Source organism: Meriones unguiculatus, chromosome 3, assembly GCF_030254825.1.
Source record: "Meriones unguiculatus strain TT.TT164.6M chromosome 3, Bangor_MerUng_6.1, whole genome shotgun sequence".
Taxonomy (NCBI): Eukaryota; Metazoa; Chordata; class Mammalia; order Rodentia; family Muridae; genus Meriones; species Meriones unguiculatus.
The window spans coordinates 26,301,957-26,367,228 of record NC_083351.1 but is presented as its reverse complement, the minus strand read 5'-3'; the positions used below and the strand labels follow the sequence as shown (position 1 = coordinate 26,367,228).

Below are 65,272 nucleotides of genomic sequence, written 5' to 3'. Positions count from 1 at the left end.
GTTTGGGGGACCGCTTGCACTCACAAGTGCCAACCTCAGCTCCCAGGCCAGTTCTTTGACTGTTGAGGTGAGAGTTGGCCCCAGCAGGCTAAACTAACTACTGTTTCCTCAAAACCAGTAAGGCTGACACTGTATTGGGATTGCCTGGCAAAAATTTGGGCCTTTGGTACCGTCAGTGAGAAGCTTGCTCATTTGGTATGGTTTAGAGGAGGGCATCCAAATGAAAGTCTTGGAAGAGGTCAGACAGTGGTGCATACTTCTCAGAGGTCAGGGCAAGAAAACCTCAAGGTCAGCCTGAGTTACTTAGAAAAAACTTTTTTATGATTTTTTAAATTTTTATGTGCATTGGTGTTTTTATCTCCATATATGTCTGGGTGAGGGTGTCAGATCTCCTGGAAATGGAGTTACAGACAGGAGCTGCTGTACTGGGAATTGAACTTTGGTCCCCTGGAAGAGCAGCCAGTGCTCTTAAGCACTGAGCCATCTCTCCTGCCTCCAGAAACTTTTTTTTTTTTTATGTGTTAGAATGGTTTTATCTTGAGAAGGGGAGATCAGATGTATTCTTTTTATCTATAATAATAGAAATGATGTACTCAGGAGGCAGAAGCAGGCTGATCTCTGTGAGTTTCAGGCCAGCCTGGTCTACAGAGTGGATTTCAGGACTTCATAGAGAGGCCTTGTCTCAAAGAAAAAAAAAAAAGATTATAGGAAGTAAAGACAGCTTTGTGAGGGGAGCAGTAATCAGAGACTTGACAACAGTGCTGAAAAGATTTGGGGGCTCTGAAACATTAGTTCACTTCTCTGTCACATAGCCATTAAATGACAGTCCCAAGTTTTTGCCAGTTCTCTCTTTTTGGAGGGGACATTTTTTATTTTTGTTCTTTGAGACAGGGTATCATTATGTCGCCCATGTTGGCCTGGGACTCATTATATAAAACAAGCTGGCCTTGAACTGACAGAGATCTGTTTTCCTCTGCTTCTTGAGTGCTGCTGGGATTTAAAGGCTTAGGACAGGGTCTTAACAACTGTAGCTCAAACTCACCTTGAACTCAGGATTCCCAGGCCTCCAAAAGCACACTGGCCTCACCTAATTTTTGATTTCTGATTTTTTTTTTTTTTTTTTTTTTTTTTTGCTTGTCAGATAGGCCTGAAGCAAGATCATTGTAACCCTGTCTTGGCTATGTGGTTTAGACAAATGAGCACACAAAGAAAACTTTGCTCTGTTCTTACAACACTTAAATTAGGTGCAGAAAAATGATGGCATTTTCTATGCCATAGCAGGGGTTCTTGGAAATGCAGTATGTGCTTTATTTGGTCTTGGTAGCTATACAGAATGGAACTGGGTGGGGATGTTCCCAGAGAGGGTTAAGTTCTTAACCTTGTCAACAACCCTGGGCCATCACAGTCATTGTTTTACTTGTAGCTGGTATTTATGATTTCCCTATCACCAAAACCCTGACCTGCCTACATTGGAGACTTCGCTGTGGGCAGAGGGAATCTAGTGCAGTTAACAGTACAGCCCACAGTTCTCTCCCCACAGCCCAGGGACTGAGGGCTGATGGCATGTTTGCACAGCCCACCCTGTTTTCTTCTCTATGCTCTGATCTTTACTTCCACTGAGGTCTAGGGTCAGGCTGCTAGAACTTCATTTTAGAGGCCTAAGTGAAGTAATCTATATGCATCACACAGATGTGATGGAAGCTCTGGTGTTAAAAGCCACATCTCTGGGCTCATACCCAGCATGCCACTTATTGGAACGAAGCCTTCCAACTCCTGAAGTATTTAGGAGTTCCTTTTGGTACATTAAGGTTTTCTTTATGAAAGGTATGGAGTGTATACCCAAGGGACTTCAGACTTGGTGCATGATCATATACTGGGTGTTAATTGTGCCCTTGACATAGCTAGCCATAACTAAGAGGTTTCTCCTCTTCCTAGAGGAAGATGCCTCAGTTTAAATGTGAGCCATGTATACAGGTGACATGCCCTTCCTTCTTCTCTTTTCAGGAGTTCCAAGACCTCTGGCCTCATTTGTCCCTGATCATTGATGGGGGACCAATTGGGGATAGTAAAAGCCCAGAGTGTCGCCTCGGCTCTACCGTGGTTGATTTATCTGTGCCTGGAAAGTTTTGCGTTATTCGTCCGGGCTGGTAAGTCTCTTTTCTGTGCATTTGCAATATGTGAAGGAGGTTGGAGAAAAGAGAAGCTTTAGAGTATAGATTTTCACCGCTGGTGGTGGTGGTGCACACCTTTAACCCCATCACTTGAGAGACAGAGGCAGGCAGATCTCTAAGTTCGAGCCAGTCTGGCCTACAAAGCAGGTTTCAGGACAGCCAAGGCTACACAGAGAAGCTTTGTCTCCAAAGAAATAAAAAAGCTGGCTGCCGTTGCCACCACTGCTGCTTCTGTCAAAAAAGTGCTACCACAAAGAGGTGTGGGCTGGGATTAAATTTGCTGATATGGCTGGCTTTTTACGATTCAAGTTTGGTGAACAGAGTGTAGGACAGTCATCGTAAGCTGTTCAGACTTTGCCGAGAAGTCAGACTGTAATTGCCTTGTGTGTCTTCCTCAGCGCCCTGGAAAATACCACAGCCATTCTCCAGCAGAAGTATGGGCTGCTCCCTTCTCAGGGCTCCTTTAAATGAGACTTGGGAGGACCCAAGGACTGTGCTGGATACCATGTGTCTGCAACTGGTTGGCAAGGCCTCATTGGCAGAGGCTCCTGGAGCTACATCTGTGGTTGAGCTTTTTAGGCAGCATCCCTGTCTCTGAACAGATTGAGCCTTGGACCTGGGGGGTGGTTATATTTACTATATAGATTGAAATATCAACCAAAAGTTGAACAGAAGTAAGAATGGTCTTAGAGGGGCCTTATTATTTTAAGAGCCCACCCCTTAAATTAAGTACCTTGAGTACAGAATTAGAATGCATTAAGAGCTGCTTTCTGGTGGGCGGTGGTACTTGATGTCAAACCAGGCGGAAGCACTAGTGGAGTCTGGAAGTCTCAGGACCAGGGCAGGAAAATCTAGGGCTCAGGCCAAAGCTTTCTGGGTAACAGAGAGGTCGTTTTCGGGAAATTGTTCTAGAGGGTCCCAACTGAAATAATATTGGAAAATAAAATCTTGTCTTTTTCAGCCAGTGACTTTCTTATTTATTGGTATAATTCTATGTGTAATTTATCTCTGTTCATACGTGTACCAAGTATTCTGTGTAATTATTTGAGCTGTCTTTCTTTGTTATTAAAATTAATGTTACAGACAGTTGTAAATGGTTTATTTTTCTTTTGAACTATTTCCTTAGGATTTCTCTGTCAGAGTGTATATGTGCATTATGGCTGTTGATGTAGATTAGCCTTCAGAGGATTGGAGTCAGGTTTCATTGATGATGTCTGCCCCTTCCTGCTGCCTTGCTATATTCAAATTGTATTTGCACAAAATAAAAATACCACTGGTTAAGTCCAGCCCTTTCAACTAACCTACAGGCTTGGGTGGTCAGCCCTGCATATTTGTCAAGTGGGGTTTAATATCAGTGACTGGGCTGGTTGTCCTTGGAATGACCTGTATTCCACTCATCCTCCCCCACTTGCATCTATTTTCCAGTTATGCTTCAGCCTTACCCTGTAAACTAGTCCAGTGAACATTTTCTTTCCAAGTGTATTTTGAGACTCTTACTGAAAATATTGTGTCTTACTTTAACAAGGATCTTCACAGTTAGTATTAGTTTACTTGTAAATAATCACTGGCTTGCTAACTTCCTTCTAGAAATTTTATGTAAACTAGTCTCAAGCAAACCCATCTCCATTGTGCTAAAACTAGCCAGCCCAGCCATACACTAATTTATCACAGACTGACCTGCAAGTCGGCGTTTATGAGGCTGTAAGAGGAATGTGTACTGGCAAACACCATTTCATATTTAATACAAATCACAGTAGCACTGCAAGTTACCCTAGTGAGTGGCCTCCCCAGCCTAAGTGGCTGAAGGAAGTGGGTGACCTAGTCCTGTCCCTCCCTGCCTTCTGCGGCTAAATGTTCATCTGGGAAAGGCTCTGAAGCACAGAGGTATTTTCTTGGAAGAAAAATAGCTGAGCTCCCAGACCTGGTTGTAGCTGCAAAGAGCAAAACAGCCAGGGTGCTAGCTACACCAAAAGCGGGATCCTGTAAGCTTTGGGAAGGGAACTTGCTTGAATTCCCTTAGTGATGAGTGTGGGTGCTCCGTGTTTCCTGGTAATGGGACACTGGAAGGACCTTACAGTCCCCTTCTTAGAATAGTCAAATATGGTTCCCTGTGTTCAGCAAGACGTGGGCAGGTGGCCTGAGGAGATGTAGGCTGTCCAGAGGAAATAAGGTGCATGCCAGCTCAGAGCCCTGAGACCCTTCTAAGCACAGTGGCCTGCACGACTCCACTAACAACTACCTGCCACAGGTGAGGGCTCAGAGGGCTGTGGAGCTGCCTTGAGTCACATGCAGCCACTTGCCAGCCTCTCCCTTCATCATGCCTGGCCTCCCAGCACCACAAGTCCGGGGGCCACGCTCTGTTCTCCATGAGCTGGCTGGCCCACCCACAAGCACCCAGTTGCTGCTTGGGACTAGTGAGTGCCCATGTCCTCAGCTGAACCAGCATGGCGACCTGTCGAGGTTTGGGTGGTAGCCCCTCACATCAGCCATTGTTCCTTTTCCTTGATGAAGTGCTCTGCCCAGCGGCGGGTCAGCTCTAAATACAAGCCGGGCTTGTGAGGCAGGTAGTCCAAATACAGGCGAGTAGGCGTCTTTTTGGGAACAGCCCTCTCGATCTGTGTGCCCTCGTGCCACTCGTTGAAAGAGGTGATGGAGACGATCTCAGGTCTCACGGTCAGGGCTGCCTGCAGGGCTGTCTCGTAGTACTTGCCATTGACCCTGTTCCGAGTATTATGGTTGTTCCAGGGCCGGATGCTGGTGTCGATGTACCCAGGCCCCACGCTAGGAATGAACATCAGGTTGTTGGTATCGCAGAAAGTCTTCACAGCTTTCCAGTTCTGATGGGAGGAACCAAAGGAAAAGCCATTGGAGGCAAAGTAGGTGTACATTCCGTCGAATCCTGCGGCAAGGATGTCATGAGTGTGGCCCTCTTCCACCAGCAGAGCTATGAAGACCCCGTCATAAGGAGTGTTGCGGATCGAGTGAGGCCCGTTTTGCGTCAGGAGATGGGCCCAGGCCTCAGGGGATGTCAGATAGGAGTCGTAGATATAAAAGAGTGGGAGACTCTTGCCCATGCTGTTCTTATAACGGTAGAACGCGCCGTGGGAGCCGTACCTGAGGAGCAGGAGCGAGAGGCTGGAGTTGGTGGTGAGAAGCCAGCACAGCAGTAAGGTAAGTCACAGAGGAGATCTCTTTCTGTGCTCAGAGCATCTGGGATCCAGCAGGTCACATTGAGCCTATGCTTCCAATATTAACCTGCCTCCCCAGCGCTACCTAACCTGTCATTCCTAAGCCTCTCCCCAGCCATCTTCCTCTTAGTTTGGGCAGCAGTCTCCTAATTGGTGTGTAGACTCCCATTCCTGCCTTCCTGTAGGATCTGATCTGATCACACCTTAGGGACAGACCTTTCGGTCTAACCTTACTTATTGTCGTTCCTGCTACTATCCACCAGATTCCACTTCCCAACGGGCCCTTCTATTACGCTTCCTGTGTGAGCTTGTCCCATTTTAGGACATTCCATCTGCTAGTTCTCTCTGCCTGGAATTTTCTCCTCTCTCCAGATCTTTGCAGATCTAACTTAACTATTATTATTTTATTATTTGACAAAGGGTCTCACTATGTGGCCTGGTGTTATCAGTAGACCAGGCTAGCTCTGAGCTCAGAAATTCACCTGCCTCTACCTCCCAATTGCTGGGATTAAAGGCAGGTGCCATCATGCCTAGCCAGAGCTGAATTTAAAAAAACTGGGGGTAAGGAATGGGGATGAGGAATGGATCTGGGAGGTGTGGGGAGGGCAAATAGGATTTTTTTTTAATTACCATGAATATATTTTTTTAAAAGAACTATTACGCTGGAGAAATAGCCCAGAAGTTAAAAGCTAATCCTGCACTTCCAGAAGATCTGAGGTCTGTTTCCAGCATCTACATTGGGCAACTTGTAACGTGCCTATAACTCTAGCTTCCTCTTCTAGCCTCTGTGGGCACACACGCACACATACCTATAATAAAAAATAAAAGCTTAAAAAACAAAAACACTTGGGCATTGAGTCCAGGGCCTCAGGCATGATGGTGCTTGCGCAGTCCCAGCACTTGGGAAGATTAAGGACAGTGAACATGTGTTCAGGGTCATGCTCAGCTATAGAAAGAGCGTGAGGCTGGCCTGAACTAGACCCACTCATTCCTTTTAGCTTAATAGCCATATTTATATCTCAATATTAGGAGCTGGGGAGACCAGGATCAAAGTGCCAAACAAGTTTGGTCCTTGGTGAGTGTGCTCCCTCTCTCTCTCTCTCTGTCTCTGTCTCTTTCAGCTGACAAATGGCCGCCATCTCGATGTATGCTCACATGGAAAGCAAGAATCAGCTTCTTAGGTGTCAGCACACATGATCTGTCTCTCGGGGAAGCACACATCACCCATTCTAAAGTAATTCCTTGAGGTCTGAGACATAAGGCATGCTTATGCCTAACATACAGAGGACCCTGGTGTGATCTCCAGAACCATAAAAGGAGGGGAAAAAAGAAAACCTTCTTGGGCACATTCTTAACGCAAAATTTCATTTTGCTTTTTTTTTTTTTTTAAGATTTATTTATTATGTCTACAATGTTCTGCTTGCACGTACACCTGCACACCAGAAGAGGGCATCAGATTCCAGGACAGATGGTTGTGAGCCACCACATGGTTGCTGGGAATGGAACGCAGGACCTCTGGAAGAGCAGTCGGTGCTTTTAATCTCTGAGCCATCTCTCTAGCCCTTAGCTTTCCTTTTTATTAGTTTTTGTTTTTGTTTGTACTACAGACTGCCATGGTGTCTCACTTCTCGGCTGGGGAGCTCTACTACAACCCCAACCACTAGACTAAGCACGATGCCAGGAACTTTGCGGAAGAAAGACAGGAGCTGTATGTCTAAGCACCGGGGAGTTTTTCAGCGACTATGTACAGACATGTGTTAGTCACTCAAACAAGACTCAGTTAGGGCCCCAGCACCAGACCTGAAACTCAGCTGCCTGCTCCAGCCTAGCACACTCACCTGTGAACAGCTGCTCGTGACCTACGTGTTCCACCCCCACGCTGCCTGAGCCGGCCCTCCAACCCTTCTATCCCTACTTCCATCCAGATTCCCATCTTACGTGTCAATGATGTACTTGATGTTGTCATGGACAGTGACGTCATCCCGGCCCTTGTAAGGTTGGATGTGAAAGGCCACCTGCCACAGATAAAGGAATTGCAGGTCAGGTAAATATTCAGGAGCACAAGGCCCAGCTTACTGGCCCCGTCATGGCTTGGAGGAGGGGCTGAGTTCAGGAAAGCCTGGCAAGGATGATGAGCACAGTAAAGTTGGCGACTGCCCTTCAGATGGAAAGTAAAGAGGGAGAGTTTGTCCATGTCCCACCACAGGGGATCCAGGAATCATCCTGGGTCACTGCAAGATGGTGTTCAGGTTTCCACCTATGTCAGCTCCAACCATGACCCCAGTAAGACGTGTGCCTACTCTGCCACCAATGGGAAATGCACCAACATTTGTCAAACCTGCCAGGGGTGACCTCAGGAAGGAGAAGGGCTTCTCAGTCATTTTTCTTCCTTCACCACAGAAGTAGGACTGACTTCCTCTGTTGATGTGGGTGAGGAAATGGCCATACACTTAACTTTGCGCTCAAAGGTGAACCTGCTTATGGAGGCCCAGCACTGTCCTCTGCTCTATGTCTACAGGTCCACCTGGCTCCTGCCTGCCCAGTATGCAAGATCAGGCTGTATAGTCTAACCTGTATTACTTAATAAAAGTGAAGGGGTAAGAGAGATGGCTCAGCGGTCAGAGCACTGGCTGTTCTTCCAATCTGGGTTCCCAGCACACATATCAGGTGGCTGACAACTAGCTTCCTGGGGATTGGCCTCAGCAGGCACCTGCACATACCCACACAAAATAAAAAAATAAAAGTAAATATGAAAAAATAATACTTATATAGTCTTTCATTTGTAACAGTTGACATGGGCTCCAGACCCCTTCCAATACCACACTTGCCTTGCGTCTGTCATCCCCAGCACTAACTGTATGCATTCTCAGCCTTGTGATGGTGGCCTGCACCTTTAATTCCAGCAGTTGGGAGGCAGAGGCAGGCAGATCTCTAAGTCTGAGGCCAGCCTGGTCTACAGAGTGAGTTCCAGGACAGACAGGGCTATACAGTGAGAGGAGGAGGAGGAAAAGGAAGCAGGAAAAGAAGAAAAGGCATTCTCCACAATGAGAGTGTGCAATCTCTTGAACTCACCTGGATGTTGTACTGATGGGCAGTATCCAGAATGGCAGGTACCAGGTCATCTGAGGGCTCCCCGTTATCATCAGCCATGCCAGGAGGGTACCAGGAGAGAACCAAAACTCCTAAACAATACAGAAGGCCCTTCAGTGGCACACGTGCCCCCCCCCATACACACACACACACACACACACACACACACGAGATTTTCCTTAATCAGAAACCATCTCCAACTGCATGGTTCCTGAAAACTGAGCTAGGATCCTGCCAGGTTCCTAGGGCAGATCGAGAGGCTTAGCCGCTCTCGGAGCTGTCCATGCTGCTAGTGCTGAAGTGCTGGAGCCAAGGTAAGTCAGGCCAGGAGTGCAGCATCAAGAAGCAGAACAAAGCAGAAAGAGTGCCCAGGCCACGCTGACCTGGAAGCCACAGCCCGCCCTCTGAGGTCCTACCCGGAGAAAAGTTCTATCCCCGTGCTTAAATGGGAGAGAACATTTGCCTTGACTGCCTGTCCAGAAAACAAGCCGGGACGGAGTAACTCACATCCCGGTTATCTTTGTATAGGTGTCACACCCCTCCTTTTCTATTCGTTTGTTTTGGAGGTACTGTCCCACCATGTAGCCTGGCTACAAACTGGGACTCCTCCTGCCTCCTCCCAAGTGCTGCGATTCTGGCATGCACCCCTAAACCTGAACCCCGGTCTTGCAGTACTCTCCCCTCCTCATAAACCACCTCAAGGTATAACCAGATACATCTTTAAAAGCTGGCAGAATTCAGGGACAAGACCTAAGCTAAGGGAGCCTCCCCACGCCAGCCTGTAATGCAGCAGGTTCTCCAGGGCCTCTGGCTGGCACTTGATGAAAAGCTCCTGTGTTGTGCCCACTCTCCACCCTGCTACAGCCCCTGCACCTGCTGGGAAAGCAGAAGCCTCCCTGAGCTCTCCTTTCAACTCCAGACTTGAAGGGCCAGGATCTCCAGGCCTCCCTCTCCTGAAACCTGGAGGACCAACAGACTTAAAGCTGCTCTTTTTATGTCCTTGCTCCGGGTAGCTCTGCTGCACAACCCCCTTCCCCCAACAACAACAACCCTATGGAATAGGGCCATGGGGTTGTTGAGGGTCAGAAAGGTCCAGAAGGTACAGTGGGGAATTAAAAGGTGGTGTGTAGTGGGCCCGGAGTAAGCATGGGAGGGAAGGGCTACAAGGTCAGGCTGGCGGGAGAGTGGGACCAAGGGTGCAGGAAGGAAGGGCTGAGGCTGGGGGACAGGCTGGCCAGGGGGACGCGGGATCTCACCGATGGCGGCTTCTTTGAGCTGGGTCATGTGCTCTCGTAGCACGTCGGGGTCCCGGGAGCTGTAAGGCCCCAACTCCGGGTAGAAGCTGGAGCCCAAGTCATCTGGAGGGCTGTGGCGGCCACGCGGGTAGCTGGCCGAGATCTTGGGGTCCCAGTGCGGCACCATGACATGGTCCCAGTGGATGTAGTGGCCCTCGCGCCGGGGACTCCCGTACCACGAGTAATAAAAGGCGTGCAGGTCGGAGTAGACGCGCAGGCTCTGCCGGGGAGCGGGATCGGCCTCGGCCGGGCCCACCGAGGCGCGGGGGGCGATGGTGCGCGGCGGCGGGGGCGGCGGCGCGGCGGGGGCAGCCGGGGCGCGGGCGGGCGCAGGGTTCCCCTCCGGACGCCGCTCAAAGGGTGCTAGCTCCGGGCCCGGGCCTAGCGCCGGCAGCCCGTCCGGGGCCTTGAGCGTGCGCAACCCCATGAGCGTGCCGAAAGCGAAGAGCAGCACCAGGAAGAGGGCGATGCAGGCGCGGCGGCGCCGGCGGGCCATGGCTTTCCCGCGGTGCCCGCCGCCGCGCTACCGGCCCCGAGGCCGCGCCATTCCGCCCGCCCGCCCGCCCGCCCGCGCGTCCCAGGCCACGGCCCGCGAGCGCCGCGCGCCCAGGGCGGCTCCGCGCCTGTCCCCGCAGTGCGGGCGGGCCCGGCACACACAGGATGCAGTGGCGCCGACCAAGTGAGCATGAACGGGGGGGGGGGGGGTAGGCCGCGGGGAGGGCTGAGGCGTCCGCGCGTCCGGGGCTGAGTGCACCCTGGGGGGCGGGGGCAGTGTGGGACTGGATCTGCCTGGTAGAAGGTCGGGGCCGAGGGTGGGAGCGGAGGCCTTCTCGGCCTCCTTAGCGAGCCCTCCGTGACTGGGCTGTTCCCATAACCCCAGTTCACCCCAGATCCCAGCACTGAGAAGAGGGGCCTTGGGGCCACCCTGCAAACTCTAGCTGGGACCAGTATCCTAGCGGAGGACCCCAGCTTGCTTTGGGGCCTAACTCCAGGGACTGGCCTGGCTCTCCCGTGCTTCGTAAGCAGTAGTACTGTCTAGTCTTGGTCATCCGTGCACGGTTTCCCATTTTTCCTCAATTCTGCCTTCCAGTGGACAAGCAGCAACCACTCCTTCCAGCCAGGGCTTTGCACTCATGCTGGGCAGGGAGTGAGTTTCAATCCTCTTTGCTCTTCTGTATTTTGAGACTAATTGTCCCAGGCTGACCTTGAACTCAATCTATAGCCCAGGCTGACCTTGAACTTGAGCTACCAGTCCTTCCACCTCGGCACCCCCAAGTGCTGAGGTGACAGGTATGAGCCACTACTCCTGCATTGTTTATTGTTTTCTGAGTTGAAGTCACCCTGAAACATTCTGTATGGCCCTGGCTAGTCTTGAAACCAGTAGATTTTTGCCTCCGACTCCATACTGCTGGTATAGCAGGCCTGGATCGCCATGTCTGGCTTCTTACGACCATAAAATGAACATCCAAAAGCTCTCAGCGACTTCCTGTCACTTCTAATTAACGTAAGTTGTATCATGTTCATGTTGAAGCCAACCCATTGCCAAGGCCAATCAGGAATGGGAACAAACTCTAAAGGACTCAAGAAAACGACCTTGAGTGCCTATGCCTTGAGTGTCTCTCACCTTTGCAGATCAGAGGGTAAGAGCCCCACCAGAGCAGGTAGATGTGCTGAAGGGGAAGGTAGGGACAAGGCAGCCTTCTGAACAGGAGCACAAGTCAACAGCAGAGGCCCAGGTGGCCAGCTGCCGTGCTGACATACTGTGAGTGTTCATTAAATGATCAGCCAGAAGTCTGTGTGTCTAGGACACACAACCCAAAGAAAGCTGGTGGTCGGAAGTTCACCTTCCAGGCAGAAAAAAGTCCAAGTAACTCCTACGGAGGGAAAGAAGAGGCCTAGACGCTCTGACATCACACCAAGGTCCTCGGAAGAAGCCCACTCTTTCGGAAAGCCTGCTCTTGCCATAGCGAAGCAGGAATTACCGAAGCAGTCCCTTGCTTTCAGATATTAAGTGGAGATGTTAAGGAGGGCCGGGCAGTCAAGGTGGTCCAGTGGGTAGTGGTGTTGCTGTCAAGCCTGATGATCTGTCTGAAACTGTTTGAAGGAGACATCTGAGTCCCACAAGTTACTCTCTGACCTCCCCATTCATGCCGTCCGACGTTCACACCCCACCCCCATGGCACTCACAAACAAGTAAATTACGTAAATTTTTTAAAGCCAGCAAACAAGAGAGTAGATCAAAGGAAATGGAGATGAAATGATGCAGCTTACGGATAGAACACTGGCTGGATACGGCAGCACACAGCTGTGACCCCAGCACGCGGGAGGCCGAGGCAAGGAAGTCTGAGTTTGAGGTCAGCCAGAGACGCCTGGTTAGAGCTAGCCTCGAAGACCAAACCAAACCAAACAATAAAGTCCTGCTGTCTACAGCAGCAGCCCTCAACCTGTGGGTCACAACCCCTTTGGAGGGCCGCATAACAGATATTTACATTCATAACAGTAGCAAAATTACAAGTATGAAGTAGCAACAAAATAATTTTACGGGACTGTCTCTGACATGAACTCAGTGGCTGGCTCTTTGAACCTCCCCGCCCCTGGGCACGAGCAGCCTTGCTAGGCCACAGAGGAGGACAATGCAGCCAGTCCTGAAGAGACCTGATAAGCTAGGGTCAGATGGAAGGAGAGGAGGAGCTCCCCTCTCAGTGGACTCAGAGAGGGACAGGGAGGAGATGAGGGATGGAGGGTGGGATTGGGAAGGAATGAGAGAGGGGGCTGCAGCTGGGATACAAAGTAAATAAACTGTAATTAATATAAAAAATAAAAATTTGATTAAAAAATAATAATTTTACGGTTGGGGTCACCGCAATAGGAGAAACTGTATTAAACTGTACTAAAGGGTTGCAGCATGAGAGAGGTTGAGAACCACTGTATATTACAGGCTGGAGAGATGGTCATTTAGGGGCACTGGTTGCTCTCCCAGAGGACCTGGGTTTACGTGACAGCTCACAACTGTCTGTATTTCCAGTTCTGAAGGATCTAATTTCCTCTTTTGGTTTCCTCAGACATTAAGCAGATATGCGGTGCCCAGACACAGATGAAGGCAAAACACCTACATGCATAATTTTAAAAATTTTGTGTAATATCGCAAAGATTTTATATTTTTAAAAACAAGAACAGGTTACTAGATAAATGAGGGGAAATGTTTATAAGACTATAAGGAGTATCTCCTGGAAATTAAAAACAGTAGAATGCAATTTTAAAAGAAGATTTCTTTTTATATGTGTGTTGCCTGCATGTTAGGTGTATGCAGTGCCCAGTGAGGCCAGAAGAGGGCACTGGATTCTCTGGAACTAGAGTTGGACTCTTTTTTTTTTTTTTTTTTTTCTGTATTATTACAGTATCGATTACATAATGTTAAAAATTACAGATCAGGGCTTACAAAATAGCGAAGGTTCTTCCTACCACCCCTAAAGACCTGGATTCGATCCCTGCAACTTACTGTGGAAAAAAAAAAAAACAACTCTTAAAAGCCGTCTGTCTCTTACCTCCACGTGCATGACGTAGCACACACACCCAACTTAAAAATACAAGTTTTAAAAAAAATTTACAGAGCCAGGTGGTGGTTTGATCCCAGCACTCTGGGAGGCAGAGGCAGATGGATCTCTGTGAGTTTGAGGCCAGCCTGATCCACAAAGAGAATCCATGACAGCCAGGGCTACACAGAGAGACCCTGTCTTGAAAAACCAACCAACCAATCAAGCAAACATACAGATCACTTGCCGCTCTTGCACAGCACCTGGGTTGTGCTTCCAGGATTTCCATGGTACCTCACAACCGCTAATTCCAGTTCTGTGGATCTGACGCCCACTTCTGAACTCCACGAGCAACAAGGCACAAGCATAGTGTGCTTACAAGTGTGCAGACAAAACACTCAAAGACGCAGATAAATCTAAAAGAAATTAAATTTTCAGTTATAGATCACCAGGCTACAAGGTCATAGAGTCTACCTATAGCCTTGCTCTGTTCTTACTGGGGCCATGTACTGTTATTTCCCTGAGGCTTTCTCAGCGAGGTTTGCAGACAAAGCCTGTCACAACAGGGGTGGGCTCACCCCATCCTCCAAATCCCATTCTTCCCCTGCAGCTCACAAGCTCTGACCCACCGCTTCTGTCCTCCCCAGCTAAGATTTCTTCAGCTGCTGACCCAACAGGAGTTCCTACATCGAAAACAAACCTAGAAGGGAGATGTAGCTCTGTGGCTTGAGTGTCCCCCGTCGAGCACGCAAAAGCCCTGAGCTCAATTCCCAGTGCTGAAAACTCTAGACAGGGTTAGAACTTGCATGCAATCTCACTATTAACCCAGGACTCGGGAGCTGGAGCTAGGAGGATCAGAAGAAATTCTAGGTCATCCTCTCATGGACACAAAGATCTTGGGAAAGAAAGAAAGAAAGAAAGAAAGAAAGAAAGAAAGAAAGAAAGAAAGAAAGAAAGAAAGAAAGAGGGGGGGCTAAAGAGATGGCTTGGTAGCTAAGAGGACCTGCTACTCCTACAGAGAAGGTTTCATGCCCAATACCCACAACACTGGTAACACCAGTTCCAGGGGACCCGCAGCCATCTTGTGGGCTATGCAGGTGCCTCTGCTCACACACACAAGACCATACATAGACACGTATGTGCACATAATCAAAAATAAAATGCATCTTTTTTATTCTTTACTCTTTTTTTTTTAGACAGGGTCTCGCTTTGCAGCCCTAGCTGACATGGAACTCACTATGGAGATCAGGCTAGCACTGAACATTGAACTCACAGAGATCCACCTGCCTCGGTGCTGGAACCAAAGGTGTGCGCCACCATGTCGTCCCAAAAATAAATCTTGTTTGTTTGTTTCTTTGTAAGGTGTGTACTTTTATTCATCTGGTCTCAAGTCAGTGTACAGGAAAGCCCTATCTGCCTCAGCACCTCAGCCTACTCCCCGGGAGACCACAGCCTTACAACAGCAAGTGGGGGAGACAAATAAAAGGAGCGTCATGATGACTGACCATTCAAAAATAAAAAAACAAAAACAAGAGAGTACTAAGGAAGCTTCTTTTTTCCACATAGTTTTTTTTCATCCAGTTTCTTCATGTAGCCTTGGCTGTCCTGGAACTCTCTCTGTAGACCAGGCTGGCCTGGAACTCACAGACACCTGCCTGCCTCTGCCTCCCAAGTGCTGGGATTAAAGTGCCACCACTGCCCATCTTAAGGCAGATTTTTTTTTTTAATGCAGCATATAACTTACATAGAAGCAATGCTGCCACTCCCTTGGCGTGGACGCCAGGCCTGGGCTCCACCATGCTCTTTTCGGGAATGGGGGTGGCTTTTTGGAGGATGAGGAACTTCCTGTAACCTTGTAGCTCAAGGATGCTTGGAATGAAAAAAATAAATAAGCTGGGTGTGGTGGTGCACGCCTTTAATCCCAGCACTTGGGAGGCGGAGGCAGGTGGACCTCCATGAGTTCGAGGCCCGCCTGGTCTACAGAGTGAGTTCCAGGACAGCCAAGGCTACACAGAAAAACCAAAAATAAAAATAAACAAATAAATAAAACAAAAAAAGCCAGAAGCTGAGGTGTTGGCATAAGTCTGCAAGCCCTGAACCCAGGAGTCAGGAGGGTGGGGAGTTCAAGACAGCCAAGGCTATATGAGACCCTTTAAGAAACACAGTAATGCACTAAACAAAAGAGACGTTCAAGATGCATTTGCCTCCTCTCACTGCTTCTTAAACAGTCTGCCCTGAAACCTGGGTCACATTCTACCCATGCCTCAAGCCCTCTTCCCTCCATGGTCTCTGCATCTGAATCTCACCTCCAAGGATGCTTGCTTGCTGGCACCTTCACCCCTTCTTCACACCCACCTGGTGTCATTTTATAAAGGACAAAACAGAGACTAGGACCCTCAAGAAGAGGCTTGGCTGACCTGAAGCATCAACCTCCCCAGTTCTTCACACTAGTGTCTCCTGTCCCTGGACACAGTCCACGGTCACACTAACGCTGTTCCCGAGTAGCTTCAGATGTCAGTGATCTGGTCCCCTCCTACCCTGAGGTCTACGGAGCAGTGCTGAGCAGAAAGGGCTCCATTTAGCAAGGGTTAGTTCTGCCCAGATTCAGCACCATGCTCAGAAAGGGCGGATAGACATGGCAGAGGCAACCCAGCAGCGGCTGGCCCTAGGGAATCAAACTCAGGAATGGAGGAGGATGAAGGCGGATTACATCTTTATTACAGGACTTGCAGTGCTGTTTGACTTTCAATGCAATGTACGATATTTGATGAAAAATGAGAGTGAATCTTCTAAGATTGTGTGATGTAGCAGGAAGGAGTGTAGGGAAATGGCTGTCTCACAGGTTTGTGGTAAGGATTACATAGAATAAGGGTGTTCATACATATTTGCGTTGGGTCAGACTCAAGAATTATTTTTACATTTGTGTGTGTGTGTGTGTGTGTGTGCTTGTACCTATACCATGGAGTACATGCAGAAGTTATAGGAATCGGGGCAGTGGTGGCGCATGTCTGTAATCCCAGCACTTGGGAGGCAGAAGCAGGCAGGTGTCTGTGAGTTCGAGGCCAGCCTGGCCTGGTTACAGAGTGTCAGGGCAGCCATGGCTAGACAGAGAAACCCTATCTCTAATAAACAAACAAAAACAAAAAGAAGTTATAGGACAACCTGTGAGAGTCACTTCTCACCTTCCGTCATATGGAACCTGGGGACTGAACTCAGGTTGTCAGGCTTCACCTTGACCAGCTGAGCCTTCTCCAAAGCCCCTAATTTTGGCTTTCCAGAACAAGGTCTCACCATGTAGACCAACCTGGCCTTGAACTCACAGTCCTCCTGCCTCGGCCTCCTAGGTTCCTATGATAGGCACATATCAGCAAGCACAGTGGGGGCGGGGGTTGGAAGGATTATTAAAGTTTCACTCGTGAAGTCACTGAACAGGCACATATTTATTTACACGCAGGGATTTGAGGCCAGAGCCTCACACATGCTGGCAAGCGCCAGTCTCTTGAGTTACACCTTCATCCTAGGCGTGTACTGAGCACTGTGCGTTGGAGCTAGTTCTAGCGGCCGCCGATGAAGTAGTGGAGTACATTAGCACATATAATGTCACGGGATAGTGCAGCTACTTGGGCCGACAGAGGCCTGAACAGGGACAAACATCCTCTCTGCAGCTATCCCACGGGATACACTGGGATGAAGGAGGAGGTGGGATTTGGAAAAGCTGATTAATGCCCATGCTTGTACCAAACACCCTGTTTCCATTGCTAACCCCAGATTTTCAGCCTAAAAATTAGGGGCTGGAGATGTAGACTATGCTTAGCATTCTTGAGGCCCTAGGTTTCATCCTAGGATGGACACAGAGACAGGGAAAGAGAGGCAGACAGACAGAGAGACTGAGATCTCACCATGGTCAGCAAATTCCAGACCATCTCTGCCTACTGGGCTGTCCAGTTCCTTCTTTTAAAATATTTGACTTTTATCACAGGGTGTGGTGGCACCCGCCCTTAATTCCAGCATACAGGAGGCAGAGGCAGGCAGACCTCTGGAAGTTTGAGACCAGCCTGCTCTACACAGTGAGTTCAGCGACATTCAGGGCTAGGTAGAAGGAGCCTGTCTCAAAAAACAAACAAAACAAAACATATATTTACTTTCAATAGTGTGTGTATGTATACATACCATATATATATATATATATTATATTATAATATTATCATATAATTTACATTATCTGTTATATGTGTGTGTGTGTGTGTGCAGTACCAGCAGAAGCCAGAAAGGGGTGTCAGATCCCCTGGAGCCGGCCTTACAGCCAGTTGTATCCAGAGCATTGGAAACCAAATTTGGGTCCTCTGTAAGAGCAGTATGTATTCTTAACTGCTGAGCCATGTCTTCAGCCCCCCTTCGCCTCTCAGTTCCTTCTTGGAAGCTGGACCCATGCATTCTCGCCACACACTCTCCCCTTGCTAGCATTGGTTTGGATATTTCTATCTGGGGTAGACAGCCCTGAGTAAACCCCTGGCTCCCATTCCCTGATATTTCTAACAGTCCATGTTCCCCTACTGTAAGCATGGCAGGACCGGTGACAAGCTTCTAGCCAGTAGTGTCTGGCTGTGATGAGGGATGTTAGAGACATAATTAGGTTCTTAATTCAGGTCAGTCCAAGTTAATTAAGATAGAGATGATCCTGACTTAATAATAATGATGGTAAAAAACCTCTAGAAAGAGACTAGGAAAGAGAGTCTCTGGTGGGTTTAATGAAATCAGCGAGGCCTGGTGGCTACATCCCTGCAAGACCAGCACTCAGGACGTGGAGTTCAAGGTCATCCTTGGCTACATAACATGACTCAGTTTAAGAAAAGAAAGAGAAAAGAAGGCAGATAGGCAGGAAGGAAGGAAGAAAGGAAGGAAGGAGGAAGGAAGGAAGGCAAGAAGGAAGGAGGGGGCAGCTTTGTTGGTAAGCTCACTGGCAGTGACTTGCAGGTGTCTGAAAAATCTTGGAAGCAAGTTAAGTTCCAAAGGTGAGTTTCCATTCAAGAATGCAATCTAGATGGGTCAGGATAGACTACCGTGGCACAGCATCTATGGGGCCTTGCTAAGCTGAAAGAGAAGCCCTTCGCTTAATCTCCACACTGCATAAACTGGCCTTAGTGTACAGGCCTGTAACCCCAGCACTTGAAAGACAGAGGCAGGAGGAGCAGAAGTGTAAGGTCAAGCAGGTGGCCCATCAGGTAAGGTGATGGGGCCCATGCCTTCCATCCTGGGACTCAGAAGACAGAAGCAGGAGAATCTCTGTGAGTTTGGGGCCAGCCTGGTCTACATGGCAAGTCCCAGGCCAGCTAGGGCTATAGTATAGGATCCCACGGAACAGGAGTTACAGACAGTTGTGAGCTGTCATGTGGGTGCTGGGAATTGAACCTGGGTCCTCTGGAAGAGCAGCTTAGTGCTCTTAACCGCTGAGCTATCTCTGCAGCCTGAGGCTCTGTCTTGAAAAAAGAAAAGAAAAGAAAACAAACAAACAAACAGACAAACACCAGAAGTTTAATGTTGTTCTTGACCACATAGTAGACTGGATGACTCTAGGAGACATGTAAGAGACTGACTTTAAGGAAGAAAGGGAGGGAAGGAGGGAGAGACGTAGGAAGGAAGAGAGGAAGGAAGAAAGGAGGCAGAAGGAAAGGAAACCTGCAAACTACTGAATACCTTGACTGCAGGTCTGTGACTCCTCAGCAGGGGTCCAGCTCAGTGTGCCTGACCTGTGAGGCTAATCTTGAAGTGCACAGCATTTCAAGCCGCTGAGTCTGTGGTCCTGTGTCACACAATACTAGAAACAATCTTGTTGGTACCATCACCACTGAACACACAGGTTCGAGGTTTTTAGTCAGGAGTCCTGGGGTCTGGTCTTAGTTTGTCCGGGATTTTCTTGGACTTTGCTACCATCCTGCATCCTGTTTTGTCTCATGTAACCCAGGCTGGCCTCAAACTTTCTATGTAGCAGAGGACGATGTTGAACTTCCTTGATCTTCCTGCCTTTATCTCTGGGGTCCTAAGGTTACAAGAATGCCCCAACTACCCCCAGCTTCCCAGCCTTCTTTTTCTTAACTTTCTTTCATTTTATGTATATGAGTGTTTTGCCTGCATGCATCTATGTGTACCATGTGTGGGGGACCCATGGAAGCCAGAAGAGGGCGTCTGATGCCCGGGAACACACGTCAAGGACACTGTGAGCCAGCATATGTATGCTGGGAATGAAACCTTTGCAAGAACAGCAAGTGTTCTCAACCCCTGAGTCATCTCCTCACCCTTGCCCTGCCCTGTTATTTTTAAAAGATGTATTACTTTTTGAGTGTATTTGTGTGTGTGTGCGTATGAATATGAATGCGCGCCATGTGTGCAGTGCCTGCAGAGGCCAGAAGAGGGCATCAGATCCCCTGGAGCGGAGGTTGCTGGTGTGAGAAGCCTGCTGTGGGTGCTGGGAACTGGTCTAAGGTTCTGTGAAGAGAAGCATGCAGCACTAACCTAAGGACCATCTCACTAGCTCCAGTCTGGGTGTTTTATACAGAAACTCTTCCAACACATTCACTGTCAAATCAGCTGTAAATTATTTGCTGTTGTTAGATTCAGTTCTTACACTGAGCTTTGATTTTTCCAGTTGCAGCATTTCAATTGCATTCTTTTTTTCTTTTTCATTGCTAGAGATAAAACCTCAGGTAACACATCAGACAAGACCTCCACCACTGAGCTCTGCCCCTAGACCATGCCTTCTTTGTTCGTTTTTCTCTTTGTGCTAAGGACTTAGCGCTCTCTCTCTCTCTCTCTCTCTCTCTCTCTCTCTCTCTCTCTGTCTCTCTGTGTGTGTGATGCTGAGGAACATGTGACTTGGTGATTAGTTGTCACCCCACCAGCATCCCAATACAGCATCTTGCTGGTCGACACAGATGGGCTTCATTCTGTTACATCTCTTCTCCCTGAGCCAGTATTGACTGGATGCCCTGTCGGATTCATCTGAAAAACGCTCACAGCTAGTGTTCGGATGCCACCCCTCACCATGACCGCTGCAGCGGCTCAGACTAACGCAACTGAAACATCCAAACAAGTGGGGCATAGCCCACCTGACCACTCTCCCTCTCTTTTAAAAAAATATCTATTTATTTTTATTTTACATGTATAACTGTTTTGCCGACGTGTCTATATGCATACCGTGTGTGTGTGCCTGGTGCCGTCAGAAGTCAGAAGACAGTATCAGCTGTTTTGGAATGGAAGTTAACAAATGGTTGTGAACTGCATGCAAATGGTTGTAATTATCTGAGGTGCTAGGAACTAAATCCAGGTCCTCTGCAAGAACAGCCATTGCTCTTAACCATGGAGCCACCTCTCCAGCTCTTGGTTTTGTTGTTTGTGTTCTGAAGGATGGTTTTACTAAGTACTCCAGGTTGGCCTTGAACTCACAGTCCTCCTGTTTCTGCCTCCAGCAGGCTGGAATTACAGGGATTTGCCATCACACCCGCCTGTGCATCTCATTACACATGGGAAGTTCTTTTCTTTGACCCTTGATGCAGAAGGTCAGGGATGTAGCACGTGCCAGGATGAAAATGATTAGCCAGTCGTAATCCTTATTGATCTTGGAAACTGCAGAGGAGTCGTCTTCTCCGAGTTAGGATTGGAGCAAAAATATCCAAAGAAACCGGGGCTGTGTCAGCATCAGGAGACAGGAAAAGGAGGGAGGTGACTTAGAATTTAAAGCTAATTATCTGAGAGGTAACATACAGGTGTTCTTACTTAGAAAAAAAAAATCCGAAGTAAGGTTTCAGAGACCTGAGGATGACCCCAGCCCACTTGAACTTCTGACCCTCCTGCCTCCAAACCCAGGGACTGCCATTGCCAGTGTGCGTTACCACACTTGTCTTGTGCGGTGCTGGGGGTTGAATCTGGGGCTTTGCCCAGGTTAGGCAAGCACTCTTCCAACTGAGCCACACCCCCAGCCCGGACTCCACAATTCTTATTTGTTTGTTTGTTTATTCATTCATTCACCTGTTTATCAGGGACACAAAAGAGAAACTTTTATTCAAGTGGAGTGATAGTATAGATTAGAGAGGAGTGCACTGTTGTGACTGACAGGAAGATAAGAGGGGAGGTACTCAGGAACCCAAAATGTTCTTGGTATGTATGTTTGTGTGGGGGTTTGAAGGAAAATGGCCCCATAGGCTCATAGGGAGTGACATGGTTAGGAGCTCTGGCCTTGTTGGAGTAGGTGTGGCCTTGTTAAAGGAAATGTGTCGCTGGAGGTGGGCTTTGAGGTTTCACATACTCAAGCCAGGCATGACGTCACTCTCTCTCCTTGCTGCCTGAGGCTTCTCTAGCACTGCGTTAGCCTTCTTGCTGCCATGCTTCTCACCGTGAGGACAATGGACTAAACCTGCACTGTAAGCCAGCCCCAATAAAATGTTTTCTTATAAGAGTTGCTGTGGTCATAGTGTCTCTTCACAGCAATAAAGCCCAAAGTGAGATGGTATGTATGTATGTATGCATGCATATATGTATGTGTGTGTGATGTATGTGTGTATGATATATGGATAAATGAGTGAACGGAGATGCACGCGTGTCACGGTTTATGTATGGAGGTTGGAAGAATGTAATAAGAGCTCTCTCCTACCTTGTAGGTTCCAGAGATCAAACTCAGGCTTAGCGTCAAGTGCCTTTATTTTACATTTTGTTGGTCCAGGAATTACAATTTTTTTTTATTAATTGATATTACTCTGTTAAATGGTAACACTGTGAAATAGAGTTCCAATTCAAACAAACAAAGAAACAAACAAACAAAAAAGCATTCAGACAAACACATGTTGCTACACCCTATGCTCTGTGCTAGGGGCCAGCCAAGAAATCTGGAGGGTTGAGGCTATCAGAATCTGTTCTCATCCAACCCTAGCGGCCACAAGCCCCTTCCTCCTAGTCACACAGCTCCTTCCGCACCATAGACCCTCTCCCTGTGCACATCCTCCTATCAGAAAGCATGCGGCAGGCATATTGTCTCACAATTCTGACTTTCTTGGCAGCTTAAATTCTTACCAAAAATTAAAGCATTGCTTCTAATCTCACCCGGGTGGATGCTGAGCTAATGTGGCCAGCTTCCATCTTCCCGATACATAGACTCCTTTTTAATGCTGTTGTGTCGAGTTCATAAGCTTGCATCCTGATGAATTCACCAAGGTAAATGTCACCTCTCATACCCCTTGGCAGCTGGCCAGGTGAGTCCTGATGACACTTCTACCTCCCCAAGTCCATTTCTTTTAGACTTCTTTGCTTTCTAACCACTCATCTCAACCAGCTGTGTCTTTATCCCCCACTCCTTTTCTTCTACAAGTCGTGTGTGTGTGTGTGTGTGTGTGTGTGTGTGTGTGTGTGTGTGTTGCCTGCATGTATGCCTGTGTGAGGGTGTCAGATCTTGGAGTTGCAGACAGTTGTGAGCTGCCGTGGGGGTGCTGGGAATTGAACCTGGGTCCTCTGGAGGAACAGTCAGTGCTCTTAACCACTGAGCCAGCCCTTCTACAACTCTTTATCTAATTCTGTCTTTCCTCTTATCTCACCACTTAACCTTCCTTTATTCATTCTTTCATTCCTATTTTGACTTTAATTAACAGTGGAGTTGAATAATGCTGTAACAGAGCCTATGTGCCAAGTACCGAGTTGGACCACATACTAATCTTCGCTCCTAAAGCTGGAAGTCATGGCACATGCCAGGACTCTCAGCCCTTGTGAGATAGAGATAAGACCACCAGGAGCTCAGAGTTGTCCTCAGCTACATAGAGAATTGGAGGCCAACCTGGTCTACTCGAGACCCTGTCTAAAGTTTCTTTTTGTTTATAACTTCATTTTATTTTTACTTGTGAATCAATTACCTCAGAAAACAATTTATCTTGGGTATGTTGACAACTTTTTTTTTTTTTTTTGCCAAGGAAGTAGATAGGAAACGAATAAGGAAGGCAACGAATGAAGAAGTCCCTTTGTGGAATAGAGCTCCTTATTGCTCTGCGCTCCCGTGACCTTTCAGAGAGCAGGACTTGTCCTGAGTTTCCTTGTGTGGGGTTAGTTTTCTTCATGGAGGAGATGGTCTGCTCTGTCCAGCGCTATCCTCCCCACATCTGAGAAACCAGACAAATGAAAGTTATGCTAAAGTTGGATCTGCATCGTGGAAGACCACGTGAAATTATCTGCAGTGCCGAATCGGGTCTCACAGTCAGTACAGGTTTTATGCTATGGCCTGTTAAAACAGTGATGTAGAGGAAGCCTCTGTCCCTCCCATCGTACTTCAAGAGAGAACCTGAGAGAAATGGAAGAGAAAACAGTTGTTACCAAGTGTATTCTGGGCCCCTCATCTTTTACTTCAGAAAATAAAGGCTGCTTGGTGCCGAAAGACACCAGCCACACATGTCACAGAGTCTTGGTTAAAAACAGGAAGAGTTCAAAGTGAATACGAATATGCAGCCTGAAAATGAAGATGCAGCCAATAGAGAAGTCCACGCACAAGCAAAAATTGAAGTGTCCAGGCTGGGTACAGAACCACAGACAGAAACCCTGCCAAAGAACTCCTGGATGCTGACGGTTCAGCACCGTGGCCAGGATCCTCCGTTGGGGACCTCCCCCCTTTAGGGTCCCCTGTCCTCAGAGCTATTTCAGAGAAGGATCTAACCTTGCCTGTAGGTTGACTGGTTCCTAACACTTCCGAAGGCCATGATAAATAACAGAGAGATGGTTCAGAGTGTTGGCTGCTCTTCCAGAGGTCCTGAGTGCAATTCCCAGCAACCGCAGGGTGGCTCACAACCATCTATAATATGATCTGGATGCCCTTTTCTGGAGCTCAGGTACACATACAGATAAAGCACTCATGTACGTTAAATAAATGAATAATTAAAAAAAAATAGTGGTTTGGTTAATGGGAGTATCATCTTGAGGCATGATGGGTAGAGGCTTCCTCTACCTCGCTGCCTTCTAAGGCCACACACAGCGTTAAACCTGTAAGGACCGTGAGAGCTAATTCAACACCGAAAATAATTTCAAGTGGTCTTCCAGGATGCAGACCCAAGTTTGTCATAACTTCAACTTCCGTGTTACTGAAAGGATTTCCAAGTGTGGAAAGTCTGGTTTCACAGAGGCAGGGAGTATCTCTGGACAGAGCAGGCCATCTCCTCCATCAGGAAACCAATACTGCAGAAGGAAACTCAGGACAAAGCCCTTCCTGCTCCCTGGAAGGACACGGGGGCGCAGAGCGGTAGGGTTTTCTCACCAGGGGTTATGTGTTCTGCAGCTCTTGGAAGAGGGAGGGTCTCCCTTGGATCCGGCTGATTTGCACATGTCTGCAAACATGAGGGCCTTTCTGCTCCGATTTTATTATGTTTAAATGAATTGCTCACAGGAAGAACGAGGATTAGTTCACTCTTCTTGCTCCCCCCCCATTCCTAGGGTTTCTGACAACTTCTCCCCGGTGCATGCAACGGAGTCTCCCCACAGTCAGGAGCGTCTTGTGAGCATCCTGTGTAGCATATCCAGTTCGTATCATCCATCTGTTTGGCTCCTGAAAGATCTTCCTCACCCCCCCCGCCCCCCGTGGCTCAGGGGGAGCTAGCGTTTTTGTGTTTGTACCCAGGGTCAAAAGCTTTGGGCTGAGGTCTCTGGAGCCCATGTAAGAAGTCCCGTCTGATTCCTTACCGACTGCCAAGGGGGTAGGACCTGGCTTTAAAGGGGGGTGAGGGGGTGAGGAGTGAGGTCTCATTTTGAAATGAAAGGAGTCCTGGGTCTCTAGGCAGCTTCTAAAAATACCATCTCCCAGCGCTGGGGGGAGGGGGAGGGGCAACGGAGCGTGAGGAGAATGAAGATGGGAGGAAGGTGGGGGGGAGACAGGAGCCTTTCTTCAGGTAGGTCTTATTTCAGGGATGCAGCCTGTCTCTGGGAACCAGACGGAGGCCACACCTCCTCTTGCTTCCTCAGCGGGCTTCAGTCTCCCACAGCGTCTCACCCCAGCCCTTCCTGATGACCTTTTCTTCCCAGAAGCGAAGGAAACCAATCCCCACCCACCCACTGTCCAGCAACTGTATCTGTAGTAAGCAAGTTCCTTTGCACACGCGTGCGCGCGCGCGCACACACACAGAGAGACAGAGACACAGACAGAGATAGCACGTGAGAGCAGCTTGTGAATGGCTAGTGCTCCACGATACCATGAATAATTGCCTTTACATTCGGTGCCCAGAAGCATGGGACGGGGCAGAGACCCATGGCTCACCGAGGTGTCCTTAGCACCGAGCGCGGTCCCCGGGGAGTGTTAGCGGGAGGGGCGAGGAGGACACATCTCAGCAAAATGCACAGACACACAGAGCCCACAGCCAAGCGCCTGTGTGGCTCGCGCTCACACTCCGGGCTTCCCCGGCTGCTGTGACCCCTAAAGAGAAAGGGGCTTCGGCCCCGGTGGAAAGCCACCAGGTGGGTGGGGCTTTCTCCCCTCAAGTTCCGCTCAGAGGGTGAAGCTCAGCTGCTCCCTGCGTTCTGGAGGGTCCCCAGCCCTCGCCACCTCACCGAACGGTTAAACCGCCAGCATCCACACAAGTGACCTTCATTAAATAGAGGTCGCGTCCCACGTTTCCTTGCGGCTTCTCCAGCTCCGGCCGAACTCTTCGAGGACTGCTCCGCCTCTTTCACAGGAACCTCAGATTCCCGGTGCTGCATTTCTCGTCATTCTCCTCCTGGGGTGGGGAGAGCGGGGTGCCCGGAGGGGAACCCCAGCCTGAACGGACTGTAGACAGAGATGGTGGGGGTATGCTGCTCGTGCGTCTGGACACAACAGCAGCAAGATGCTGGGAAGCTGATTGTTCGTGCAGAATTTGCCACTGCCCCCATCTCAGCGTCCACATGGTTTCCCAGCCTCGGAAGCGGTGCTGGGAGGGTGGGACCCTGTCTCCGACTTGACCCTTTTCCCAAGCAGCTCCTGGGGACCGACCACTGCGTGTGTGTGTGTGTTTGTGTGTGTGTGTGTGATGAGTGATGAGGGCTGGGGGGTGGGGGTGGGGGAGGAGGGATCGAACCATGAAACACCGGGATCCGCAGACGCAGGAAGTAGCCAGGGGCCGGGAGACACCTCAGCTCCCCAGAGCTTGAGGTCAGGATGTCAGGCTCGGAAACCCCCTGCAAGTCCTGGGTGCTCCGGTGGCTAGCTAAGAGGCTGCAAGTGTCACCGCTTCCCCGCGGACCGCCCCTCCGTAAGCCACGCCCACAGCGCCTACTTCCCGGGACGCCGAGAGCTAAGGTTTAAGGGTCTCTGGTCCATCGACGCCAGCTTGTCTCGCTGTCCAGCAGCCCCGCAAGCGCTCAGGGCCGCCCTACCCCCACGGTTTGGAGCTCTGCGGGACCCCTTGGTTCCCCCCTCCAGCTGGGCGTTCCGCCCCTGGCCTGTGAAACCCCACCTCCTTATTCTCTGCTGCCGGGGATTGGCGGACCTCCCGCGGCGACGCCTGGCGATTGGTCCCCATGGATGATGGTGACCGGCGAGACTCCGCCCTCGGTCGGCTCTGGGGTCTGGGGGCACTGCTCAGCGGTGCTGGGCTGGCGAGGCTGGAGTCGCCGCCGCACTGACAGCTCCGTCTCTGGACGATGGAGCCTGGCCCCGGTCCACACCCGCTGCGCCTGTTCGTCTGCCTGATGCCACTCTGCCTTGCTCTGCTTCTGGGACCTGGGCGGCCCGGGACCGCCGAGGAAGGTAAGGTGGGTTGTGTCTGGGATCCTGAGATGCCAAAAAAAAAAAAAAAATAGGGAGTTGGAGGGCTAGGGGACTCGATGGAGAGGCTTGAAGCAAGCGGGCAGCAGGGCGGGAAAGAAGTAGAGAAAGGGGGAGGTTGCCTAAGCGATAGAGAAGAGATGGGTACCGAGGAGCTTAGGTCTGGAGACCTAGGAGGCTGGGGAAGAAAGAGGCTGAGTCCGAGGCAGCAGTTCAGGGGCCGGTGAGACGAACAGGCTGAGGGACTGGGGATGGGAGACGTGGGGGCGGGGAGACGAAGGGAGCAGAGAAGCCGAGGGGATGCGGCCAGACCCGAGCATGAGGTGGGATGGAGACCAATAGCGGGGGCCTGGGGAGATCGCGGGGTGGGCGGCGGGAGGCTGGGTGCTAACCGCGGGGGCAGAGTCCGGGCGCTGCCCGAAGTGCTGCCCGTGGAGCTGTCCGCAGTGCTGAATCGGGATCGAGTCCGCCGCGCGCGGTCCGCGTTGCGGAGGATCTGGGGCTGTTGGCGACGTTAGCTCCGGGAGTCTCGCCTCTGCTCACAGTCCTCTTGGAGCTGCATGCTCAGTTGAATCCAGAGGCGTGACAACCAGGTGCAGAACCCCAAGATGCTGGAGCAGACTCTGCCCGCAGGGTCTGTCCTGGCGCGGGATGGCATCTGTCTTCCAGTATGCAATTCCCAAGCACGGTCGGTGACGGAAAACCCAGCGCACTGTCCGAGGCCCTGCCCACCGTCTCGGCTGCCTCTAGAGTCAGTCCCTCTTGGAGACTCTCTCCCTTTCCTTACCACTCCAGGGAAGTAATTTTCTGAGATTTGGGGATGGCCTGGCTTCCTGTCTCTCAGCTGAAGGCTCTGCTTTCCAGACCCAGGCTTCTCTGAGCCCAGCTGACAAAAGGATATAGGCTGCTGATCTGTCACATCCTGAGGGAATAAAGTGACTCCAAGCCTTTCTGGTAGGGAAGGAGTGAAGAGAGTCATGGGTTATGTGTGTAGAGACCCATGGCCTTCTTTCAAAGGCAGTAGAGAAGCAAAGAATTCTGATGGTTCTTGTTGCTGAGTAGCCTTGCCACCTGTTTTCACCAGAGGCCCTTCGAGGCAAATGAAAAGGCTTTGGTCCCCTTCGTGTCTGGTACACTGACCTCAGATCTGAATGGATCTGGGGTGCACCCAAGAATTCCCAGATCCACTAACTTCCTCCAGCTAGCTGACAGTTAATATAATTTGGGGAATGTGAGGAGGGTGGACAGGGTCACTGGCTTCCATCCCTAATGTGAAAACTGACCTTAGAGTTATTTGCCATGGACTTGGTGGAAGGCTGGTAATGACATTCAATTCAAGAAGGAAGGAAGGAAGGAAGAAAGAAAGGAAGAAAGGAAGGAAGGAAGGAAAGAAGGAAGGAAGAAAGCCATTTCCTAATTTCCAGAATTTGTTAATGTTAACTTAAGATGGGGGGGGGGGGAGTGCAGTGTGGCTGGGTATTTTGATATAAAGAGATGAATCTGAATTGCATAAAGGGTTCCAGGGCAACTGTAATAATCCTCCCCTGAGGGCAACAAGACTCAGAGCCAGAGGAGAAGGCAACATGGCCATAGAAGCAGAGGCTGAAATCAGGCACTGAAGGTGGAGGAGAGGCCATAGCCACTATGGTTGGTGGCACTTGTCCCAGGCCTCAGGGAGTGAATACAGGTGCCTTCGTTCATCACTGTGGCTGGCCCTCTCTGGACCTGAGCCACTCAGATCCTCTGGAGTTTTGCTTTGTTTCCTATCCCCTCCCGTAGCTATCTGGGTGAGTCCAGCAATGGAGCCCAGCCTCCTAACGTGACAGTGTGGCTTTCTGACGTCTGTGTTCTTCCCTCTTCTCAGTGGTCCTCCTGGACTCCAAAGCCTCCCAGGCTGAGCTGGGTTGGACTACACTGCCAAGTAACGGGGTAAGTGTTAAACTGCCCCCCACCCTCAAGGACCCTCTAGGAGGCCGAGACTCGGCCTCTTTACACCCTGCGCTCACCTAGGACCAAATGTACCCCACAGTCTCCCCGCCCACCCACACCTTAGATCAGGGGGCCGCACACACAGACACGAGCGTAGGAGGGGACTTGCTGGGGAGAAGTGTCTTGGCGCTAGGGAGAAGGGCAGAAGAGAGAATGATAGGGAGATGTGAGCAAAGTACATTACACAGAATGAAACTGTGAGCATTCTAACATTTTTAATAACTCACTTACGCTTTAATTTCTTTACTGTGTCTATGTATGTGCGTATAAGTGTTGGTGCCACGGTGCGTAGGTGGAGGTTGGGACCACCTGTGGGAATCTGTTTTCTTCACCCACTATGTGGGTCCTGGGGATCGGGCTCAGGTCAGGCTTGGTGGCAAGTGCCTTTTCCTACTGAGGCATCTCAGGCGCCCTGTGAAAGAATTATTTAAAAAGATCTTTCTATCTATCTATCTATCTATCTATCTATCTATTTATCATGTATACAGTGTTCTGCCTCATTATAGGTGGTTGTGAGTCATCATGTGGTTGCTGGGAATCGAACTCAGGAGCTTTGGAAGAGCAACCAGTTCTCTTAACCTCTGAGTCATCCCTCCATCCCTTGTGAAAGAAGTTTTAAAGATGCAGCACAGAGCAGGGTCCTCCAGAACCCCGGGGTCAAGCCAGGGTGGCCTTACTGGGAAATACCAAGTCTTCAGTTAGTCAGTCAAGTAAATCAACGAGAGAACTGGCTGTGTCCAGGGACAAAAATGTGAGTGGGCCATTACCTCACACACGGTAGACCTCCAAGTAGCTGTCGGTTATTGACAAAGTGGGGTGGGGTGGGGTGGAAAGGTCACTGGGCCAAGAGTTGAGTGGATGCTAGGTACCATCCCCAGCTCTGTCGTTAACTCGCTCTGCCCGTCTATTCAAAGGGCTCTCCCTCTGCAACCACATCTTCCTCCTCCGCAAAAATAAATATCGGTCTTGTGTCTCAGCACACATGTTTAAATTAGGATGATACGGGGAAGATCAGGGTGGCCCCTGCTCAAGGACAACATGCAAATCCAAGAAATGCCACAAAGTTTACAAGGAAAAGAGGAAGCCAGGTGTGAAGGCTCATGCCTGCAAGCCTGGGACCCTGGAGGCTGAGGGAGGAAAATTGCTGTGAGTTTGAGGTCAGCCTGAGAGGTCACGGCCAGGCTAGGCTACAGAGTGAGACCCTTTCTTAAAACAACAGAGAAAAGGAAAAAGATTAGAACCGGCCTCCTGGCACAGGCCTGTAAGCCCAACTACTCAAAAGTTTGAGTTAGGAGGAATATAAATTCAGCCTGAATGACCAAAGAGTTCATTCAAAGCCAATTTGGACAACTTAGATGATGCAATGTCAAAAGAAAAAAAAAAAAAAAAGATCTGCCATAAAGTGCTTGTTCAGCAAGCCCAAAGACCTAGGTTCAATCCCCGGTACCGGCAAGTAAGAAAAAAACGGATCGGAATTGTTCATTTCCGAAGTGTCTCCTCGCCCATTATATTGTCATTTTGGGGGCTTATATGGCAGGGGGCTGGAAGGCAGGGGAAGGGGAAAAGGTGGGCAAGGCCCAGTGCTTAAGCTCCAGGCTCTGAGGTGTCCGTTTCTGTACTGTTGCCTCAGTGGGAGGAGATTAGCGGCGTGGACGAACACGACCGTCCCATCCGCACGTACCAAGTGTGCAACGTGCTGGAGCCCAACCAGGACAACTGGCTGCAGACGGGCTGGATCAGCCGCGGCCGTGGGCAGCGCATCTTCGTGGAGCTGCAGTTCACGCTCCGCGACTGCAGCAGCATCCCCGGCGCCGCGGGGACCTGCAAAGAGACCTTCAACGCTTACTACCTAGAAACCGAGGCCGACCTGGGCCGGGGGCGTCCCCGCCTGGGAGGTAACCGGCCCCGCAAGATTGACACCATCGCGGCTGACGAGAGCTTCACGCAGGGCGACCTCGGGGAGCGCAAGATGAAGCTGAACACGGAGGTGCGTGAGATCGGCCCCCTCAGCCGGCCAGGCTTCCACCTGGCCTTCCAGGACGTGGGCGCATGCGTGGCGCTGGTCTCTGTGCGCGTCTACTACAAGCAGTGCGGGGCCACGGTGCGGGGCCTGGCCGCCTTCCCCGCCACCGCAGCGGAGAGCGCCTTCTCCACGCTGGTGGAAGTGGCCGGAACGTGCGTGGCCCACTCGGAGGGGGAGCCCGGCAGCCCTCCCCGCATGCACTGCGGCGCGGATGGCGAGTGGCTGGTGCCCGTGGGGCGCTGCAGTTGTAGTGCCGGCTTCCAGGAACGTGGTGACCTCTGCGAAGGTACCCGGGGCACCTGGAGGGATGGGATGGGATGGGGTCGCCGCAGGCGGGTGGCAGGACACTGCGCTCTAGACGAAGAGGCAGGAGTGGAAGTGGAGAGGCCGTGGGAGGAGATGGGAGCCGGGGCCTTTCGTGCAGCTTCTAGTGGACCTAGCCAAGACAGACTGGAAGAGGTGAATCTGATCCCACGTAAGGACACAGCAGGAGCCAGGGGTAGTGTCATAGGCCTGTAAAACCAGCCACCACGTGCTGAGCCAGGAAGATTGTGACTTCGAGGTCAGCCTGGGCTGTACATAGTGAGTTGCTCTCTTAGCCAAACCAAACCAAACGAACAAAAACAAAAATGCAGAGACCTGTATTTCAGGCAATGATAGGTTCCCATTACCAAAGGGATGAGTGCCCGCAGGAAATGGGCAGTTAAGATAGGAATCCAGGTTTGCCCGGCTCTGGGTACCTAGTGCTCCATGGCAGACCAACCCTCAGGCTAGTGTTTCAGGGACTTCGCCCTTGACCACATTCAAGTGAGGCTGAAGGCAGGGGACATCTCAGAGCCTGAGAGTGGCAGCTTGCACGACGTGGTTCCCAGGATCCCACTCAGCTTTCTGAAGGACAGCCTCTGTGTCACTGGGATGTTTGCTGGGTCCCTGGGTTCGTGGCTTTGAAGCCACGAGGTGGAGTGGGACCAAGAGTGTGCATTCCGTCAGAAGACTCAAAGGAGTGTGTTATCTCTGTGTGGTGTGTCAGAGAGAGGGGAGAGAGAGACAAAGACAGAGAGAGAGAGAGAGAGAGAGAGAGAGAGAGAGAGAGAGAGAGAATGTGCATGCTATAGAAGGCAAGTGGAAGTCAGAGGCTAGCCCATAGGAATCAGCTCTGTCCTTCTACCGTGGGTTCTGCTATTGAACTCAAGTGGTCAAACTAGACAGCAGTTGCGCTTACCCACTGAACCATCTCGTTACCAAAGGACGCATGCACTTCTTTAAATTTTTATTATTTACTGTTTATACAACATTCTGCCTGCATGTGCGTCTTCGCACCAGAAGAGGGCACCAGATCTCACTAGGTGGTTGCTGGGAATTGAACTCAGGACCTTTGGAAGAACAGAAGTGTTCTTAATCTCTGAGCCATCTCTCCAGCCCCTGATGCATGCACTTTCTAATCCAGGTCTTTTTCTGGGTATCAGGGCAATAGAAACAAACCAGCCACTGCCCCGGCTCTTGAAAAGCTTACGTCTATTTAGAAAGGAGCAAAGAATTATTTATTTTTTTTAAGTCATAAGAAAGTGTTATGTGCTATAACATGGCTGCAGAGTGATAGGGAACAGAGGAAGTGGCTAAGCTTGGTGTTGTCATTTCACCTATGATAAAAAACATTGATAAAAACAAAACAAGGGACGAAGGGGTTTGTTTCAGCTTACAGATCACAGCTCATCATTTAGGAAAGTCAGGGAAGGAACTCAAAGCAAAATCCGTGGAGGAAGACTGCTTCCTGGCTGAAATGCTTAGCTTTTTATGCAGCTCAGGACCACCTGACCAGGGAATGGTGCCTCCCACAGTGGACAGGGTCCTCCTACATCAAGACAACCCCCTCAGACATCCCATAGGCCAATCTGATCTGAGAAATCCCCCAGCTGACAGTTAAAGCTAACCAGGACCCTTGTTTTCCTACTTACTCAACCATCCTTTCAGAGGAGCTGAGGATATGAGATGTATTGTCCGGTTCTTATCATGTGATGAATGCAACCTTTTATTCCCTGAGAAACTGTGGTTAATATGAAGCTCACAAGCAAGAATCTTTCTGAGCTGTCCCAAGCATCCAGTTCTCCTTGAGTCCTTTATGCCTGTATTATTGTAGTCTACTGAAATACGTGTGTACACAGCTGTGTTTCTGAGCTCAGGCATTAATCTCAGCAGCCCCGGGGGCCATTGCAGGCTGGGGGATGTGGTAGGTGGTCAGCAGAAATGAACTGGGTGACCATGTGTCTTAGTTTCCTTTCTGCTGCTGTGATAAAATAGCCTGACAAAAACAGCTGAAGGGAGAAAGGATTTATCTGGCATATAATTCCACATTACCATCTCCTGCGGTGAGGAAGCCACAGAGGCCTGGGGAACTGGTCACGTTATTATAGACCAAGTCGAAAGCAGAGAGCAATGAATCAAGGCATGCCTTCCAGTGCTCCTCGGGCTCTCTCTACCCTATAAAGTCCAGGACTCCTGCTCAGGAATGGCTCTTGTAATCCCAGCATGCAAGAGGCAGAGGCAAGCAGATCTCTGTGAGCTCAGTGCCAGCCTGCTCTGCACAGTGAGCTCCAGGACAGCCAGGGCTATGTAAACAGACCCTGTCACAAAAACAAAAAGATGAGTTTTTCTACTTCAATTGATCCAGTCAAGACAATCCCTCACAGCCGTTCCCAGAGGCTAACCTTAATCTAAACAATCCCTTACAGCTGTGCCCAGAAGCAGCTCTCTCTCTCTCTCTCTCTCCTAGATGTCAAGCTGACAGTTAGGCTTGGGTGTGAGTCATATGCACAGAGATCCCAGTTCTAAGGATGGGGAGAGTTTTCCCAAAAAAAGGGAGGTTTTTCTTCCTGGTGGCTGAGAACATTCTGCAGAGGCATTGTGACAAAAGGGAACATAGTGGTTGGTACTAAATAAGTAATCCAGTGTGGTTGCTGCAGAGGGCACGTAGGAGTGTGAGAAGTGACGAGCCAGAAGAGGGGCAGGGCCATGAGAGAATGATGAAATAAAAAATTGATGCTTCAGGCTAATGAGGAGGAAAGTCAACATGTTCAGATTTATATTTTCAGAAGGCCAGTCAAGCTGCAAGAGTGGAAAAAGGAAATGGGGAACGCTGTGGGACAGACGGAAGAAGGTGGACACCATAGTCCAGGAGGCAGACTGTGAGCTGTGGTCTGAAATGTTGGCAGTCATCCTTGAGTGGTGAAGACGGGATGGGATGGGGGCTCAGTAGCAGGCAAAAGTACCAGATCTCATTAGAGATGGTTGTGAGCCACCATGTGGTTGTTGGGAGTGGAACTCAGGACCTTTGGAAGAAGGGCCAGTGCTCCTACACTGTGCTCTCCTCTTGAGCCATCTCTCCAGGGCCCCGCCCTCCACCAGGACTCTAGAAGCCTGTTTATACACTTGGAAAGAGAGCCTGTGGCATGCCGAGTGTGTTTGCGGACTGATCTGTTGAAGAGAAAGGAGTGTTTTATTACCGACGTGGGTTAAAAGTGCTGACGCATGTTGCTAATAAAAAGCAGGACAACTTTTAGTCAGTTTTAGGATTGTTTTAAAATAGTCTATAGCCAGAGCCCTTATGCCTGCATGGAAATGGATTGCTTTTTCGCTCCACCCGCTAGTGACATCACTGGAAAGAGGCAGCAGAGAGGGAGGACTGCAAAAGACCAGTAAGGGAGATGACAGATGGAATGTTGACATTGAGGAGGGGTGAAAGGCGGGGGTCCAGAGTGGAGATGGCTAGCTGTCCTCAAACGGAGGGTGGCTTGTCCCCACTTAGACTGCAGGAGAGGATATGTGGGTCAGATGGAGGTGTTCTTGGTCTCCATAGCCAGATGTTGGAGGAAGTACTAACTCTCGCCCTCTCTCCATGCTCTGCCAGGTGCGGAGGCGGCTGTGACGGGGTAGGGGGGTCAGATGTTTGTCTACTTCGTGGTGTGTTTTCAGAGCTTGGAAAAACACCTGGCTCACAGCAGATGATAAAATTGTGGATGCTTAGAGACCAGAGATCTATGGTTTGTGCCATGCTCCCTCTCCGTGGCTGAGACCAGATGAAAGTCGTTTATAATGGCATCACTTCCTCCCAGGGCAGTGGAAGAGTGGGGGGAAATCCAGGGCAAACTTCCCAAAAGAGGTGCTGTTGGAACTGGACTTTGGAGAGATACACAACTCAGCTGCCGGGAGGAAGTGGGTGTGAGACATCATGGGTCAGGAGCCAGGAGCTCTCTGCAGTGCTCAGGGTAGGCCTGGTGGGGGCTGCTATAGAAGGGTAGGACAGAAATGGAAGTGGTTAGGTTTGCATGGGTGCCTTCAGGCAATCCAGGGAACTCTTGAGGCTAAATGAACACTTTCTCAAAGCCAGAGGAGAAGACAAAGCTAAGATCTCTTCACTCCATTTTATTATTATTATTATTATTATTATTATTATTATTATTATTATTATGGTTTTTGGGTGTTTTTGTTTTGCTTTTTTGTTGTTGTTTTGTTTTGTTTTTTGAGACAGGGTTCTCTGTGTAGCCCTGGAGGTCCCAGAACTCACTCTGTAGACAAGGTTGCCCTCAAACCTACCTACCTCTGCCTACCTCTACCTCCTGAGTGCTGGGATCAGAAGGCATGCACCAACCCAGGGACCCACTCTTTAGTGACTTGGGTTCTCGGTCCTGTTCTAACAACCATAAGAATCAACGACATTTGGCTTCCCTTTAGGGGGCACATTGGGGCTGGTAACCTATTACCAACTCTCCTATGGGCCTGCCTGCTGGCTGAGCCTGTACAGATTACTGGGACTCCCCTCCCCGCCCCCATGTAGTAACAGAGTTGACTCTACACAGAGCACCCAACTTGGGCTGCTCCTACATTCATTCTGTTTTCTATCTGGTGGCACAGGCAGCCTGAGAAGGGGGGCATCGTGAGGCATACGTGCAAAGCTGGTGGAACAACATCTCTGCAGTGCCAGACCAGTGGTTGTTGAACTAGGTGACCTCTGAGTTTCTGACTTTGACATTGAAGAGAGGAAGGTATTGGCTGCTAGGGAGTCCTTTTCTGGGTCTGTCCTTCAACATGCCACTTTTCTAGACAGTGCCTCTCAGAGTAGGGAGGACCGCAAAATGCCTGTGATGGGACCACGAAGACCACAGCTAGAACAGCAAACCCTCCCTCCCTCTGAGCAAGGCACCTCCACCTCACGCCTGTAATCCCAGCATTCAGGAGAGGCACAGGGAGAACAAAAATTCAAGGATACCTTCAGCTACATGGTTAGCTTGAGCCCAGGTTGCATGGGATCCTGTTTCAATCAGTCTGTCCGTCGATAAAGCGTTTCTCTGATTCCTCTTCCGGCCTGAGAGGGAGAAACGGTAGTTCCTACCATCACTGTGCGAGCGTCCATACAGTCCTATCAGCGTTTTATCTCAGTCAGACCTCCCTCCGGAGGGCCTGCTGAGGCAGGTGTTCTACAAGAGGTTCAGAAAGATTACCCAACAAGCCCATGGCCGCACAGCGAGCAGAGAGAGCGAGTGAGTGACGCAGACTCAGCTCAGCTACGAACTGACCCTCCCAACACACCCCCCCCGCCTAGCCGGGCTCCTGTCTGCTCCTAGGAGCTGTGCTCAGGGTTGTGTGAGCGCAGATGAGGGCAGCAAGGCTCCTGAATACATGTGCAGACCAGGACTAATCTAGGAAGCCTTTGGAAGACTGCCAGCTCCGCCCCTCCACCTGCCCAGCTCTGCTTCCAAACTGGAGTCCTGCCTCTCTGTCTCTGTTTGTCTGACACTTGCCTGCCTAGCTCTCTGTTTGTCTATGTAAGTGGGATTGTGTGTCTGTCTCTGAGTATCAGGGCCCAGCCCTTAGAGGCCCCATCCTTCTTTTCTCTTGTTCACACCAAGATCTTTGACCTTAGGGCAGCGTCGCCAGGGCTTTGAAAGAGGCAGGCTTCGGTGGGAATCCCACCAACTGTGGGCCACTAGGCAGCTTAACCTCTCCCAGCCTCACTTTCCTCTTTTTAGCCACAGAGACTGAAGTCAAAGGTATTAACAGGAGTGAACTCAGTCATAATCTCCCGCCTGCACACACAGCGTCTGTCATGGCCAGGCACCCCACTTCCCCTACCCTAGTCCAGGAAAAGCAAGAATACAGGGTAGGGCACCTTCAGGGAGGTGACTTCTCACCAGCCCCTTCCTACAGCCTGTCCCCCAGGGTTTTACAAGGTGTCCCCAAGGCGGCCCCTCTGCTCACCGTGCCCGGAGCACAGCTTGGCCCTGGAGAATGCTTCTATATTCTGCGTGTGCCAGGACACCTACGCTCGCTCGCCCACCGACCCGCCCTCAGCTTCCTGCACCCGTGAGTGCCCTCCTGGCTGGCCGAGGGAAGGAGGACACCATCCCCCCGCGTGCTACTGAGATGGGGGTGGGAGGGGACAGGGGTTGTGAATTGGACTGACAGGGTAAAGAGAGAAGCCTGAGGTCGGTCTGGGAATCCGGGCCTGGGACTGGAGGGACCTAGAAGAGTGCAGATGGAGGTCAGAATTCTCTGTGGGTGGGCCTTCTGGGGAGTACCCTCCCTACTCCCCTGTCTCTTCCTGAGGCTGGCTGTGACCATCTCCCCATCCCGGTCCCCTCAATGGTCCCTATGCCCTCATCTCGGTCCCCCGCGCTGCTCCCCACTTCCCCATGAATGGCTGATGGCTTCCGTACCGCTCCCCATGCCGGGTGTCCGCGCCCCCATGCCCCGCGCTCCAGCGTCCCCGCCTGGCCCCACTCAGCGCCGCCCCCCTGTCGCAGGGCCGCCCTCGGCGCCGCGGGACCTGCAGTATAGCCTGAGCCGCTCCCCACTGGCGCTGCGGCTGCGCTGGCTGCCGCCTGCGGACTCCGGCGGCCGCTCCGACGTCACCTATTCGCTGCTGTGCCTGCGCTGCGGCCGCGACGGCCCGGCGGGCGCGTGCCAACCCTGCGGGCCACGCGTGGCCTTCGTCCCGCGCCAGGCCGGGCTGCGGGAACGCGCCGCCACGCTGCTGCACCTGCGGCCGGGCGCGCGCTACACCGTGCGCGTGGCCGCGCTCAACGGCGTCTCGGGCCCGGCGGCCGCAGCGGGGGCCACCTACGCGCAGGTCACAGTGTCCACCGGACCCGGGGGTAAGGCCGCGCGCCCCGCCGGAGACCCGCCCCTCACCCCCAGGCCGCAGTTCCCCGCATGCACCTCAGGGCGTTCAGGAACCAAAGTGACCGCACCCCCCTCCCCCACCCCCCCAACCCCCAAGGTGGAGACGGAATGTCCTCTTCCCCCATCCCTTTGAAGAAGCAGGGATGCAGACAGGGTCAGAACGCAGGCGAACGGAGATGTGGCGCTCCCCATTTCTGAGTCTCGAGTGGGATGAAAAACAAAAACAAAAACAAAAAACCACCACACCTTTGATACCACACCCTCCAAGTCCTTGACATTTACTTCTGATTTGTCTCTCCTCGGGTGCACACTTTCAAGTGATCCCTCGGGTGCCCTTTGCAAGATGGATAACCGCGTGCTGCGGCGGCTGAGCCTTTCCTGTCTTGATTGGCGTATGACCCTCGTCCCCCGTCTTCCGTGACCCTACCCTGTCTGCTGGGTTTCCAGCGAGGCTTGGGGTGATTTTCATTCTTCCCTAAGGGCCTTGGGTGTGAAGATGCCCGCACACGGGGGTGTTTGAATGATTGCTTAGCCTGCCGATGGAAATGAAAACGCAGCCGATATGGCTTTCTTTTCCCCCAGTCTGGCTGGGGCGCAGTGGGCCCTTTGATGCCCACTTTCTTTTCTCATCCCCGGGAAAGTTTTTCTTTGGCAGCTGCTTTGAGTGGAGCTCCCACTGTATCTCTTAAACCGATCTCTAAGCCTTAGGTTGTACATCCATTTTCTGATCCTCACATCTTGTCACTTCCTTTATCGTTTTTAGCTCTTAATCCCTTTCTTAGGACTTTGGAGAGATATTTCCCAATCTACCTGGGTTTCTGGGATGGCTTCTGTCCTTTATTGTCTCTTTTGAGACTTAACCCTTGCTGTTGAGTTCACATTTTGAACAATTCAAGGCCTGGAAATGCAGCTCAATGGTCGCAGGATTTGCCTAGCACGCTTGAGGCACTGGGTTTGATCACCAGAACTGAAGAAGGAAGAAGTGAAACAAAGGAAGGCATGCCAGTAATCCCAGCACTTGGAAAATAGAGGCAGGGGTACCAGGGGTTCAAGTTCATTCTCAGCCACATAGTGAGTATGAGCTCAGTCTAGGCCAGATGAGACTTTGTCTGTCTTAAAGAGTAGAAGTATTGGGGCTGGAGAGATGGCTCAGAGGTTAAGAGCACTGGCTGCTCTTCTAGTAGGTCCTGAGTTCAGTTCCCAGCAACCCACATGGTGACTCACAACCATCTATAATGAGATCTGGTGCCCTCTTCTGGTGTAAGGGCATACATGCAAACAAAATATTGTATACATAATAAATAAATCTTAAAAAAAGAATAAAAGTATGGCCAGGCGTGGTAGTGCATTCCTTCAGCGGTGACTTGAGAGGCAGAGACGATCAGAATCTTTTAATTTGAGACCAGCTTGGTCTACACAGGAAGTTCCAGGACAACCAGGGCTACATAGAGAAACTCTGTCTCAAAAAAAAAAAAGTATACATTGCCACATTTTTATACTTATGACTATTTCTATAAAACCCTCTTAATGTATTTGTTATAGATATGTGCAGGGTCCTTTTTTTCATTATTTTCTGTTTATGGATGTTTTGCCCGCATGTGTGTTTGTGTGCCATGTTTTGTGCCTGGTAGACCACAAACTACCTGGAACTGATCACAGGCAGCTGAGAGACACCTCATGTGGGTGAAGTAAGCCACACACCCCTTTAGAAAAAGAGAATAAGGCCACACTCTTTAGCAGCTAGTCTTGAGCTCACAGCCGTCCTCCTGCTTCAGGTGCTAGGATTGCAGGTGCGATCGCATGTCAGCTGCCTGGATTCTCATCTGAGGTTTTTTTCGTTTTTGTTTTTTTCAAAACAGAGTTTTTCTGAGTAGTCTTGGCTGGCTGTCCTGGAACTCACTTTGTAGACCAGGCTAGCCTCAACTCACAGAGGTCCGCCTGCCTCCTGAGTGCTGGGAATGAAGATATGTGCCACTACACCCAGCCATAGGTGTCTTTTTACAGGCGATAAACCTCTCCCCAGCCTGACTGGGGCCCTGGTAGACTTCCTCCAGCTGGACAGCTGGGGCTCAGGTTGAGGTTTTACTTTGAGTCTCAGATTTTTTGAGTGTGTGCATATATGATTGAGAGTGTGTACATATATGTACATATATATGTATATATGTATACACACACATAGGCAGAGGTCAGAGGATACCCATCAGTGTCTCCCTTGTTTGGGAAAAGATATCCCTGTAAGCCAAGCTAACTGTCCGGAGAGCTTCTCTCTCTCTCTCTCTCTCTCTCTCTCTCTCTCTCTCTCTCTCTCATTTGTATTTTGAGACAGAGGTTCTCTGTGTAGCCTTGGCTGTCCTGGACTCCCTCTGTAGACCAGGCCAGCCTCTATCTCATAGAGATCCACCTGCCTCTGCCTCCCTGAGCGCTGGGATTACGGGCGTGCGCCACGGCACCTGGCTGAATCCAGAGCGCTCCTAATATCAAAAGGCTTTACATGGTTTCGGGAAGGGGGGCGGATTTGAACTCAGACTCTCAAGCTTGTCTGGCAAGCACTTTACCCACTGAGCCATCTTCCCAGGACTTCATTCTCAGGCTCTACTAGCCTTTCATCTGGTGTATTCTCTGAGGAGCCAAAATGGAACCATGTCCTTCTGTGGATCCCCTGGCCGTCTGACACTCTTGACTAGCAAAGTTCAAACATGACATTTCTTGCCTCTCCCTGTCTCTGCCCCCATCTGGGTCTACAAAGGGCTTTACCACCTCCTAGGGGAGCTTCATCGCCTCTTTCACTTTTATGCCAGGTCCGAGTGAATTCAGCCCGAGGCGCTGCTGGGGGCAGGGGAGAGTACTCTCCTTAGAAGCAGCTGGGCCGTGGAGTGACAGGCTGCTATTGTCCAGCTCACAAAGACACTGCTTTTTTTTCAAAGGGTCAGGCACTGGGGAAAAGATTAAAGGGTTTTTCAAGTTATTTTTAGGACGGGAGATAGTACTGCTCTGTAGGTAGCGTAGCCCAGGGTTCACTCCAGCCACTTGGGTCCATCCAGTCCCACTGGCTTTACGGAGATTAAAAACATGGCTCTCCCTCCCTGTCCCCTATACTGGCCATCAGCTGTCAGCTGTGAGTTTCAGCTCCTTCTATAGCCATAGTCATCACTGGAATTCAAGAGGGCAGAGACAGGGCCTACTGGACAGGTATACCCAGTGAGACCGGAAGCCCTTGTCAAAAGCCCACGTCAAAGGGCAGACCCCGTGTGTGCTGCCTCCCCTTCTGCCCTCTGCTATCTGATAGCTATTTTTCCCATCTCCCCAGAGTCCCGGAACCTGATGCTGCTTTTTGCACTATTTCACAGACTCTTGCCAGCACAGGACATTTCTGGTCAGCAGCCGCCTGGCTGGTGAACTTGATCAAGCCCTTGACTGTGTCCAGTCTCATCCCAAGCCCTTCCTAGACAGTTCTTCGTGTTGTGAGGTTGGTTCTCCGAGAGTCCTCCGGGAGCTCTTTCACAGGGTTTTCCATGTTAAGATTATGTCTTCCGAGAGCAAAGACGCCTTTGTGTCTTCCCAATCGGGTCCGCCTTTTGTTTGTTTTTCTTGCCTGGTTGCTCTGGCTAGAGCTTTGAGCACCACGGCGGAGGGAGTGGCATCCCGGCCTTTCTATAGTCCACACCACGACACCACGCTCCAGTCTTTCACTCTTGAGTGTGATATTCGCTGTGGGCTTCCCACATTGGTGCTTTATAGGGTCGGGGTGATTTCCTTCTAACCCTTGCTTGTCTGCAGCCACGCCACCGTGAACGAACCAGTCTAGGCTGCACACTCTCTTATGTCTTCAAACCACAGAATGAGGCTGAAGGAGTAGAAGCAAGCAGGATGGGGGAAACTGGGTAGAGGGAAGGCAAGCAGGGCTTTCCCTCCCACTAGGCAATGAAGGTGAGAGAGGCCTTGGCCAGATATTTTCCCTAAGCCTCTGGTCCCACAAAGACTTTGCCCCTCAGGCCCCCTCAACAATCCCCATCTCTACCCACAGGCCACTCCCACATCTAACCCTGCTCCTAAGTGCATGCCCCACCCACCCCTCCTGCCTTCCCCCAGATCTTGTGGGCAGTGAAGCCAGAAGGAACATCCCGCTCTGCTTCCTTTCAGCACCCTGGGAGGAGGATGAAATCCGCAGAGACCGCGTGGAGCCCCAGAGCGTGTCCCTGTCATGGCGGGAGCCTGTTCCTGTTGGAGCTCCCGGAACCAATGGCACCGAGTATGAGATCCGCTACTACGAGAAGGTGAGTCCCGCTGGCGGTCGCTTGGATGCTGGCCTGCCTGCCTGCCTTCCTCAGTCATTCCAAAATGCAGCTGTGGCCCTTCTTTCCTCCCGTCTCCTTCCTCACGCACAGCTCCAGTTCACGTGGTTTAGGGTTTAGCGGGAGATTAAGAGCTCGCTGTGGGGCGGGTCTGCTTGCCTAGGTGAATTTGCAGATACGACCTGCCGAACCCTTTGTAAAGGAAAGGCACACTTGCCAGGCTGGAGGGGTGTGTTCCAGAATGTGGGTCTGCATTCCTGTGGCTTACTCTGAAAGGGTGTGAGTGGTGCATCATTTATTAAATTCATACATACTCGGCCGGGCGTGTTGGCGCACGACTTTAATCCCAGCAGTCCTGAAGCAGAGGCAGATGGATGTTTGTGATTGAGACCAGCCTGGTCTACATAGTACATAGTGAGTTCCTGGCCAGCCAGGGATACATAGAGAGACTGTCTCAAAAACAAACAAACAAATAAAAACAGCAACAGCAACAAAACCCACACACACAATAAACAAAGAAACAATGCTCATCATCGACTCCATAAAGCTATTTTTATTTCTAGATAGGGTCTTGCTAATAGCCCTAGCTGACCTTGAATTTATAGCGTTTCTCCTGCCCCAGCCTCTAGAGTTGAACCACCATCCCCAGCTTCCCGTAGAACAAACAGTCCCTCATGAGGTAGTTTTGTTTGCTTTGAGGCAGGTTTTCTCTGTGGAGCCCTAGCTGGTCTGGGATTCACTATGTAGCCCAGGCTGGCCTTGAATTTACCTTAAATCTCCAATCTCTGTCTCCCCAAGCGCCTGGATTATATGTGTGCACCATATCAGTGTCTGATATGGTTTTCATAAGATATGTTCGGTGTTTTGTTTTTGGTTTTTTGAGACAGAGTCTCACTCTGTAGACCAGGCTGGCCTCTAACTCACAGGGATCCTCCTGCTTCTGCTTCCTGAGTGCTGGGACCGAAGGAGTGTGCCACCACACCCAGCCTTTTGCTGTGTTTTGTGGCTCTTCTCTCCACCCCCATCCCAGGCTGGCTCAAATGCCCTTCCTCACAAACAACCTTATATCCTCCTCTTTTCTTGGTGGTTTATTTACTTTTATTTTGAGATTGGGTCTTCCGTAGCCCAAGCTAGCCTCCTGCCTCCACCTCCCAAGTGCTGGGATTACAGACAGGCACGTGCCCCCATGCCCGCCTTTCTCTTCCTGTACGAATTTTTAATCAGCGGTTACAGTTCGGCTGTGATTTGATGAATGGAGCTATTTCCCAGCCCATGCTCTCTTTTCCCATCTATTTGGCATCTTTAACTCTGAGACGTGCTCATCTGTGAGACAGTGCCTCACTTTTATGCAAATTAATTCATTAAAGAGAAACTTCTTCGCGGGTGTGACAGAATTCCACTCCCTCTGCGGCAGGCAGGGCTTTGCTGAATCAGATAATGGCTTTGATTACTAGAAGCCTGTTGAGAGCTCTGACAATTGGGATGCCCAGGAAAAAAAAAAATAGGGTTACTAGGTCGCTTTTGGAGGCATGGGACTGGGTGCTGAGGATGGGGAGCTGTTGGCTGTGAGGTAGAGAAGCATGGAGGGAGGGAGAGCAGGCGGGGCTGCGTGACGAGTATGGTCTTGCTCTGAAGGAGGCGAGGCAGCCAGCCAGGTGGACTTCCTGTGTGTCAGAAGCTCGGATCAATGCTGTGGGCTGGAGAGATGGGGCTGGGGGAGAACTTTGAACATAGAGATGACAGCAGAGGGAGGGGTGTCTGCGAGAAGAGCGGCCAGGGCAGGAGCCCTCGTGTTTAGGTGACAGCAGTGAGGGGCACTGGGAGAGAGAGCAGTGTATTCAGCAGGTGCTTAGAAAAGACGCATATTCCGAGCTTGGTGGCCACACCTGTAATCCCAGCACTCTGGGAGGCAGAGGCAGGAGGATCTCTGTTATCTCGTCTTTTCGAGGCCAGCCTGGTCCACAGAGTGAGTCCAGGGTAGCCAAGGCTACACAGAAAAACTGTCTCCGAAAAATAAAAATGGAAAGAAAGAAAGCACTTTATTGTCTAAGCATGGACAAGAGTCTTCAAGGCTGAGCTGCTTGGCCCTGGCCCTTAATCAAGGACTGTGAATGAACATACTGGGAAAAAGGCCCCTGAAAGAACAGCAAGTACCACGGGGACTACATTTGAGATGATTCTGGGTCACGAGGTAGAGACAGATGTTTAAGACTTTTCTCTGGAGCCCAAGTGCCTTCTGCAGAACCTCCCTCTATACTTCAGCCCAGCCCCCTGTGCAGAAGGACTTGCTCGTAGCTCGTGTGGTGCCCACCCCATTTTGCCAGCCCTACAGCTGTTACCTCTGTCCCCCCCACCCACCCCCTGAGACAGGGTTTCTCTGTGTAGCCTTGGCTGTCCTGGACTCCACTTTGCAGACCAGGCTGGTCTCGAACTCACAGAGATCTGCCTGCCTCTGCCTCCGAAAGTGCCTCTGTCTTTCTAGGTGAATTAGTTACATTGATATGATGAAGTGCCAGAGAAGAACAACCTAGGAAAAGAAGGGCTTATTTTAGCTTGCAGCTTGAGGATGTGGTTCACCCTGGTGGGAAAGGCTAGGTGCTGTCTGCCGTCAGGAAGCAGAGAGGAATGCTGGCCCTAGGCTCACATTTTTCAGCCTTTGGGGATGATGTCATTCAGGGCGGGTCTCCCCTCCTCAGTTTAATGTCTGTAGAAACGGACGTACCCAGAGCCTCCATACTCTGTTAGGCTGACTATTAACCATAATGGGCTGAGAAGCTGGCTCAGAGAGTAAAACACTTGCCACGAGTGGGTTGAACCCCCAGCACCCACACACCTGGAATCCTAACGCTGGGGAGATAGTGACAGAAGGATCCCCAGAGCTCGCTGATCACCCAGGCTAGCCTAATGAGCAAGCTCCAGGTTCAGGGGCTACAGGCAGACACATGTAAAATAACGGTTACGCCAAAGACTGTTCAACTGTTTGGAGGTTCAAGGGAGATTCTGATGAGATCTTACTGAGTTAAAGTCTGCCCTGTGGCCATGAACACCATTGTCAAAGGAAAAAAAAAAAGATCACTGGCTATAGGCAGGAAATTAACTTTCAGTCTGTGGGTGTGGCTGGAGCTCTATTAAGGTGTGAGCAGAAACAAACGATGGGGAGTGCCTTCAAGGACTTTGGGGGGTCAGGTGTACTGGGGTAAGGCAAAGTTCAGACCTGAAGGGTTCAGAGTTCTGAAGGATTTAAGGGCCTCCCTTACCAAGCAGAGAGAAATGTCTCTGGGGTTGCGGGTGGGGGTGGCAGGCAGCAGAAAACACAGCACAGTGCCTGGCAGCCAGGAGGCAGGCCCTCACCAGTCACAGGCTTTCTCCCCTGCTTCCAGCTAAGCAGGCCTTCACCCCCTTGAGCCCAGGCTCCTCATCTGTGAAACAAAACAGAGCAAAGCCAATAAGATAATCCTTGCTCTCCTCTGCTTTGCAAATCAGATGACAGGGGGGTGAAAAACCTTGTGAATGCCAAGGACAGGGCAGGGGCAGTGGGAGGCTTGCTTGTGCTCTGGCCTACCTACCCCCACCCCTGGACTGTCAAGCCCTGGTAGCTACCACCTGGGTACTCCTGCAAAGGAAGTTCTGGCCTATTGTGGGATGAGTCTTGAGGAGAGAGGCACTGGGGATCCTGTGGAAGAAATCTCTGCTGTCTCTCAAGGTGATCTGGGTCAGGTTCCCCCAACCAGCTTAAGGATGGTTCACCTCCTCTCAGCCTCCTGGGTCTGGGCCTCACTGCTCCATCCTCCCCAGGGTCAGAGTGAGCAGACTTACTCCACAGTGAAGACAGGGGCTCCGGCCGTCACTGTCACCAACCTGAAGCCTGCTACCAGATACGTTTTTCAGATCCGGGCAGCCTCCCCAGGGCCTTCATGGGAGGCCCAGAGCTTCAGCCCCAGCATTGAAGTGCAGACCCCCCGCGAAGGTAAGCGGAGTGCTTGGAGGGCACCGGGTGTAGGCCTGCAGAGACAAGGGCAGGGGTTAAGTGTATCAGGAAGGGAGCCGCAGAAAAGCTGCTTCAAGATGGGTAGTGTCTCACCTCACACCTTAAATCCCAGCACAGACAGGGGGAGTGAATTCCAGGACAGCCAGATCTACATACAGAAACCCTGTCTCTAAAAACCAAAACAGTAACAATAACAAACAAACAAAACAACAACAGCAAAAACCAACCAACCACTTCACATCTACTTAGTCAAAGAATTTGAAATCCACCTGCAGTGGCCCACGGGGCATCTTCCCTGAAGCACAGAGAGCTGTCCCTACAGAGGCCTTGGGGACAGCTGTGACACCTGTGCCCCTCTTTGGAGGACACAGCTTCTGTGAAACATCCTGTGTCGACCACCCTGAGACCCAGCCGCTTTCTTCAGCTTCTCAGTCACCTCTTTCTGGGCCTTGCTGAATCCTTCCTGCTGCTTTTCTTTCTGCCTTAACAAAGGTCCACTTTGTCATGGGACACGGCCTCCCACCCCAACCCCCAGCCAGGCTTGGCATGTGAAACCAACTTCCCTGAAGGGGAGGAGACCTGGAAAGAGTGGAAGTGAGCCCTGCATGGTTTAAATGGAGAGAATGGAAGTTGGGCATGGTGGAACAGGCCACCTGGGCACTTGGAAAGCTTGAGAAGGGAAAGTCAAGAGGTATTCAGAGCCAAAGGCTTACACAGAGTTCAAGGTTGGCCTAGACTGGCATAAATAAGTAGCTGAGCTGGTGGTGCAGGCTTATCATCTCAGCCCTTGGGAGGGAAGGGGAAACCAAGAACTTGAGGATAGCCTGGGCTACATGAAATCCTGGCTCAAGAAACAAGAAAGGGACAGAGGGAGGGAAAGGAAGGAAGGGAAGGAGAAGTGAGAGGTGTTCTAACAACAAAGGAAAAGCTGAACTTTAGAATTCCTGTTTCCTGGTGCTGGGCTGGCTTCTGCTCCTCTGCTCTCCTGCCTTCCCCTCCCTCCCCATTCCCTTTCAAGCATGAGTGCCAGAAGCTTGGCCCCCTCTTTTTTTGCTCAGCCTGTTGTGGCTACAGCCCTCAGGATCTCACCTCTATCCACCCTGCTCAGTTCATGGAAGTATTTTCCCCAGCAAACGCAGCTCCCCCTAAGAGGCATTCTGGCACCAGCTGTCAAGATAAGAATTCTTTCCAACCTGCTACATGACTGTAATCCAAGATAGGAAACGCTGGGAGCCCAAAGGGAGGTGAAGCTGAAATGTGGAGGTAGACCGGTTCCGGGAAGGTAGACAGACAGACAGCATACCTTGCTGGAATGCCTGTCTGTGTCTGGCCTTGGCTCAGATGCTGGGAAGAGGAGATTCCAGCTGTGTCTTGAGGCTGGGGGATATTTGAACAAGGATGTGAGTAGAAAAGCCATCTGAACCAAAGCCTACCTCACCATACCCTGTGTGAATGGCCACATTGCCCTGGTCCCCAGGCTTGACCCACCCTGTTCCTCCTTCCCCTGGAGCCCCAGCAGACACAGACAGCCTACTGAGTGTTCTGTAGTTATTCTGAACCTTTCTGTCTCACACACCTTCTCCCTGTCCTCATTTCCAGTTCCATAGGTTGCTTCTGTCCTCTCCTCTCTAGCCAGGTGGGCATCTGTCCACCACTCCTAATGAGCCCCAGGATCATTCTTTCTCCCTAGCCTGCACCCAGAGCTCTCTCATTCCCCAGGTTCCCTCCATTCCCACACTCGGCTTCCATCCCATTATCCTCTGCCTCTGTACACTGTATCTTCCAGTTCTGTGGGCTGCTTGCCATTTCCCAAGCTGCACTTGTGCAGATGGGCCTGGGATGCAGAATCTTTCACTCTTCCAGCAATACCCCACCCCAAACACACACACACTCACACTTTCCCCTACTCCCGCTTCCTCTCTGACCTCAGGAAGGAAGCATTGGCCTCTGCTCTGCTCAACAACTTTCTCTCTGGTTATGTTTTTTTCTATAGTTAAGTATTGCTTATTAACTCATTTAGTTTTGTCTCTCAGTCTGGGCCTGTGCACCTCTTTATGAACATCAGGGTCCTGTGTGGATCTGTCCAGTTTCAAAACTGCTTTGGCATTAGGCAGATGACTTGGGGGGACAGATTCCAAGCTTGGTTCACCTGAGTGTGGTGGTGCATGACCATAATAATCTCAGTGCTCGGGAGGCGGAGGTCAGGAGTTCAAAGTCATCATTGGCTACAAGAGTTAGAGGCCAGCCAAGGCTACAAGGCATTTCAAAAACAAAGCAAAACCTCGCAAAAATCCAGAGTTTACCAGTAAGGAGCTATGTGGCTTTGGATAAATCAGGTAAGTTTCCTTAGCCTGTCTCCTCTGCTTGAACTGGAGACAGTAAACCTTGCAGGACTGTTGTGGTGAGACAGGATAGTATGGCTCATGCACAAAGCAGCCTGTCTTAGACATAGATGTGTTCAATGTTACTGTACTGCTGTTGGAGACGTTGGGAAAGAAACTTAGAAAAGATGCTGTGACCCCATAGACCATTTGGAAGTTTCTAGCCCTCTTGAAAGACAGACATAAGGGGAGCCTAGCCCCGGCTGCCTGGACCCTTGCCTCCTCTCAGAGCTGGGCTGCAGTAGAGAGGCCCTGCTTGCAAGCAGAGGTGTTTGGGACTCCAATTGCCACTGTGGGCATTGCTGCTACTGTGTGCCGAGGGGATGAGGGATCTTCCTAATGGCTGAAACAAGTCTCTCGGTGCTTGCCGAGGTACCTGCCTCAGCTCCCTGTTTTTTGTTTGTTTGTTTGTTTTGTTTTGTTTTCCATAGCTGCTTCTGGGTCCAGGGATCAGAGCCCTGCAGTGGTTGTCACCGTAGTTACCATCTCAGCCCTCCTGGTCCTGGGCTCTGTGATGAGTGTGCTGGCCATCTGGAGGAGGTGGGTAGCTGGTGTCATCCTGAGTGTGCTGGCCATCTGGAGGAGGTGGGTAGCTGGTGTCACCCTGGTGGCTTCTGGAGGGTTCTGTCCCCACCTGTATAAAATACTTACATGCAAGTACCTATAAGTGCACCTGCCTCTCAGACAGGCAGGTTTACAGACTCAAGCTCACGGCTGCATGCAACCCAGCGCCTCCAGGGAACATGAGCCAGCAACCCCAGCCCTTAGGTGGTAGAGGCAGAGAGGTCAGGGGTTCAAGCCCTACTTCAGCTACACATAAAATCTGAGGCCAGTCTGGGTTACACAAGACCCTTGTCTTACTTCCCCTCCTTTCGTAAAGACAGTAGTGTGGCCAGTACGGCCCCTCCCCCACGCGCTGCTCACAAACCAGCTGCAGGAACTGCAGCCAGCTCAGCCATGCTGGGATGAAGGGGATTTAGCTCCTTAACTCATTAAATGTCAGAAGGCATCGCTGAGGGTGGAAATCAAGCTCCAGCTGCTCCAGTGTGATTAGGATTCTCCCGAGGCAGTAGAAGGCCCCTGGCTCTGGCCCCCCAAGGGATCTGGAGCCCCTTGAATACAAGCAAAGAGGAAAAAGTCAGTAAGTAGGTGGGAGAGAGGGGGACAGGGAGGGAAACTCATCAGTCTGAGCCTGTCCCTCACCGGCTCCAAAGAAGCTTGCAGGCAGAGGAATGGTGGGAGGGAGGGAGAGAGCGAGGTAAGGGGGAGGGGGTGCTGGCTGGGTCTGGTTAGAAGATTTCATTTCCTTTGCATGGAGCAGAGGCTCCTGTGCTGTGTGTTTCCCACCCCGCCCAGGGCCGTACTGCCATGCCCAGAGCCCCACCCCCACCCCAGGCAGTTGAAGTCTGGAGTGGTGGTAGGCAGAGCTGGTGTTGCAGTTGGGTGTAGTGGCCTGTCCGGGAAGCCACCTGTGGGCCAGAGGGACAGTGAGTGTTTCTTTGATACTGGTTATGTGCATGGCTTTGACCAAAGCACTGGCAGTGATGGAGGACTGGTGACCATCCTGCAGATCTCAGAGCCATTTGTGTCTGGACCAGGTGATTCAAGAAGACAGGACAAGCGCGCAACTTTAATCCCAGTACTTAGGAGGCAGAGGCAGGGGCATCTCTGTGAGTTCAAAGCCACCCTGGATCTATATAGAGAAGTCTAAGATAGCCATAGCACAAGGAAGAGACCCTGTCTCAAAAGGGTTTCGGGGAGGAAGAGGAGGAGGAGAGGCAGGCTAAGAGCAGGGAGCTCCTTCTTCATGGAGTTTAACTTCAGGTCCATGTTCTGGGTCTACTGGAAAAGCAAGGAAGGGCAGCTGCGGGGGGCATTACACTCTGGCTTTAACTATCAGGGCTGTGGAGACAGGGCAGAGAGAGATAGGCCCTCTGGAGTAGGTCAGGGGCAGCTACCGTCCAGCTACAGACTTCAGGTCAAACTGTCCTTCAGTGGGGAGAACAAGGAGGTGAATTAGCATACTAAGTAGCAGATTTAATTACAAGATTTTCTTTTTAAAGGGTTATTTAAAAATTTATATGTATATTTACTTATTTGGTTGTTTGTTCATTTAATGTATGAGTGCTCTGTCTGCACTTACACCTGCATGCTAAAAGAGGATATCAGGTCCCTTTATAGATGGTTGTGAGCCACCAAGTGGATGCTAGGAATATGAACTCAGGACCTCTGGAAGAACAGCCAGTGCTCTTAACCACTGAGCCATCTCTCCAGCCCTTTGTGTGTGTGTGTGTGTGTAATATATATTATGTGTGTATTTTTAATTACGTGTAAGAGTGAATGCTGTGTGTGTATAATATATATATTGTGTGTGTGTTTTTATTTATGTCTGATAGTGTATGCTGTGTGTGTGTGTGTGTGTGTGTGTGTGTGTGTGTAAAGGCATCATATCCTCTGGAGTTAGAGTTACAGATGGTTGTGAGCCACCTAATGTGGGTGCTAGGAACTGAACCTAGGAACTTGTCCTCTGGAAGTGGACTGAACCATATCAGAGCCCTCATTATAACATTTCATATAGACTTTATTTCATAGTTTGCTATTAATTCTGGTTCCCCTGCTGCTCTTGCATCCACTCAGCCTTCCCTCCTCTCTACTCATCTTGTCTGGAAGTTCCCTGTCCTGTGTAGGACTCCATCAGTCATCACTCCGGGTGACTTCAGCAGCTCCTGGATGGCCAGCCTCACCTCTTTGTTTCTCAGGGTTTTATGCCTAAGGCTCCTCTCTTCTGTCTCTTGAAGCCCCTGGCCGTTTTCTCTGGGAATGCTCTGCCATCAGGTGCACAACACAGCTGCACTTTGTGTCTGCGAAGGCCATGTGTCCTTGCCACTTACTCTCCCAGCCATGTCACTGCCCTATTCTCCAGCATCATCCATGGCCCCTCCGTGCTCACGACCAAGGCTGGAAACCTACCCACCTCACAAGCTCTCTCAAGACAGGATCAGTCCTTCTGCTCAGAATGGAGTCCCCTCCCCTCTTACCGCCCCAGGGACTCAATGTCAATCTCTCCCTCCCATGAGATCACTGTATCTTAGTTACTTTTCTAGTGCTGTGCTAAGACACCACGACCAAGGTAACTTAGAAGAAAGATTCCATGACCATCGTGGTAGGGAGCATTGCAGCAGGCAGACAGGCATGACATGTAAGCTGAGAGCTTACCTCTGACCCACAGCGCAAGGCAGAGAGGGAGAGAGATGCCTGGGAGTGGCAGAGGCCACTGAAACCTCAAAGCCCGACCTCAGTGGCACACCGCCTCCAGTGAGGTCACACATACTCCAACAAGGCCACACCTCCTTGATCCTTCCCAAAGAGTTCCACCAACAGGGGTGGGGGGCAGGGCAAAGCATTCAGATATATGAGACTATGGGGGCCATTCTCATCTAAACCACCGCACACAGAAGCTTAGAAAGTGTGTCAGCCATCTGTTACCATAACAAAATGTGTAAGATAGTCAACCTGTAAGGAAGAAACGGAGCCAGGCACAGTGGCACACACCTGTAATCCCATGCCCCGGCCTGCGGGGCTAAGTTATTCGGGGGGGGGGGCCGAGGGGGGGTTGAGGGGAACCCGATCCTGTGAAAAGATGGGCAAGAGAGAAAACGAGTCCAAGCAAACAGGTGCTTGTCAAGGACTAACTTTACTGAGCAGAATCAGCTTTTAAATAGGGTTCAGGATGAGGAAGTAGGGTGGGTGAAAAGTTACAGATTCTTCTCGGCCAGGGGCCTGAAACATCTTGTGGTAAGCCATGGTTCTGTGAGCACATCTCTGCTGCTGCCAAGCCACGGTTCTGTGAGCACATCTCTGCTGCTGCCAAGCAGTATGTTTACCGCAGGTAAGGGAACGGGCAAGTTGAGGCAAGTTGGTGAGTTTCCACAGGTGGTCCCTGAAGTTGGCGAGTTTCCACAGGTGGTCCCTGACAATCCCAGCACTCTGGTGGGGAGAGGCAGGCAGATCTCTGAGTTCAAGGCCAGCCCGGTCTACAAATTGAGTCTAGGACAGCCAAGTCTATACAGAGAAACCCTGTCTCAAAAAAAAACCCCAATAATAATAATAATAGTGGCCTTGGTCCTGCGGGTGGCAAGTCATCACAGTAGGAGCTTGCAGCAGAGGTGGCTGCTTACCTCACAGGAAGCCAGGAAGTAGCAAATCAGGGAGAGACTGGGATCACGATATTCTCCTAAAGGGCATGCCCTCTAGAACCCAATTTTTTTTTTTTCTCTAAGACCACATATCCCAAAGGTTCTATCACCTCCCTTTATCATCCCGGGCTGTGGACCAAGTCATTTAGTGCTCAAGCTGTGAGGGTCAGTCCAAATCCACACTATACTCCAGATATGAGGTCAGCCTGTTCTACACATGGAGTTTCAAGACAGCCAGGACTACATAGTGAAACCCTGTCTCAAGACAAGAAACAAACAAAATACCCCATACTGTATCAGTAAGCTCTTCATTAGCACAATGCTATTAGGCAGGGCTGTCTTCATTATGATTTTATTACATAGAAAAAAAAATGAGCCACCCAGTCCCACAGCCACTGCGTGGGGTCTCTCGGACGCAAGAGCACACAGTCAGATTGCAAGGCAGCAAGCCTCAGAGTCCTTTCCTGACTATCTCCTGGGACAAGCTGCTTTCACAAACCATTTCCCAGCCCTTCTTCCTGTCTCCCTCCCTGCTTTCACTTTCCTTGGTTCCCGTGACAGCTCATCTGCCCCTTCTATTCTTCTTCTGCGTTCCTCTTCTGCAGCTTTCTTCCCTCTCCCCCCACCCCCAATCCAGCCTAATTCTTCCCAGACCCTCCTTTCGGGCTCCCTCATCTCCCTGGGCAGAGTTCATAGTCCCTGCATCTGTATTTTCAGAGTGGCTCCACCTTCCAAGCTCCAGAAACATCCATCCATCAGGAACCACCCCCCTTCCTAGATTCCCCTGCGTCTACCACTATCTCAGGAGCTCAGTTGTCTGAGCCTGAACTTCCCCTTGCTTTGCTTAGGTGGCTCTCCACGAACGGTCTGGGCAACTCCTCACTCTTCTTTCCGGCTACCTGCAATCTCCAAGCCCTGTGGTCCTTCTGTCTTCTTGTCCCTCCGAAGTTCTCTCACCTCTGTCCTGGATTAGCCATCTCATAGCTCAAGCTACTGCCCTCTCCTGAGGGGACTATCGAGTGGCCTTTGGCAGCCCAGATCTTCTTTCTCAAACGAAAGCTGGGGGGGGGGGAATCATATACAATGGAAACTGAATCAGGCCAGGGGCTTTCCTTTGCTCCCAGAACAAAAGCCGGAGGCTTCACAGCTGGGAAAGTTCTGGGTCCAGACTGCCATGGGCTTTGCCTCCAGCTCAGGAAGGATCAGCCTGTTGTTCCTGACAGGGCAGCATGGGGCTTTGTGCCAGGCGTGTTGATCTGCACAGCACTGGACACGGTGATGGGATTGAAGACCTAGAGATCTGGGCTTAGGGTTGTCCACGTGCTGAGGGGAGAAGGTGTTTGGACTGCAAACCACAGAGAGGTATCTGAGGCAGCAAAAAGTGAAGGGAGAAGGGGAGGGAGGAAGGAAGGAAAGAGAACCTTTCAGTGAAGGTAGCTCAGTAGGTTAAAAGCACTTGTCATCAAGTTTGGTGACCCAGATTGAATCCCCGGGACCCACAGGGTGGAAGGAGAGAAACTGTCTCCTCAAGTTGTCCTCTGACCTCCACAGAAGTGCCTATCCCAGCATGTACTCATGAACACACACGGGTGTGTAAATAATTTTGTAAAGATTACAGTGTTAAAAAAGAAAGAAAGAAAAGGGAGGTGTGCTGTAAAATGGCTTAGTGAGCCAGGCATGGTGGGTAAACACCTTTAATTTCAGCACTTAGGAGGCAGAGGCCAGCCTCCCAGCCAGCAGGACAAGAAAGTCCCTCCCCAGAAGGGGCACAGAGCTTTTCTTTCTCAAGGGACCAAGAGGTGCTGCCCTGGGCGCTGGTGAAGTGGGAAGGGCTGGGGTCGCCTGGTGAAAGGGTGCCTCTGCGTCCCCACAGGCCCTGCGATGGCAAAGGAGGTGGGGACGCCCACGACGAGGAGGAACTGTATTTCCACTGTGAGTCGTCTGTGCCCGCCACATACCTCTTGTCTTTGGCCCCTTCCCAGCAGTGAGGCCCGTTTCCTCAGGCTGTCTTTCTCTCCCTATGTTCTCAGTCAAAGTCCCGACACGCCGCACGTTTCTGGACCCCCAAAGCTGCGGGGACCCGCTGCAGGCGGTGCATCTGTTCGCCAAGGAGCTAGATGCCAAAAGCGTCACCCTGGAGAAGAGCTTGGGAGCAGGCAAGCTCTGGACCCTAGAAGCCTGGATTCGCCAGGGAGCTCCGCCCACTGGATAAACCCCGCCCACCAGGCAACACCCACTGGGGAAAGCCCCGCCTCTCTGCTATCCCTGCTCTTTTTCAGCCAACTTCCCCCAACCCCAAGTCCTCACCCCATGGCAGGAGGCCCTGCCTCTGCACCTTTGGCACCCCTTCCCGGATTGCCTATCACCCACCAGAGGTGGCCGTGGCTCTGCCCTCTCTGTCCCCTAAGCCACTGTGGGACACCTGCGTTCAGCATCTTTTCCGGATAGTGTCCTGTCCTAGAGGCACTCAGTTTAGTCCCAGGCTTTTCTGGGACAGCAAGGAGAGGTCTTTACAGTAAGCTGTGGTCCAGACACACCTGAAGTCTGACCATGGACCAGCTGAGGGGCTAGAGGCTCATCCTCTCCTCCTCTGAGCCTCAGTTTCTCACCTAAAAGACTTCTGTGGGAACTCCCCAGGCTCAGGGCAGGGCCTTGCCTGTGCTCCAAGAAACCAGGTGCACAAGGAACCACACAAGAAGCCAGGAAGGAGCTGTGGGGGCAGAATAGATGGCTTTGCTGGGTTTAAGGACCTCGGGTGGGTAGGTACATGCAAAGTTACTCTCTTTCTGTGTCATGGAGAAGGGAACCAAGGCCAAGAGGAAAAAAAGAGATGAAGCCCAAGGTTACAATGCTGGTACTCAGGGTGCTGAGATTTGACCTCTGGAGCTTCCCACAGGAAACTGGAAACAGCCCCATGACCCAGAGCCGCCTTCTCCTTGGTTCAGCCTCTCTGATTTGCTGGCGGGAGTCTGAGGGCCGTTTCTTCACAGGGCGATTTGGGGACCTGTGCTGTGGCTGCCTGCAGCTGCCTGGTCGCCAGGGGCTGCCCGTGGCCGTACACACTCTGAGGGATGGTTGCTCGGACTCGCAGAGGCTCAGCTTCCTGGCTGAGGCCCTCACCCTGGGGCAGTTTGACCACAGCCACATTGTGCGCCTGGAAGGCGTTGTCACCCGAGGTAGGCTTGGCACTGCGCATCCCTGTACTTAGCCGGGTGCTGGGTGGGCTGCCCCCCTTCCGGTCTGTGGAGTGGGCCCAGGCACATCCTTAGCTGGCCTTCACTTTATGTCTCAGGGTGGCCCCTCTCTTGGAGTGGCCATGCTGGCCCAGAATGACCTTTTCCAACTTGCAGTGACCTTTGGGGAGTGGAGGATCACTTTCCCCTTGAATGATCTTTCTTAGCTGACTCCTGGTGGGTGGGGGTGGGGCTGGGTGGGTGGCAAGATTAGAAAACTTGACTTTGCTTCTAGCTGTCTTGGCTGAGGTGGAGCTGGAGCCAGGGAGGGGAGTGCATAGGGCAGAGCCGTCAACTTAGTGTGTCTGTCCCAACAACAGGAAACCCCTTGATGATTGTCACTGAGTACATGAACCTTGGAGCCCTTGATGACTTCCTCAGGGTGAGCGGTGGGAGCCCTGGGTGGGAGAGGACCAATGTCCTAGTTTTCTGGGCCCTTCCCTTTTCTCTTGGGGGCTTGGGTTTGCCATTGCTCCCACTGGACAGGCTGACCTGACGCCCACAGCACACCGATCCCAGAGGGACTTAGTGGCCTCCTGGCTTCAGCTCTGGCTTCCGCCCTCACCCATTTCACAGCATCACGAGGGGGAGCTGATGGTTGCTCAGCTGATGGCTCTGCTGCCGGGGCTGGCCTCGGCCATGAAGTACCTGTCAGAGATGGGCTATGTTCACCGAGGCCTGGCAGCCCGCCGGGTACTGGTCAGCAGCGGCCTCGTCTGTAAGATCTCTGGCTTTGGGCGGGGTCCCCGGGACCGAGCCGAGGCGGTCTACACCACCATGGTAAGGGCTCCCTTCTCTGGTGCATCTGCGGCTTCTCCGACTGGCCACACTCAGCAGCCCCTTGCTCTCTGTATCTTGGCTCTGCCCCTTTCCCTGCTGCTGGTGGTCATTCCCTGCCTGGTCCCTCCCCTTGGGTGTCAACTGGCAGCTTCCTCAGATGTGAAGAGGTGGGGGACTGGCTGTAGGTGCTGGTGGCCTGCCTGGATGGGGCCTGCTGGTGACACAATGCTTTCCTGCCCTGCCCTGCCCTGCCCTGCTTACCCGCCTATAGAGTGGCAGGAGCCCAGCACTCTGGGCAGCTCCCGAGACACTTCAGTTTGGCCACTTCAGTTCTGCCAGTGACGTATGGAGCTTTGGCATTGTCATGTGGGAGGTGATGGCCTTTGGGGAACGACCCTACTGGGACATGTCTGGACAAGATGTAAGTGACCTGTGGCTCCAGCTCCCTGACCTCTGTACATTAATCTTTGACCTCTTAGCCTCAGACATCTCTTTCACTCCCATCCTTCAGGAAGTCCTCCTTGGGATGAGGGTGGTGTGCGTGTGTGTGTGTGTGTGTGTGTGTGTGTGCGCACGCGCATGCTCGCGCGCTGGGCAATCTGAAGCATCCTGTTTGCTCCCCATCTCTGGAACTCAGGTGATCAAGGCTGTGGAGGATGGCTTCCGGCTGCCACCCCCCAGGAACTGTCCCTCCCTACTACACCGACTCATGCTTGACTGCTGGCAGAAAGACCCTGGTGAGCGGCCCAGGTTCTCTCAGATCCACAGCATCCTGAGCAAGATGGGGCAGGAGCCGGAACCCCCCAAGTGTGCTGCGGCCACTTGTCTCAGGTACATCCTCACCAAGCCCCAAGCCAGAGCGGTCAACCACCAACCATGCTATCACCCCTCACTGTAAACACTCCTGACTGCAAGCAGCCACCCCGACCCACCTGCTCAGGCTCACCTCCTAGCAGTCATGTCCTGGACTTTGCCCTTTAGTGGGCTCAGCTCTCCACTTGCTTGAATATCCTGACACTTCTCCCCCAGGGCCTCCCTTGTGTGTTCATGCGAGGCACCGTCAATCCTTGGCTACAGTTGCCTCACTTTCCCCCTTGCCCTTTCCTGAGCCGCTTCTCAAGAGTGACTGGGTCTCGTGCCATGCTCCGGCTGTGGCTTCTCTGCTCCCCAGGCCTCCCACACCCCTGGCGGACCGTACCTTCTCTGCCTTCCCCTCTTTTGGTTCTGTGGGCGCCTGGCTAGAGGCCCTGGACCTGTGCCGCTACAAGGACAACTTCTCTGCAGCAGGCTATGGGAGCCTGGAGGCTGTGGCTGAGATGACTGCCCAGTGAGTCTGAGAAGCCAGTATTGCGGGAACCCAAGAGAGCCCCTACCTACATGGGAAGGACCCACCTATCCTGGTTCTGGCCCTTTCCCTGTCCAGAGAAGGGGGGGAAGGGGGTTGGCTTTCATGGGAGGAGTAGGAGAGGGACTGGGTCAGTTGGATGTGACTGTTCGTCCTTGCAGGGACCTGGGGAACCTGGGCATCTCTTCCACTGAGCATCGAGAAGCCCTCCTGAGTGGGATCAGCGCCCTGCAGACTCGAGGGCTGCAGCTACAGGGTCAGGAGGTGCACGTGTGAGCAGCTCAGCCCTGCCCAAGGACCTGCAAGGACACTCCCCTTGGGTGGGAGGAGTGCTCTCGTTCCCTTAGAGGGCCCTGAGCTGGTCGGTGCCATGTTGTCCCCTCCATTTCATATTTCTTCTCAATACCTTGTTGACCTAGTGGTCCTAAAAGGAGGTTCAGATCCCTGGAGAGGACCCCAGAGATAACTGCAGGAAGACGGTTAGGGTGTCAAGGGCAAAGTTGGTTGGGAAAAGACAGTTTCAGTCCTGCTCAAGCCCTTCGGTCTTCCACACTCACTGGGGTTGGGCCTAATTGGCAGGCAACTCATTTCCTCAGAGAGCTTTTGGCCTGCCAGGCAGTAAAGGTCCCCGAGAGAGACCCATTGGTTATGACAGGGACCACAGCTGCCTGGGCGCCTGAGTATGGGAGCCTGGGCCACTGGGGAGTGTCCCTTACTTCCTGCACCTTGGCTAGCTCTCTCTGAACCCTGGTGCCGAGGCCCTAGCAGGCAAATGGTGCTGACCTCAGGGACTGAATCCTGCCCCCATCCCAGGCGGAGACTCCAGAGCTGGGGGCTTCCTGCCTTGGGTTGGCAGTTCAGGATGAGGACCAGTCTCCTAGTAGGTCACACTTAAGTCCTGGTGCTCTCCTGGGCCTGCTGTCTCATTCGTTTTGGAACTGATGGGGAGGGCTTGCTCTGCATTCTGGAAGGTGGAGAGAAGGGGAAAGAGACTGAGGAAGGAGTGAGTTTGACAGGCTGGTCTGAACCCTGGCCTTCAGTCTCAGAGCCTGAGCCAGGGAGAAGGCTGGCCCTGGAGAGAGCTTGCCCTTCCACGGCACCAGCTCTCTTCCTTGGACAGCCCAGTGAACCCTCTCTGGGTGAGCCCCTTGTGGTTTTTCTTGGTACACTGGTACCCCGTGCTCCCTCCCTAGAGGGCCTCCCTGGCGCTGCACACCGCTCTTGAAGGAGTGCTGTGCTGAGCTGACCTGTCTGCAAGGGCCCTGGCAGCTGTGAGGTCTTGAGACCAAGGCCGTCTTGGGAGGGTGGGGCGTGCTGGATCTGGACCGAGTTTGTCTACACCACCCTTGATGGATGCCTGCTCTGTTTTTGCTGTGGTAGTGAGGAGGGGTGACATGGGCTGAGACAGAGCAGGTGGGAGTGGAGAGAGAAAGGCAGACTCCAGAGTACACCTTTGGAGGGCTCAGACAAGGAGGGGCTTTCCTCCCGGGGGGAGGGGACCGGGAGGACGGGCAGGTGGACTGTCGCTATGTGTGTGTTGAGGGATGTCCAGAAAGGCTTCTTAGATGAAGTCCAAATTGAATAAGGGCTTGAGGGGGAGCGTGTTCTCTCCGTAGGGTGAATGGAGTCACCGGCAGGCTCAGAATCCAAGCAAGGATCTCTTAACAGAGAGCCTGGGGGAGAGGGGCTGGAAGCCATGATGCATCTTTGGGGAGTACCCATAGGGGGGCGGTGACTCCCCGCAGTGCCTTGGGCCTTGACCTGCCAGCAGCAGCTCTTCCCTCCTCAGAGCCTACCCTATTCCTGGCTCCCTGCTCCCTGGGCACCTGCCTCAGCTCAGTGACTGCGGGGACACTGGGGTAGACGGGGATGCTGCACCCACCTTTGACAGAACTGGGGAACTGATACAACCCCCCCCGCAGGCTCTTCCTTCATCCTCCCTCCAGGGAAAACTGGCTCAACCTCCAAGGCTCATGGGGACAGTGCGCTGTCTTGGGTGACCAGAACCTCGCTCGTCCCCCATCTCCAGCCACATCAGTCATTCTCAAGGTCAAACTCCTCCCCTCCCTGGCTGTTTGCAGAGGGGTCCCTGGCTGTGTTGGCTGGACTTCGGCGTCCAGGGTAGACCTCTCCTCTGATGAGGAGTGAGGTCCTAGGAATCCTGAGGGGGCCCAGGCCTCAGCCCTGCACAGGCACCAGCATGATACAGGGTGCTGGGTCACTGGGGACCCTCCACAGATCTATTTTTATATACGGGGCTTGCACACTGGACAGAGGGAGGTCACCTGCAACCCATATTGCCCTGTCACCCACCTAGGGAGGGAGGGGCTGGTTGTGGGTGGAGGCTCCTTTGAGGACCTATGGAAATGTTTTTCTATTTCTTGGGTTCTATATTACAGTACCAAGTAATAAAGCCTTGTCTGTGCTATGGTGTTTCCCTGTGGCATTATTAAAGTGCTGGGCAGTTGTGAGGGGAAATCCCGCACACAGAACCTGGGTAGGTGTGCATCTGAGATCCTTCTGTGTGGATCGCCCGTTTCTGCTATGAAGAACGCCACAGTCTAGTGAAGACACAGGAAATGGGACTGGGCAAGGGCCAGGGGCACATGGGACACACGGGTGTCACCATTCAAGAAAGGAAGGTATGTGTGCTGGAGAAGTGATGCCTGCTTATATGTGGAGCTGGGGACAGGAAACGACCAGTTGGGTTAGGGGTGTGCATGTGAGTTGCTAGGACACGGGTGGGTATCTTGGACCTTGGAGCATAGATGTGGCCTCTAGCGTTACCATAGGAGCGAGGCTGCCAGCAAGCCCAGGGAGAAGAGGGGTATCTTGGAGAAGCTCCAGCATTACAGGGTAGCTGGATGTAGGGGTAACGGGAGCCAAGACCGCAAGGAGAGGTAGAAAGGAGAGGCCAAAGCATTGAGCCATCACAAGAAGTGTGAATTTTGGTGGGGGTATCAGATGCAGAGTGGGGCCAGGGGTGCAGGGGAGATGACATTGGTGAGTCCATTCTTCCAGGCCATGTAACTGGGTATTGACATCACAGGTGCTTATGATCACACAGCTGTGGGGCTGGAAGGCCACAGCCAAGGTATCACTTCCTCCTACTGACTGAGCCGAGCATCCTTGGGTTTGACCATGGCCATCTTCTGTTTCTCTGTATCTGGTCCATACCAGCCCAGCCCAACAGCCTCATAAGAACGAAGTCATTTCTGCAAAGATGCCACCTGAAAATGTAGTCGTGTTCAGAGTTATTGGGGTTAGGGTTTCCACACTGGGGTCTAAGGGGGAATTACCCAACTTCTGACAATGACCTTAATTTTAGGGGTGCAGAAGTCACATGGGAGTAGCTGTGATGGTGACCAGGGTGGATGGGGTGTGAGCTGAGGCATGCTGGAGCAGGGCCCAGCACACAGTCACGTGCACGCAGATACACCGGTGTCACTCAAGCTTCCATTTCTCTTGGTCAGCTTAAGACTGGGCCTCTTGGCTCGGACTGTTCTGGTTCACAGCCATCTTACAGAAGGTAATTTGCTGTCTGTGTAGGCCAAGAATAGTGCTTGAATGGTGACTCTGTTTCTCTCATCCTGGGCTCAGAATTGACTGGATTCTAATTCAAGGGACAGACAGTTTATTGATAAGGCTGATTGTAGAATGTTGCTTAGCATGGTTTTTTTTTTCTTTTTTTTTTGAGACAGGGTTCCCCTGTGTAGCCTTGGCTGTCCTGGACTCACTTTGTAGACCAAGCTGGCCTCGAACTCACAGAGATCTGCCTGCCTCTGCCTCCCTGAGTGCTAGGATTATAGGTGCATCACCTGTAATGCACCACCATTCCTGGCTAGCATGATTTTTTTTTTTTTTTTAGAGAAACGTTGTTGTTTAATGCTAAAGCTTAGCACACTCCAGCACTAGGACTGGCATGGAGTCAAAGCTGCAGGGATGGCTGGGTGACCCCATTGAGCCTCACATGGCGAAGAGGATGAGGAAGGTGACCATCAAACAGAAGAGCCCCATGGCCTCAGACAGTGAAGCCCAGAAAGGCATAGGAGAAGAGCTGCTGCTTGAGAGATGGGTTCCTGACATAGCCAATAATCAAGCTACCAAACTGTTCCAATGCCAGCCCCTGATCCAGCCACACCAACTGTGGCAGCCCCAGCACCGATAAATTTGGCCGCCGTGTCAATGTCCCGGGAAATAACACTGGTCTGGAATTCCCGTCTGGCCACCTGGAGAGGGGAGCTGCTGCAGGAAGGCTGTTTAGATGGGGCCTCTGGTCGACTCAGGAGAGAGGCAGACACAGGCCTGATTAGACCCCTGGTACAGGAGCGGACCAGAACTGGAGAAACGAGCAGTGCCTTGGTGGTCTGCACTTTTCAATCTGCACTCCCACTCCCCTGCAGCCCCTGATCAGCCCACAGCACTCTCCCTGCTCTAGCATGATTCTTGAGTCCAAGACACTACAGAGTGTAAATCGCACCACTGAGAAAAACCACCCTCCCCACTTACGGTGTGTGATGGACACCATCCTGCTGGGAGACTCATCCCAACTGCAGGGACACTGAAGTGTGCATAGTTCAAGCCTCCAGCAAGTAAGATATGACGTGTCCAAGACAACCTGCTTCCCTCCCCCTGACCTAGACCTACCAGTCCCATGTTGAGCTGGATGGCCACAGGCCTGCCTCACAGGGCAGAGCAGCCCACTCAGCTCCCCACCCGACAGGAGCAGGCCAGGGGTGAGCATTCCTGTGGCCATTAGATCTGCAGAAGCCAGACGCTACTGGTTCAAGCAGTTCTTTCTTCTGGCCCCAGTTTTATCAAACCAGCCACTCTTCCTGGGCGGGAGGAGCAGTGGGACACATGGTGCTTTGCTGTTGGGCTGCCCCAGAAGTCTGCAGCCAGCATTGGGGGAATCAGACCAGGTGTGTGGTCCCCACAAAGCGCTCCTGCAGTGTAGGGCTATTACTAGCAAGGTCAGATGCCAAGTAGATAAAGCGTATGGCTGGGAGATAAAATGGTCCTCCCTAGGCCGTGAGCCTGATCTGGCTTTATGAAGCTGCCTCCTGTTCAGTCAGTGTGCACCAGACTAGCGGCCAGCACTGGAAGCTAAGATCTCCTTGCTTACTGCACAGCCAATTATAAAAACAATGAGGCATGATTCTAGGCACTGTGGGCTCAGGAGGCTGGGCCTGGCCTAGTCTCCATCACACCCAAGAGGAAAGCTGGGGCAATTCCCAGAGGAAACTGCATAGCGAGTTCACTGCCCTTGTTAAGCAGTGCCTGACAAGGGAGTGCAGACTGCATCTCCCCTCCTGACCTCACCCTGTACGCTGCCTATCAAAGGGGTACTACGTTACCCCTTTGCCATTTAAGTCGAAGCGCATGAGGCAACAGAGAGAAGTCAGAAACAGGTTACAGATGACCTCAAGACACTTTGAGCATCTTAAGAGCGGGCAGGGGAAGCATTGTGATTGAGACTGCTTTAGGTAAGAAAAACCCAGAACCCAAACCAAGTATGTTTCTGAATTTTGACCATGCTTCCCCCACCCCTGGGTGGCTTCCTTGTACTCCTTCCCACGTTCTTTTTGAACGCTAGCTGCGGCTCTCTGCAGTCAGAACGAGATTTGACCGAGTGACTTTTGCAGTTCATTTGGGGTGTATTCTTAATGTGTCCATTTTGATGGTTCTTGGCATATCGTGTCACACAATGAGTGATTGTAGGCATGAAGTGTGGGTATTGTGGGCACATTTGATAGATAATGCAGGGATGATGATAGCTGAAGATGCTGGTGGGCCCCAATTCTGACTGAACCTGTTCAGCCGGGGCTCAGTCCTACTACTCTATAAGCCACACATCTAAGTCACTTTTTGAGACACTGTATTACGCAGCCCACGCTGGCCTCATATTGTGTACCTGAGGATGATCTTGAACTTCTGATACCCCGCTTTCACCCCTCACATTCTGGAATTACAGGCAGGTACCACCGTACCTAGCAAATTGTCTTATGACTCTGGAGTGCTGCCGTCCAGGCTCCACTTCCCCTGCCCAGGGGGGATGGGCACCTCAAATGGCAGGTGAGCTCACGAGAACCCTAGGGAGGCAGGCTTTCTTGAGTGGCTCCAGCCTGGTCTACATAGGGAGTCCAGGACTGCCAGGGCTACAGAGTCCCTGTCCTGAAAAAACAAAAGAGCAGCTCATTTACACGGGGACTGACAAAGGTTATTTAAACCTCTGGGGAGGGGTAGAGGCTTTCGGGGTGAGCGTACGCCGTTGGCCAGGTCCTGGGAATTCCAGGTGCTTGCGGGACATGATTTTATAAGGCGGGAGCTTAACGTGTATCGGGGCTGCCAGGCTATGCGACCACCTCAAGGGCACCAGATGTGGAGGCTGAAAGGCTGAGTACCTGACATGTAGCCACGGCAGGCGAGGGAGTGGTCCTCACCCCACTCCTGCTCTGGACCGGCTCCTCCCAGCTCCACAGTGCCCCAGCCCTGCAGAGTGTGTTACACTGAATTTTAGGTGTAGGGCAACAACCACATTGTATAGAAAGGCGGCAGGCAGATTTAAAGGGTGTGCACCATGACGCTTGGCGGCCCTGGGAGCACCCTGAAGATGTAAACCCTGCATGTGTGTAGCGGTTCCCATCATTATTGGAGATGGGCCATTAATTCCCTCGAGAGACAGAATGGTTGTATCTGACTTTCAGAGACCACCACCTTAATGTCTGCTCTCACGGACACTACTTCACAGGCTGACCCAGTGTCCTAGGTCTCAAGGCAAGGCATGTAGGGTCTATCCAGCAGGAACCTACTCAAAATACTAGGGACTCAGAGAAACC

The 65,272-nt window shown here is 51.5% G+C and overlaps 3 protein-coding genes, 2 long non-coding RNA genes and 2 pseudogenes across 9 annotated transcripts in view; 3 read left to right on the top strand and 4 right to left on the bottom strand.

Moving 5' to 3' along the window:
- Window positions 1–3,131, top strand: part of Yrdc (yrdC N6-threonylcarbamoyltransferase domain containing) — a 4,379-nt gene extending 1,248 nt beyond the window's left edge. Inside the window, exons 3-5 of the mRNA XM_021626980.2 lie at window positions 1–67; window positions 2,005–2,147; window positions 2,570–3,131. The exon at window positions 1–67 is cut by the window's left edge and continues 53 nt beyond it. Coding sequence (XP_021482655.1) covers window positions 1–67; window positions 2,005–2,147; window positions 2,570–2,642 — 283 coding nt within the window. The 3' untranslated portion in view covers window positions 2,643–3,131. The remainder of the gene's footprint in view (window positions 68–2,004; window positions 2,148–2,569) is intronic.
- Window positions 3,132–3,253: 122 nt separating this feature from the next.
- Window positions 3,254–10,293, bottom strand: Maneal (mannosidase endo-alpha like). 3 transcript variants are annotated; one of them, XM_021626964.2, is made up of 4 exons: window positions 9,706–10,293; window positions 8,432–8,541; window positions 7,298–7,374; window positions 3,254–5,285 (listed from the first exon to the last, which is right to left on the bottom strand). In XM_021626964.2, exons 1-4 carry the CDS (start codon window positions 10,238–10,240, stop codon window positions 4,649–4,651), a joined length of 1,359 nt encoding a protein of 452 aa, XP_021482639.1. In that variant the 5' UTR covers window positions 10,241–10,293; the 3' UTR covers window positions 3,254–4,648. The 3 variants fall into 3 exon arrangements, with proteins under 3 accessions (XP_021482639.1, XP_021482645.1, XP_060235556.1); XM_060379573.1 differs by lacking the exon at window positions 3,254–5,285 and adding an exon at window positions 6,734–6,874; XM_021626970.2 differs by lacking the exons at window positions 7,298–7,374; window positions 9,706–10,293 and having other exon boundaries at window positions 8,432–8,502.
- A 16,046-nt stretch (window positions 10,294–26,339) lies between these two features.
- Epha10 (EPH receptor A10) lies at window positions 26,340–60,861 on the top strand. 3 transcript variants are annotated; one of them, XM_021626995.2, is made up of 17 exons: window positions 26,340–27,012; window positions 28,895–28,959; window positions 30,650–31,328; window positions 37,244–37,399; window positions 37,840–38,190; window positions 42,359–42,492; window positions 46,306–46,477; window positions 49,311–49,419; window positions 54,949–55,007; window positions 55,106–55,231; window positions 56,066–56,251; window positions 56,629–56,690; window positions 56,885–57,088; window positions 57,360–57,509; window positions 57,726–57,919; window positions 58,260–58,415; window positions 58,595–60,861. In XM_021626995.2, the coding sequence occupies exons 1-17, from the start codon at window positions 26,907–26,909 to the stop codon at window positions 58,707–58,709; spliced, it is 3,024 nt and encodes a 1,007-aa protein (XP_021482670.1). In that variant the 5' UTR covers window positions 26,340–26,906; the 3' UTR covers window positions 58,710–60,861. The 3 variants fall into 3 exon arrangements, with proteins under 3 accessions (XP_021482670.1, XP_060235553.1, XP_060235554.1); XM_060379570.1 differs by having other exon boundaries at window positions 49,311–49,464; XM_060379571.1 differs by lacking the exons at window positions 37,244–37,399; window positions 37,840–38,190 and having other exon boundaries at window positions 49,311–49,464.
- Window positions 29,988–30,087, top strand: LOC132653278 (U6 spliceosomal RNA; annotated as a pseudogene).
- LOC132653005 (uncharacterized) lies at window positions 34,532–37,890 on the bottom strand. The gene is made up of 3 exons (XR_009590611.1): window positions 37,753–37,890; window positions 36,306–36,401; window positions 34,532–35,323 (listed from the first exon to the last, which is right to left on the bottom strand). It is a non-coding gene; the product is annotated as an uncharacterized LOC132653005 (long non-coding RNA).
- LOC132653006 (uncharacterized) lies at window positions 49,306–55,123 on the bottom strand. Its single transcript, XR_009590612.1, has 3 exons — window positions 55,034–55,123; window positions 49,869–49,991; window positions 49,306–49,513 (listed from the first exon to the last, which is right to left on the bottom strand). It is a non-coding gene; the product is annotated as an uncharacterized LOC132653006 (long non-coding RNA).
- A 1,431-nt stretch (window positions 60,862–62,292) lies between the features above and the next one.
- Window positions 62,293–62,809, bottom strand: LOC110540027 (ATP synthase F(0) complex subunit C1, mitochondrial-like; annotated as a pseudogene).
- Between the last annotated feature and the right edge of the window lie 2,463 nt (window positions 62,810–65,272).

Bases quoted from the DNA above. Each gene is read 5' to 3' on its own strand.
- Maneal (XM_021626964.2), bottom strand. From the start codon at position 10,240: ATGGCCCGCCGGCGCCGCCGCGCCTGCATCGCCCTCTTCCTGGTGCTG. The intron at 8,542-9,705 runs GTGAGATCCCGC...TGTATTGTTTAG, and splicing joins GCTCAAAGAAGCCGCCATCG to GAGTTTTGGTTCTCTCCTGG. The intron at 7,375-8,431 runs GTGAGTTCAAGA...TATCTGTGGCAG, and splicing joins CCCATCAGTACAACATCCAG to GTGGCCTTTCACATCCAACC.
- Epha10 (XM_060379570.1), top strand. From the start codon at position 26,907: ATGGAGCCTGGCCCCGGTCCACACCCGCTGCGCCTGTTCGTCTGCCTG. The intron at 55,008-55,105 runs GTGAGTCGTCTG...CTATGTTCTCAG, and splicing joins GGAGGAACTGTATTTCCACT to TCAAAGTCCCGACACGCCGC. The intron at 58,416-58,594 runs GTGAGTCTGAGA...TCGTCCTTGCAG, and splicing joins GTGGCTGAGATGACTGCCCA to GGACCTGGGGAACCTGGGCA.